Raw genomic sequence first — 70944 nt, forward strand, 5'->3', positions numbered from 1 at the left:
TGTTTAACGTTATGCAGCCAGTTAAGGATCACCAGTATATGTGAAAAGCATTAGGTGAAAAGTTGTTAAGGAGCAGTGTAGACATAGCATGTTAAAGCATCACCCAGGACTTCCGTGGTGGTCCAGTGGCTAAAACTCCACACTCCCAGTGCATGGGGCCTGGGTTCGATCCCTGGTCAGGGAAATAGATCCCACATGCCGCAACTAAGGGTTCGCATGCAGCAACTAAAGATCCCACATGCCACAACTAAGACCCGAAGCAGCCAAATAAATAAATATATAAATACATATTTTTTAAAAAAGCATCGCCCCACAGAGAACTTTCTAATTACAAAAGGGAGAAGACATCTTCACAATGGAGAAGTCGAGTGCAGACCACTTTGAGCAAGTGCTCAAACTTCACAGCACCAATAACAATAAGAGAAACTGACTTATGTGCTCCTGCTAAAATCCAGTGGGAAGTCTGTACACTATAGTCCCCAAAAGTTTTAACCTGAATCTAATCATGAGGAAACAATCAGGCAAATCAAAATTAAGGGACATTCTCCAAAACAACTGAACTGAACTCATCATAAATGCCACAAAATGTCACAAAAGACAAACAAAGGTGGGACCCTGTTTTACAGAAAAGAAGACTAAAGAGACATGACAACGAAATGCAATACGTGATTATTAAGTGGATCTTGGATTTAAAACATACACACATGCACACACACACATACAACATTGTTGGGGCAACTGGGAAATGTGAATATGGATGGTAGAGAAGCTAATGTTATTGTATCATATTAAACTTCCAGAGTTTGATAATGATATGGAGATTTTCCTAGGAGAATATCCCTTTTCTTAGGACATATATGCTTGAGTATTTAGGAGTGAAGTGACCTGATGCTTGAAACTTGCTTTCAGTTGACTCAGGAAAAAAAAGGGGGCGGAGAAAGAAAAAAAGTGAAAAATAAATGTAGAAAAATTAACAATTGATAATTATTAATTATCAATTGACAGCAATATGGCGTATGTATGGGTATCCTTAAACAATTGTGTCCTTGTACAATTTTTTTCTAAATAAAAGTTACCTAGAATCAGAAGAATAAAAGAAAAACACTTTGTTGAACCACACTCCCTCCTCCAAAAAAATGCTCCTAATTTATAAACCTCTGACTGAGGCAGATTTAGCCTATAGACCAGTCCTAGTCTGCAGTTGGTTTAGAAGGATTCCTTCCTCTTTCTCATTTTATTTCCAGGCTCATTCTCATGCTGAAACTTCTCTGTCACCAGCTCAAGGCTCCTAGCTTTTTAATCCCCACTTCCCAGCCCCAGTTCACACCTTATATTTCTAACTTGCTTTATAACTACAGCCCCTCCGCCTCCCCTCTCTCCTGCCAATCTATGCTCTGTGGCCAAGTCTTTTTCTAAAACACAATCTATCTAATCATCTCTTGCTCTCCAGTGCTCAGAAGAAAGTCTAAACGTACTTGCAAGCAAATGAAATGACCTTCGCCGCCTGTCTCCAGACTGCATGCCTCTTCCCCTCTCTTTTCAATAATATTGTCTATGCACGATTCAAAACTGCTTACTAGTCCTCACACACCTCACACACCACACAATTTTATTCTCTTGCTCAAGTGTGTCACTCTGCTACAAGGACTTTCCTTCCCTTATAGGTCTAGCAAATTCCTATCCAGCATTCAAAACCCCCTTCAAGGGGAGTTCCCTGGTGGTCTCGTGGTTAGGATTCGGAGCTCTCACTGTTGTAACCCAGGTTCAATCCATGGTTGGGAAACTGAGATCCCACTAAAAACCCAGTCAAAAATCAACTTCAGTGAATATCACCCCTCTCCTATGAAGGAATGAAGAGGTTCGTCCTGTATTCCTTTCTATGTGTCTACTGTTGTGTCTCCATCTCTTCCTTCAAATTTTATGTTCCTTGAAAGCAGGAACCCAAGCCTAGAAGGATGCCTCTTGCTTGGGAAACATACACATTTGATGAGTTGATTGTCTTTACAACTGCTTTATTCAGGGACTTCCCTGGGGACGCAGTGGTTAAGAATCTGTCTGCCAATGCAGGGGACACCTGTTCGAGCCCTGGTCCAGGAAAATCCCACATGTCGCAGAGCAGCTAAGCCCATGCACCACAGCTACTGAGCCTGTGCTCTAGAGCCCACGAGCCACAACTACTGAAACCCGCGGACCTAGAGCCCGTGCTCCGCAACAAGAGAAGCCACCGCAATGAGAAGCCCGTGCACCACAACGAAGAGTAGTCCCCGCTCGCCTCAACTAGAGAGAGCCTGCGCGCAGCAATGAAGACCCAAAAGCAGTCGTAATGTAATTAATTAATTACTTTTTAAAAAATTGCTTTACTCAGTCTGTTTCTATTTTAGCACTTTCTCTGGAAAAGCTATTCTATTCAGAGAAGGTCCTAGATGGGTACCCTGTGAGAGGTAGCTAAGCATTAGAAGGTAATCAAAAACAAACTGATGAAATGTTGGGGAGAATTACTCGTTTCAAAAACAAAATTAAGTTTCTGGGCCTATCTTAGATGAGAAGAAAGTAAATCCCAGAGCCAAGGCCTTCAAAGCCTGACAGATGAGTTTTGTTGCTGTGAGGTGTTAAAGGCTTAACTTCTCCGCTTCCAAGCGTCTGTGCTCTCAAGACCTTTTTCTGTTCCTTGGGAAATTCTGAACATATTACCATGGCCTTTTCAATGCGAGGGTCTGTTTCCTGTAACTCTGGGCCTTCTTTCAATTAAGATCAAACGGAATTCGACATGAAGTGGATCCACGACTCTTTCTCAAGCTAATGTTAATTATAACTTTGGTGGATGCGTTGTAGCTTGTTCTCAGCCTATATGGTTTTATGAGCAGACAGGGGCAAAGCTTCAAGGAGACTGAGCATTCTGCCTCTATTATTATCATGTTTGCTTGTAATAATATATAGGAATTTTTTCTTCCCAGAAAATCTTCACATAATTATTTCTTATATTGAAAGCATTAATCTTCCCTGGAAGCTAACAATAAAAGTGTCTTTTTATTCACTTTTGCTATATTCTTTAGGTAATTTTTAAAAACTCAGATATTTTGTTCTGACATATTTAATGTGAAATTTGCTACCTTAAAAATATAATATTTGAACAATTTACTGTTGTGTGAAAGGCTTTAACCATTTCTGAACCAAAAATCTTGAAAATAATATGTGGTAACTAAGTGAACACAATTGACCCTCAGTGGTGGATACATATCACGAGCGTCAACATACCTACTGTTTCCTTAAACAAGAGTTTGCAAAGAGGCAGGTGAGTCAGTTAGGTGTACCAGATAAAATGCAGGTAAACAGATAAACAAATTCAAATTTAACGGGAGGTCCTGTATTTTTACTTGCTAGACCTGGCAACTCTAAATGTAGGCTGGTTTTATTTAGTAAATACACTGTTTTTAAAAATCCAGTTATCTTTTCTTTTTTAATAGGAAGATTTGGCAACATTGGGCTCACATTTTTACATTACTTCAGCTGGAGCTGAGTATGCATTGCCCATTCTATAGGTGATCCTTTGCTCTCTAGCTCAACACAGTCGCCACCTGGCCCACTCCTGATTCCTGAATCCTACAGGCATGAGTTTTTGACAGTGGTCCAATCCGCTCTCTATGCTTACAAACTGGGTAGTTGCATACACCTACCAGCTGCATCCAGACTGTGCCCAAATTCCAGCTGAGAAGCAGGTAATTTTCATAGAATTGCACACATTTGTACTGATTATGCATTGTTGTATCCTATCATATATGCCTCAAATATACAAGTTATTTTTCAGATACTCTACAGTTCTTGCTTTCTTTTCCAGCCCACCAGTCAATTTAGCCTCAGCCCTAAGCATTTTAGGTGACATACAAAGCTATAGTGGAAAAGCAGTGATTTTAAATGAGAATAGTGAGTATTTTAATCCCTGTTCAATATCTAAAATAATCATATGACTTTAAAAGTTTATTTAATCTTTCAACATATCAATTTTCCCATCTGAAAAAAATATAGAGGTTGGACAAAATGTCTATTGCTTTAAGTATATATTACTGTTAATAATTGATGACTCTATGATAAAGTTAGCTTATAGTCAAGTCTTTCTGAAACTCTAGAAGCAGAACATCAACTCCTGAGGCAAACAGTTAAGTAAGTTTCCCATATTACTGTAAAGTTTTATGACATTAGAAAACATTCATCTATTGTCAGACTTGCATAGCATCACTGCAGATTGCTAGGAGACCGTAAATGTTTTTACAAGCATAAAGCCTACACTTTTTCCTACTGCTATCTACTGCAAAAAAAGTTTGCACAGCTACTGGTCCAAACATACCCCTTCTATTGACTCAGAGTAACAGATATAGCCTTTAAAGATCTAAGTTGAAGAAAGAAAAAACTGGTTATTATCATTTAATCCACAGAGGGAGGGGACAATATAAACAAGTCTCAAATTTCAATAATGTCCTTGAAGAGCTATTCCTAGCAGAGCTTTGGTTGATGTAGATCTACCAGACACACTGGACTTTAAAAAACAGGGAGGTGAAACTGTCTTCCAGGTTGTAGAGACAAGACCACACCTGAATACACCCAATCTCTCTGAAAGAATTAAGTACCTACCTCATCATAAAAACCTCCCTTTATGCAAACTAACCAGATTGCCTCAACCTTAAATGAATGCAAACACTTTCTCAATAGATGCATTTATCTCCCCCAACAGCTTTTTCTAGGTTCCTGTAATTATAGGTCATTGCTTTGCATAAAGGTAAACATCATTCCTACCCTTATTCCCACAATTAACTTCCAAATTTAAATTATTCTGTTGTAAAAACTGAAGAACGAGCCAGACAAACGGTATCCTGGAGAGAGAATTCGTTAGCCATGGGACCAGGAAAATTCTTCTAAAGTTTATTAAATTGTTATCTTTAAAAAATTATAATCATCCATTGTTATATTTAGTAATTACATAGAATTAAAATGAAACAAAGGAATTAAAGTGAAATAAAAGAGCACAATAGGAAGATGTGATAAAAATTTGCAAAAAATTCAGATTTGGCAGTGACTCTACTTATTCTGCCTATTATTTAGTTTAAAAAATGTAGCAGAAAACAAAATATCCAGGTTATTAAGTTCTTAAAATAGATTATATGAGCAACTTTAAATGTTACCCATATCTCTACAAAGCTACATAGATAAAATTTTAGTTATGATGCTATTTTGAAACTAATTTTTAAAAAGGCATTAATGCAGGTATCTACTGGAAATAATATAAAATTATTCAGAAAGAAAAGAGCATTCTAAGCTTAAGCTTAATCTACTTCATCTCTATTTAATAAATGTTTGACCACTCACCGATGAAACATAATAAGCAAATAAAAAATTTATCATCTCAGTAGAATAAAGATGCCATGTCAATGCACTGCCATTTCATGGTTAGTGTATCAACAAGTAAGTAAATGTTAACAATACTTTATGTTGTATTTTTATATCTGGTAGTAGGCCCAGAAATGCCTTACAAAGATAGCAAAAATACTAATTAATAAAAGTTAGAAAAAAAAAATGTTGGAACAGGTTAGAGCAAACCAAGTAAGAGGATAATTTAACAAGGATGCTAGAAGGTCTATACACCTTATATGCTATGGAGGTATGGAGCCTCTAGCATACAAAGGGCAGTACTTAAATAAATAAATAAAAAGCCTTTGTATGATGCTTAGCAAAGAAGCTTTTTGACCTCTTTTTTTCTGGGAAAAAAAATGAGAATAAAAATTGTGGTTGTTTTGAAATTAAATATACACACATTCTCAGAACAGTACTTGGCACAGAGCAAAAAATTAAAAAATACTACCAGTAACTATTATAATTTTGGTTTGTGGGAAGATAATGGCAGAAGGAAAAGGCAGATGAGAAAAACTTCTTTTTCCATGAAAATCTCTTTCATAGCACACTATGTTCTATGTTATATGGAAATAATATTGTCTTTAGGACCACCTCAATGGCAAGTGATGATTCTGACCTTTTTTAAGTTTGATGGAGAAAATGAGATGAGGCATTAAAAGAATACAAAGGTGAATGCACAAACACAACGAGAAATATAAAATGGCAAAATTTTCAGTCTTTCAATGGGGTTTTATAGACTTCGTCATCACAGGACTATACACCCATACTATTTTTTGTTAAATGTAAGAGTAGAAAAAAATTTTAAATATAGACATATTTAGCTGTGGGGCTCATTCATATGTAACTGTCTACTTTTTAACACCTTTCAAGCCACATAATTACACATTTCAGATATGGCTAGGAAGTAAAATATATAGCTTTGTCAATGTTTCTTTATTACATTGATGTGAGAAAATGAAGGGTTTTATTCATGAGTGAAAATATGTACCATTGGGTCCCACTTTGTTTTAAGTCGTGTGCAAAGCACTGAAAATTCAAAGATACAAGGAGAGTGCTTATCCTCAATTAAATCCCTTAATTTATAGACAGCTAACCTGTCTTTATGTATCAAAGAACAGTAAATTGCATCTTCAGCAACCAGAATGACATTCTTTATGTTGAATATTGGAGATGACTCAGAAGAAAAGGCAAAAATAAAAAATAAAAAAATAATAAATGAAGGAAAGAAAGTAAAACTATAGTTTACTAGGAGAGGGAAAATAGTTAAGGAAAAAAAAAAAAGGAATCCAAGCTGACAGATATATTGAGAGTTGGAAATATAAAAGAGAAAACAATTATATTATGTTTTTGATCATGATGCTTATTAAACATTAATATGTTTAAAAAGAAAAATTAAAATCTCAGTTTCCTAACTTTGGAAAATAAATGATGAGAAATACAATATGAAATGTCCAGAGAAGTCAAGAGATTAGAATCAGACCACAGGATGTGTTCTGAAATAGCATACTAGGCTTCAACCAGTAATTCATGTTGAACAATGGAATGAAATGAGATCATCTTGGTAATTAACAAAGGTGGGGGAAGAAGAATAGGCATAATACCTATATGAGTAACTAATGCTAAGTGTGTGACATAGTTACCAGTCTGTGATATAATAAGAAAATTGTAAAGTTTAAAACTAATAGAAGTTACACATTAAAGGTACTGTTCTTGTAGAAATGGCAAAGGAGTAAGTCAATTAAGTAACATTTATTAGTATATATTTGTTTCTAGAGTTTCAACAGCAAAACCCTGGTTAAAGATTTGATCAAGGTGGGAATGTGAATTGTGGAGAACAGTATGGAGGTTCCTTAAAAAACTACAAATAGAACTACCATATGACCCAGCAATCCCACTACTGGGCATATATCCTGAGAAAACCATAATTCAAAAATAGTCATGTACCAAAATGTTCATTGCAGCTCTATTTACAATAGCCTGGAGATGGAAACAACCTAAGTGTCCATCATCGGATGAATGGATAAAGAAGATGTGGCACATATATACAATGGAATATTACTCAGCCATAAAAAGAAACGAAATTGAGCTATTTGTAATGAGGTGGATAGACCTAGAGTCTGTCATACAGAGTGAAGTAAGTCAGAAAGAGAGAGACAAATACTGTATGCTAACACATATATATGGAATTTAAGGGAAAAAAATGTCATGAAAAACCTAGGGGTGAAACAGGAATAAAGACACAGACCTACTAGAGAACGGACTTGAGGATATGGGGAGGGGGAAGGGTGAGCTGTGACAAAGCGAGAGAGAGGCATGGACATATATACACTACCAAACGTAAGGTAGATAGCTAGTGGGAAGCAGCCACATAGCACAGGGAGATCAGCTCGGTGCTTTGAGACTGCCTGGAGGGGTGGGATAGGGAGGGTGGGAGGGAGGCAGACGCCAGAGGGAAGAGATATGGGAACATATGTATATGTATAACTGATTCACTTTGTTATAAAGCAGAAGCTAACACACCATTGTAAAGCAATTATACCCCAATAAAGATGTTAAAAAAAAAAAAAGATTTGATCAATTACACAAATGTATAAGGATTTCGCTAGTACAGTAGTCTTCTCCCCTTATCCATGGCGGATACATTCCAAGACCCCCCAGTGGATGCCTGAAACCAAGGATAGTACCAAAACCTATATATACTACTTTTTTCCTATACGTACATATCTATGATCAAGTTTAATTTAAAAAGTAGGCACAGGGCTTCCCTGGTGGCACAGTGGTTAAGAATCCGCCTGCCAGTGCAAGGGACACGGGTTCAAGCCCTGGTCCAGGAGGATCCCACATGTTCCGGAGCAACTAATCCCGTGCGCCACAGCTACTGAGCCTGCACTCTAGAGCCCACAAGCCACAACTACTGAGCCCACGAGCCACAACTACTGAGCCCACGTGCCACAACTACTGAAGCCCGTGCGCCTAGAGCCCGTGTTCCACAATAAAAAAAAACACTGCAATAAGAAGCTCGTGCACCACAAAGAAGAGTAGCCCCCACTCACTGCAACTAGAGAAAGCCCAGGCGCAGCAACAAACACCCAATGCAGCCAAAAATAAATAGATAAAATAAATAAATTTATTTAAAAAAATTAGGCACAGTAAGAGATTAACAAGTTATAATAAAGTAGATAACTATAACACCGTACTCTAATAAAAGTTACGTGAATATGGCCTTTGTCTCTCTCAAAACATCTTATTATACTGTACTTACCCTTCTTCTTGTGATGATGTGAGATGATAAAATGCCTACCTGATGAAATGAGGTGAGGTGAATGATGTAGGCATCATGATGTAGCACTGGACATATTGACCTTCTGACAATATGTCAGGAGGATCATTAGCTTCAGGTGATCCCCGGATCAGTAAGCCTTGATGATGTCAATGGCTGAACATCAGGAGCAGATGATGTGATACCTGGGAATCCTGGGAAGGACAGAGCGGGAGGGCGAAAGATTTCATTGTGCTACTCAGAACAATTGAAAACCCATGAATTGTTTACTTCTGGAATTTTCTATTTAATATTTTGGGACCAAGACTGACGTAGGGTCCCAAACTGAAACCAAGGAAAGTGAAACTGCAGAGGAGGGGCTACTATAAATGTTGTCTCCCTGCAAGGAGAGACATTTAATTATTTAATTAGACCTCCATATTCTAGAGTCTGAGCCTAGAAATCATGGATGAGTTTAAAATTGAGAAGTCAAAGATGACTGGATTAGCTAACTCAAAAGAGACTAAGGTATATAGCTTCAGGGCTAATGTATTTGTGTACTATTTATATTTTGGAACTTGTAAATATGTGTGGCATAGCTATATTCTTTTCATGTAGACTGGTCTCCATGGAAAGTCAGTTTAAGAAAGTCAGTTTATGATTAGATAGTCGAACATGAAGGGGGAATTTGTTATGTAACTGAAATATCTAGTGGCACTAAGTTCCAAGGGTCTGAGGCCTACATCTGCAACAAATGGATGGGATACCTGCCTCAAGACTTTCACTAGATACATGTCAATGTCTGACTCGCTGCAATTTTATTTTCTGTTTTCTAGCTAAATATCTTTTCAGTTTGAGCTTTCCATACATTTTACAATTGATTATATTTGAGTTTACTAAACATTCCAGTGAGATTACACCCAGAATGCTATGTTAGTATATTGGGTGTTTCCCAAGTCTTTAGTGAAAAATTTAAAGCAACTTTTGGTTACTCCCATAGATAACTAATCTTATTGAAGAATTATAGATTTTACTAGTTTAACTCTCAGAAGCCATCTTCTTCCCTAATTTCCAAGTGCTTGAGCAGCACACATTCTAGGTTCTACTTACAAACTTTATTTTTGGTTGCAAAACAAGTTCTTAATTTGACTGGGGAAAAAAAGTATACATTTTTTCTTATTTAGTTAATGAAATTATGCTATGTTTTGCATTCTACTCCAAAAAATATCCTTGTGTCCCCCAAATCAATGTATATACATACTGTGAAGTAGTAAAAATGTAAATATTACTGACTGAAATTATATCCATCCATGGAGTAGATAGTGGTGCCATTCATGACCTGCAGAACTCCAGCTAAGGAACAGTTTTGGGGAATGTCATTGATCCTATCCTGAATGTGCTGTATTTCGCATTCCTTTGAGACATCCAAGTATTTTCCAGAAGACAGTTCTGAGCCCCAAAGAGGGAACTGTTGAGAGTGACATATGCTTCCCAAGGACCAAGCAAGGATAGAAAACTGTTCCTTCGTTATGACAATTTATGTCATCAATGATCACATGAGAATGGTTTTTCTTGAACATGCAGTGGATTTCAGTGGCTGGAAGAGTAAATGGGACATGTTTAAACAGAGTATAGAGGAGATTATTTTAAGAAGTTTGGCTGTGAAGGAGAGGAAAAAAGAGACAGAGGCTGAGGTGAGAAAGGTTATTTTTTGTTTTCTTTGTTTTGTGTTCTTTATGGGAGAGACTTGGGCATGTTTGAATGCTGAATGAAAGCCTAAAGAAAACATACTGAAGATACTGCAGACTGTATATTAAAATATTATTAACATTACAAATATTTGCACAGAGACTAAACAAATTGCTGTCATTTTATGCGTTACCCAAATCTAAAACAAAATCATGTGATGTTTTCTAAGAGGGGTGTTTTTTTAAAAAGACAAAACAAAACAAAACCAGAGCAGCAAGCGTGATAAACTCAGGAGGGGCACATGGACTCCAGGTGTCATAGTTGGGGTTGTTTCATTGTGTCAGGGTGGCTATCTGCACCATCCCCACATGCGACGGTGCTTCTCTGGGTATGTGGGGCTCACTGAGTGTCCAGGAAAAGTCAGGAGCAGAGCTCTGCCCTGGCTGTGGAAATGAGCTACGCGTCAGTTTGGTCTATGTACCCAGATGATTTTCATCCACCTTGTGCAGTTATCCAAAGAAGCCTTTGATAATCAACACTGCTGTATATTATATATGAAAGATGTTAAGAAAGTAAATCCTAAGAGTTCTCATCACAAAGAAAAAAAAATTTTCTCTTTCTTTAATTTAGTGAGGTGAGATGACGGATGTTCACTGAACTTACTGTGGTAATCATTTCATGATATATGTAAGTCAAACCATTATGTTGAACTCTTAAACTTATACAGTGCTGTGTCAATTTTTATAATATTTATTTATTTGGCTGCATCAGGTCTTAGTTGTGGCATGCAGAATCCTTAGCTGCGGCATGTGAACTCTTAGTTGCAGCATGTTAACTCTTAGTTGCAGCATGTGGGATCTAGTTCCCTGACCAGGGATTGAATCCAGGCCCCCTGCATTGGGAGCACTGAGTCTTAACCACTGGACCACCAGGGAAGTCCTGTTAATTATATCTTAATAAAACAGAAGAAAAAAAAGTTAAAGAATAAGTGACAAAAAAAAACAAAGAAGTCTTGGACTTTGACTTCATGCCTTCAATTTTCTAAGGAAGAGCTACCCATATTTAAAGTTTGGAACTCAGGTATATGAAGATGCAAAGGCAGCAGAATTCAAGAACAGCTAACTCCAAGTCATATTATAGCTTTGGAAAAAGAAATCATGCAAAAACTTTAAAAAGAAAGCATTAGGGTCTTCCCTGGTTGCTCAGTGGTTAAGAATCCACCTGCCAATGAAGGGCACACGGGTTTGAGCCCTGGTCCGGGAGGATTCCACATGCCGCAGAGCAACTAAGCCCATGTGCCACAACTATTGAGCCTGCACTCTAGAGCCCACGAGCCACAACTACTGAAGCCCGCACACCTAGAGCCTGTGTTCTACAACAAGAGAAGCCACCGCAATGAGAAGCCCACACACCACAACGAAGAGTAGCCACCTGTCGTTGCATCTAGAGAAAGCCTGTGCACAGCAACAAAGACCAACAAGGCCAAAAATAAATAAATAAAATTAAAAATTAAGAAAAAAGAAGGAATTAATAAAAGAGAGAAGAGAGAGGGAGAGAGATAACGATGTATGGAAAACCTTGCTCAGCTTATAACATTTTTATGTTTGAAAGCTTCCAAAAGGTTAAGGATGGTTCATCATAGGCAAAGCTGATGACTGTAAGTGAAAACTGAAAAAAATCTGCCCAGTCCCAAAAACAAGTATATATTCAACTTACTAAAGATAATATAATTCATTATGATAGTGGAATGAAACCTTCTGAAGAACAATTGCAGTTGGATGCAATGATCATATAAATTGCAAAATGAAACACCAAAGAAAAGGTGACACTGAGGGTGTTAAAATATAAGACTGAGTAATGTTCATAGTGGGTAGGATCAAGAAACCAATCAGGTTTAAACACCTGAATCTGTTGTAAAATTAGAAATAATAAAGTTGGTAAATTTTTATATTTAATTATTCATTTCCCTTTTCTTTAGACATAAACTTCAGCCATTTTAACACATTTTGTATCAATATCTTGTTTTGGGAAACCCAAATAGTATAAGTACATGCTAAATTTATTTTGTGTTTCAGAACTACTTAGGATCGGATATAACAGTGAATCATTTTACCTTTTGATAAAAGTAAATCAGTCTGTGAACTTTGTTTATACTAGATGACTTACACAGAAAAATTATTCTTATTTCCTTATATTATGGAAGCAGAAGTTTGCGTTCCTAAATTGACTCAAATTGTAGAAGCCACAGTGTTCTATAATATGATTGTATAATTTAAAAAAAAACAGGCAGACTAATCTAGGTAAATTCTACTTCTTACATATAATTCATATTATATTCAGAGTTGATGGTTGTACATGTGATTGCTGGTTTCTGTTGCAATACTTCATAAAAGGAACTAAGACATCTAGAAACTTTTTTCTCATTATCTTTTCTTTTTCCTAAAGTAAAAATAAAAAGTTATGTGAAAATTGCAAACTTTGCTTGAAACAAAAACAGATAAACCTGAGAACATTCTTAGGATACCATTGATCCATTCCTCTTTAAGCTTAATGGAACAATTTGATAGAAAAAACATATACCTAATATATCTTAGATAGACAGCTTACATATACTGTCTTAATTCCTATAGGGTACTTTTTGCTTATTGGTTGATTGACAAGTCAGAGATGATGCATGTTTCTTACAGAAAATTAGTTATGGTTCTTAGATAAGATTACCTATCAAGGAAAAGACATGTTTAAGAGCAATTGCAAATTTCTAAATCAGGGGTCCCCAACCTCCAGGCTAGTACCTGTTAGGAACCGGACCACACAGCACGAGGTGAGCAGCAAGAAAGCTGGCAGAGCTCCATCTGCCGCTCCCCATCGCTCGCATCGCAGCCTGAACCATCCCCCACACCTCCAGCTCCGTGAAAAAATTGGCTTCCACAAAACTGGTCCCTGGTGCCAAAAAATGTTGGGGTCCTCTGCTCTAAATGACCTAAGAGATATTCCCCTCTATATTTATAATATAAATAAGATATATTATAATTACAGTAAAAATATTTTAAATATTTTAAAAACACAAAATTTATCTCTTAAATTAACTCATTTGTCTCATAAAATTGTCTATGTATATCCAATTGCCATGCTGTTCTATTATTAAATCTTTAATCATCACAAACCAATATTAATATCCCAAATTTTCACCTTATTCAGATTACCTGAGAAATTAAAGAGGCACTGGATACTTGTACAAGTTTCATGTTATGTTTAGTGTCCAACCTAAATTTTTATGACAGAAAAAAGTACTGTAAGTTTTTCAGTGATTAATTTCATGTTACAAGGTATGGTTGAAATTTAATGATATTTCCACAAGAATCTAATTATATAAGTTATTAAACAGAAGCAAGATTTAAATGTTTACTCTACAGTGAGATGATAGAGTAATGATATTAAAACATGTCTTGAGTTTTCAAATTGATAGTGGAAAAGTTTACCCCTAGATAACAGTTCCAGAATTTTACTGGGTTTTCAAGATCAGCATAAACAACTGCCTAGTTCAAATGGCTGTGAGATAACAACTGAGAGTGAGAATATTTTTCTCCCCTCTCCCAAATCTTTCATTTGTCATTTGCAAATAATGTATCTATTTCGGAAGAAGATCATTGATGAGGTCATTTGAACTTGACGTACAGTACCAAAATTGTCTAAAAAACCCCAGTTATAAAATTTGAATATATATTCGGGGTAATATTCTTCCCTCAGGTTAAAATTTTCAGCATGTATAAAGTATCACATTTTATGATTATAAAGTATAAAATTCCCTAAATTATACATGTTCCAAAATTTTGTTTTTAAGTAGATTTTTAAATAATTGAATATATTTTTCCATACAAGTTGTAAGAACTTATTTTTAAGGAAGAAAAAAAAAAGGTAGATAACAACACCATCTCAGAAATGTCAACAAAAAATAATCAAAAGGATTGGAATGAAAAATATCATAGTTTATGCTGAATAGTAGTTCTGGAGAGAAAACATGTTTAACTAGAAAACGATAAAGAAGATGTTTGTGAAGGAGATGGTGTTACATTTCCAAGCACATTAACAGCTAATTTCTGTGGTTCTCCCTTTATGATTTTAAATTCAAAATGACTATTAGATACACGCACACATGTACACACGGCCCATGTACATTAGTAGATACATACATCCTTCTTAAATCTATCCACTGAAAGAGTCTAAAACAATGATATCCCCAGGACTACTTGAAGTAATGACTGATTCTGGGGCTGGTATAGGCAGAGTTAAATATGAGCCTTGAACATCTTTTGGTGCCAAAAAGTAAAGAAGTGCTCAGAGAATTATAGAGATATATAAGGACACAGTGGTTCCATTATAACTTTTTTTAATATTTTTTAAATTTTTTGACCACACCACCCGGCTTGTGGGATCTTAGTTCCGCAACCAGGGATTCAACCTGGGCCCTCAGCAGTGAGAGCGTGGAGTCCTAACCACTGGACTGTGAGGGAATTCTCCATTATAACTTTAAATCATAGAGCCCTGTTTCTTTATGTATTTATTCCCAGCTGTGAAAAGTGAGGGAATTAATGTGCTTAAACCACCACTTACCTTTCTTCTCCCTCTCTACCTTCAAAACTATGTTATAATCTAGGGTTATTATCATTCAGCACGGACCTAATACCAGGCACTACATAAAGAGAAGGGTCAGAGAAGGAATAAATAAAGTAAAATAAAAATATTTTATTTTTCTTATTCTTAATCGAGCTAATAGACAACTATTTTAAAGTAATAATAGCAACAATGTACTGGGCAATTACAGTTTTTAAATAAGTAAGATGAATGACATCAATGTTATAAGAGTGGGAGAGGTGACTTGAGAATACTCTGTTATTAAAGGTACCTGCACTGTCCATGAAGCATTATAGTGTTACTTGAAGATGTTCTTAGATTTGTTGTAAATGTATATTGCAAACTCTAGGGTAACCACTAAAAAGTTTTTAAGAAGTATAATTGTTATGTTAAGAGAAGGGAGAAACTGTAATCATAAAAGGCTCAGTTAACACTAGAGAAGACAGAAAAATGGGAAGCAGAAAAGAAACAAAGAACAAGGGGGATGAATAGAAAGTTACCAATTTGTCTCCCATGTGCTCAGAAACAAAACTATCTGGTACTATGGTGGTGGAAGATTTACCATCTTTTCTATTTGGATCACTTTGGTCACCAGATGCTAAGGATTCTGATACTTAGATGCTGTGCCTACTCCTACTGGTGATCGGGAGAGTGAAAAGAATGTATTATATTCAGTTATGTGTATCTTTTTTTGTTTTGTTTTTGTTTATTTATTTATTTATGGCTGTGTTGGATCTTCGTTTCTGTGCGAGGGCTTTCTCTAGTTGTGGTAAGCGGGGGTCACTCTTCATCACGGTACGCGGGCCTCTCACTATTGCGGCCTGTCTTGTTGCGGAGCACAGGCTCCAGACGTGCAGGCTCAGTAGTTGTGGCTCACGGGCCTTGTTGCTCTGTGGCATGTGGGATCTTCCCAGACCAGGGCTCGAACCCGTGTCCCCTGCATTAGCAGGCAGATTCTCAACCACTGCGCCACCAGGGAAGCCCAGTTATGTGTATCTTAAAGCAATGCTGCCATGAGCTCCTTGCATCTTACAGGAGTCTTAATAAAACACACCTCTCAGTTTTCATTCACCAACACTTCTCTCAGGGCAAAGTAATGAATCCATGGAAACTGGGCCAAAAGATTGTCTCAATGACAGACACATTCCTTCACTCAGAATCACTGTCCCTTTTTTCTCTTCCTGAGATAATATCCTTAAATAGAACTCCATTTATTCTGAGAAGTTATTATGCGTGCAACACACGATGGGAAGGACTGGTGAGCAACAGTGAATATAAACCCAGTTCCTGCCATCAATTACTTGATATTCTAGTAGAAAAGGTAGGGGACAAAAATAGACAATTACAACATAGTATAATAAGTGCTATGACAGAGAGGAGTATATGACTATAGAAGCACAGGGTAAAAGTACTTAACCCAGACTGGAAGGGCTAGTGAGAACAGATATGATGACCAAGATAGGTTGTGAAAGATGGGAAAGGGTTAGTTAGGTGAAGAAATATACTGCAGACAATGTGAATCACATATGCAGAAACAGGGAGTTGGAAGAGAGCCTGACATTTTCAGGGCTGTGCTGGCACTCTTAGGATAATTTCTTTTCCAGAAGGCTCCTTGCTTCCTTTTACAATATGACCTCTGTCTGGGCCTGCACCTCAATCCACCAGACATCCAAGGACTTTTCTTAAACTGAAGATTAATAGTTAAAGTGCAAGATGGAATCGTGTCTGAGTAAAACTCAATAACATTGTTAAAAAGAGAATGTGAAAGGTAAAATAAGGAGAAGAAAAGAGATAAAACCTAACTTCCTTCCCCCACAAAAATCTCAGGAGGTACCATATTCCAGGTATTTTGTTGGTTCTGGCCCAAGAAGTAGAGTGGGGAGATGGTATTCAATCCATCATGCCAAGAAGAAATTTGTATTAACATATTTGTAATTTGTGAGAGATGCCAATACCTGTCAAATTAAAATATGAGAAAACACAAGCCTTTGTCAGCAACTGACTAAAATGACAAGTGCTGGCTTTCCTAATATGACCCAATCCAGTGAATTCTCATTCTTTGCTGCAAAAACAACTGCAGAAATCATCTGATGTCCCGTGTTAGTCTTGGTCATTCTGCTGGCCTAACATGCAAGACGTTTGCCAGGAAGAAGAGGGTCAGTTGTGTTTTTGAGGCCCATACTTTGGGGTCCCACATTTTGGTATCCTCAGAAAATTTAGCTAATTTATCTTTAATTGCCTTTCACCTTAATACAGTGTCCTACGTTAAGTTGAGAAATCAGCCAGTCATCCCTAAGCAACCATAGATGTCAAAATCAATCAGATCTCATCCTACAAACAAGTTAAACAAGTTGCCAAAGCTTGGGATTTCATCCTCACAGTATGTAAACGTAGCAATAAATTGTGGACTTAGCATGCCAAGACAGAGGATAAAATGAAAATAATTGGTCATCTAAAGTTCTCTTTGCAATGGGGGGCTGGATCTCAAAGAGAATAATTTTTTAAAGCATGAGTGAAAATGCTTATGCTTAACCCCTTGCCTTTCATTCCTATTCTGTTCCTTCTTGATCGAGATTATTAAATCAATAAAAATTTTTTAAACTCTTACCTTGATTTCATAAACATTATTATCTCTAGCTTCCCATCTCACTTTTCCCCTGGATTCAATCCAGCAGAGAAAAGTATCTTTACCTGTTGCTTAACCCACAGCAAGCCCAATTTTCCTTCATGGCATTTCTTTTCTTTTGCATTAAGTTCAGTTGGTTTACTAGGAAATAATTTCTTTCCTCAACATTTCCCTTTGAACTTAATAAAGGTATTGAGTAGATATGGTTTCTAGATTTGGTACCAGAAAATATTTATGTGGAGAAAAGTTGAAAATAATAGATAACTCTAGAAATTATTCATTTATGTCAAGTTTTATGTCTGTTAAGAGCCTCTGCCCCAAACCTTTGGATTTAAAAACACCTTTTTCGTTTTCAGAAAGGTTAAGGATCTAAGGTAACATATAGAAGAATAAGTAGGTAAGAACATTTAATAAAAATAGACTGTGAAATAGTAGACTGAGCTCTAAAAGATCCTCGATAATAAAACCTATTCTGAAATTAAAATAACTTTTATGATGCCATTATAACACAACACTAGACACAGTTCAATAAAACTGACTATTATATGTAAATTATAATATAATACGGGAAGTGTCAAATCAATTAGAAACAGATGGGCAGTTTAAAAAACTGTGTTGGCCAAAATATTCAATGTCATAGAAAGTTGGGAAGAGACGGTTAGAGACTGAAGAGACACAACAAAATGCAACATATGGACTTTGTCTTGTCTCAAATGCAAAGAAATCAATTGTAAAAAGACAACCGTGAGCTATGGACTGAGTATTAGTCAATATTAAGAAATTATTTTTAATTTTGTTACATGTGATAAATGCATGGTAATTATATTTTGAAAAAAGGAGGTGTCTTTCTCAGGTAGAAAAGTATACTCAATTATTTACAGGTGAAATGACCAGATACCTGGGATTTGTTTTAAAATATTCAAGATTAAAAAAGAAAAAAGGAGTGAAGGAGAAATGAAATAAGAAAGACAAAATAATCATTGGGAAAGTATAGGGATTCATTATATGATTTTTGCTACTTTCAAGTAGTTTTGAAAATTTCTGTAAAAACGTTTTTCTAAAAAACACTGGAATTATTTCTTCAAATAAATCTCACATTGAAACAAAGCAGAGTGTTTTGCTGAAGGAAGAGAGAGAAGAGAGCTACAAACTCCTAGCTCTTGACCCTTTCCCAGGAGAGTCCCTGAAATGTCTGTGTTGGAGCATGGTATGAAAACAGCAGCATCTGGTTCAACTCCCTCAGCTGATAGACAGCAGAGCTCTCTCCAAGCACCACGGTGTCCGAGTTGACTCTTCCCATCCCATAGCTGATCTTTTTATAGGAGTACTCACATTCCTGCACAAACCCCTTTTCACCTGTCCAGGTAGGGATCTCCCTGTATACACTCTGACTTCACCCCTTCCCTTGCTCTTGGTGCCTGAGAATTTGGTAAATATGTTATTTATCTTTTGATTTGTTGTCCTTATATGCAGAATATTTTATCATGGGACTAACCATAGTTTTCATTTTAATAAAGGATGCTTTTTAAAAAGAAAATGGTGTAGAGGCAATCGGTCAACTACTCAGAAAAAAAGTCAATAGATGCCTTAACTAGGTTCTACTCCAAAAATACAAGAGTAGTAAAAAGTCAAATGTAAAATAAAAAGCATAGCATGAACAGCTAAAATAAAATTGTGGTTAAATATCAAGGTAAAACATACCTAGGTAAAAGATAGGGTTTTCTAATCTTGAAAGTAAAAATCAAAATCTTTACTATACAAAGTCTAAAAACTTTCATCCCCAAAACATACAAATGTTTTAAGGGTTAAAATCATATAATAATCTAGAAAAAGAGCCATAGCAAAAAAAGACAAGTGGTCAAACATTTTATTATTAAAAAAAGCTCTTAAAAATACTAAGATCACAGAAGAGCAAAAGGCTAAGGTCATAAATAGTCATTTCATATGAGAAAAATATCATAGGCATATCTACATAAATATCTATATTATTCTTGCCACTATTAATTAATGTAATTGTAAGGTAAATGAGAATTTTTACCTACCAAAACAGCAATAAAAATGTATCAAATATAGTTCTCAGTTCTCAGAACTATAGTTCTATAGTTCTCACTATAGTTCTCAGTTCTCAGAACTATAGTTCTATAGTTCTCAGTTCAAAAATATCTCTAAAATATTCAAATCTTTGACTCTAATTCTTAGAATTTATCCTAAAAAAACAAATCTTATTAAAAAAATAAATTGTTCATTAAATTTTGCTTATCACAGTAAAAAGCTGAAAACAAGTTAAATGTTCAACAGTAGAAGATGATTAGATAATGATTCAAATGCTTAATGACATTGTAAAAGATTCTGTTAATGCAAAAATGTTTATGTTTTAAGGTTAAGTCTAAAAAAATTAAAGGATGTAGATTTTAATATGAAAATGGTCACTAATATTCTCAAATTAAAGGCTAACTTTTTCATAGATTCAAAATAAAATCTATTTAGTCATTCTTTCCTTTGGATGTTGAGATTAAATGATTTTGTTCTTTCCTGTTTTTTGTTAACTTTTAAATTTCTCTCAAATTTTCTCTAATAAATACTCACTACTTTTATTATTTTGTTAAATATAATTTAACAAAGGAAAAGATGTGTGCTCTACTTGCAGTGTAAACAACTTTACACTGTGTGTTTATTAGGAAAGAATGACATAGAAGTTTGGCAGTATGAGCTGTTCCTTGGTCTTCATAGTGTTATAGTATGTCATATTGAAATTTATCTTTTCCCTTAGTTATAGATCTTTGTATCAAGCAGCTAGCTAGGCAGAAAGTGAAAAGGAATTGCTGGGTGAAGATGAAATAAAAGTCTCTGGCAGAGCTACTGATCTTCCCTTAGCAAAATTCTTGGAGATGCCGAAAGGTAATGCCTCATATTATACTGAACCAAAAATTGCCGTCATGATCAAGACACTTTCTGTCATGAGCCTAACACAATGTCAATAATGTTAATAACCACATGCTGATCATGGAACATAGTGAAATATTTGAGATATGTTATTTAGGGAAAAAAGAGCATTCTGCCTACTAAAGTTTCTTCTTTTAATTTTAAAAACATGGCTAAAATATGCATACAAGTATTGTAGTATTATTTGTAATAATGGCAAATTGGGAAAAAACTGAAATGCCCAACAATAGAGGAATAATTAAATACAGTACTGACTATTCATCCTTGTGGAATATTATATAACCATTAAAAATGAGGTAGGTCCATATACTTTGGAAGTTTCTTGTAAAGAATAAATAAAATAATTCACAAGCTATATGTATACCTGTGTATAATTTCATTCTCTTTAGGGGGTGGGTTGGAAGGGGCCTTCACTTTTTTACATACTTCTGCCTTTGCTTTTTTTTTTTTTTTTTTTGGCGTTCCGTGGGCCTCTCACTGTTGTGGCCTCTCCCGTTGCGGAGCACAGGCTCTGGACGTGCAGGCTCAGAAGGCCATGGCTCAAGGGCCCAGCCGCTCTGCGGCATGTGGGATCTTCCCGGACCGGGGCACGAACCCATGTCCCCTGCATTGGCAGGTGGACTCTCAACCACTGCGCCACCAGGGAAGCCCTGCCTTTGCATTTTTGTGATGAGAAGATGTTGCTTTTATAACTAAAGAAGAAGGAGAGGGAAAAGAAGAGGAGGAAGAGGAAGAGGAGGATGAAGAATCAACAGTAACAGGAGCAGCAACAAAGCAAGGAAGGAAGGAAAGAAGGAGGAAAAGAAGAAAGGAAAAAAGGAAGGAGAATTTGCAACTGACGCCACCAGATGGATATAGAGCCATTCTCCAGAGCTGGTCTTGACTATCCACAGAGGGTGTCACACAACAGCAATGTCTTAGTGAAATCACTGTAGGTCACGGTATGGTTCTAAATTTTTATAGCTCAAATATCAGTTTACCAAGAGCTGATCTATTTCTGAACTTGAGGCCTGATGTTTTTTCCAAATATAGGCAGATGTAAAAACTAGGAAACCACTGCATACATTTATTATTAGAAATAGATGTAAATATTGGCCCAGAGCCTCACATTCTCTGATCAACCTCGTCCGCTCACTAACGAGGGCATTTGGGAGAGCAGAGTGGGCAAGGATGCAGATATGGTTGCAGAACTTAACTGGGCCACTTACTGCTACTGACTTTGGTCAAGTTTCTTAACCTCAGTTTACACATCTGTAAAAAGAAGATAATAATTATCTCTCAGGTTTGTTGTGCAGAAAAGCATATATGAATATACAGAGGAGGTAGTTTGATGAGCATAGAAAATGGGGGAAGAATTTGATGTGGGTGGCTAGTTTCAACCTATATGTCTATTTCCCTAATGGAGGTATACCTGACTTAGAGCCAGAGAATTGTATCTGCTACAATTGCATTCACTAATTAGCAGTCAATATATTATTACTTTGCCAGACAAAACACTAGGCAGTAACAATACTGCAGAGAAAAAGAAAAAAAAAGGCTCCTGTTTTCATAGTGAGTCCCTGACTTACTATGGTTGGAGTTATGATTGTTTTACTTCGTGATACGCATTCACTAGAAACCATGCTTCAGAATTTGAATTTTGATCTTTTCCAAGTGAGCGATAGCAGTACAATGCTCCCTCATGATGCTGGGCAGCTGCAGTCAGCCACGCAATCACGAGAGTAAACAACCAACACATTTACAACGGTTCTGTAGCCATACAGACATTCTGCTTTTCACTTTCATTACAGTAATCAACAAATTATGTGAGGTATTCAACACTTTGTCTTTAATTGGCTTTGTGTAAAGATGACTTTGCCTAACTCTAGGCTAACGTAAGTGTTCTGAGCATGTTTAAGTTAGGCTAGGTTGTTCTGAGCGTGTTCAAGTTAGGCTAGGTTAAGCTATGATTTTCAGTAGGTTAAGTATATTAAATACACTTTTACTTATAATGAGTTTATCAAGACGTAACCCCATCTTAAGCCAAGGAAAATCTGTATTAGGGAAGTCAAACCCTAAACCATTCAGCCCACATTGTAAAGAAGAGAGCAAGGTGCCATGGGAGTATAACATGGGCAGCCCCAGGAAATCAGAGAAAGGTCCCAGGAGGAAGCAACATTTCAGTTGAGAATTGAAGGGTGAGTAGGAGTTAGCTAAGTGAAAGATGTAAGAAATTAATAAGCAGAAACCTCAATTAAATATAAAGTCAGAAGACTCTCACACCCAGCTCCAATAGCAGAGCCCAACAGGAAGAAGAAAGGTTCCTCTTCTTTCCTGACAACAACACAGCCAAGGAAAAACCATGGACTCTTTGTTTACTACAGCCCTCCCAACTTCCTTTTCCCCTCTATAAAAGCATCCTCCTTCCCTTGCTGTGTGGGCCTTGCCTGTGGCTCCCTGTGGTTGCAGACCCCGAATTGCAATTCTCTGCTGATCCCAAATAAACCCATTTTTGCTGGAGAAATAACTGGTGGTCTATTAGCTTTAGGTCAACAAAGAGAAGGAGTGTGACTCAGGCAGAAGGAACCGTTTGTGCAAGGACCAAAGGTGAGAAGAAACTGAGAGATTTGGAGGTACTAGGAAAAGTCGAGAACAGCTGTGACAGAGGGCTATGAAGAGCGATGAGACTGCAAAAATGTCAGATCCAGCAGATCCAGTCTGCTTAGAGGCAGACTGAGGGATTGCAGTCATTTCCACAAAGACAAAAGGAGTCATTAAAGATTTCTAAACTGGAAATTCATGCTGTCTCCCTTCTCCATTCTTTTCCTTTATGTTAATAATACTCCTTTTAACTGTCTTATGGTGGGGACACATTCTGACCCTTATTCTTTATAAGGTTAATATTGATTCATCAAATTCTCAGAGTTCTGAAAGTGACCATGTGTCCCTATCTACTGTAAGAACTGAATTTATTTAAAGTATTCTCACCTTGTGTTCTTTTCATATTTGTAATGGTCTTAATTTTCTAGACCTCATGTATATCACCAAATGTGGTGTCAGACACTAAGGTTTGTTTTTCAATGGCTTCTGATTACACAAATTGTCCTATCAGTGTTTTACTTATTACAGTTTTTTACAGAAGTAGAAAACACAGAGGTAATATTTTGACATTCAGAATTTGACCACGCTGGATTTTTTTTTCCTAGCCATACTAATTTTCCCTTTGTTCATTTCCTTTGAAAGAAATTGTAGCCATTAGTTAATGCCACCCATTTGTCAAGGACTGTCCTATACACGTCACTCACATCTCATTTAATCATCACAATAACGTTGCAGGAATGAATTTCTATTTTCTTTACAGTTGGGGAACTGAGGCTCAGAGGTTATATATCTTGTTCAAGGTCACACGGTAAATAAATGACAAACACTTCCCTAAATCGTCAGTTTCAGTTTACCTGTGCTTCTGCCAACTTCAAAAGTCCCTAGAACCATAAATGTAAATTTTTTTTAAAAAGTATTCCTAGACTCAAAAAATTCATGTTTGAAATTATAGGCACTGAAGAAGATGAGAGGAAGAGTATTCTACTCCTCAAACCTCTGGTCCACAAACAACTAAAAATATGCAAAATCTGATCATCGATGAAAAATACACATTACTTGCTATAAATGGAACTGAATGGTTAGAATAAAAGTGAGTACTCCACGTCCAAACCATCAGTACAGCTTTGCCCTGACACATGGTTGTATTTATGGTTTGAGGAGATACTAAAAATAACAAGAAAGGGCAGAAGTCTTGTTTAAAGCAGCATCTTTTAAAAATGTGTAGCGTGCAAGGATGAACACAAGACCAAATCTTATTTAATGTGGTAAGAATTTTTTCAGACACCCTTTTCTTATAAATTTCTCATCTAGTTCCACTTACATCATTTTTGCTTGACATATTTCACCACAGAGCACATTTTTATTGATTATCCAAGTTCTGTGAATACTTTTTAAGAGACAACAGAGTGTATGTCTCACAAATATTGGAAATTCCCCAGAAGTCCTGGGAATTTTGGAAAATCTTAAGACATTCCTGTTTCTAATTCTTGAAAACATTTGCAGCTTTAATGTAATGTGGCTTTTAAAAACAGTGCCTGCTTTTTAAAGGTCATCTTGCATCTAACCACAAATTGAGAGGATTGTTCAAAATATTTTTTGAATGAAAAACAAAACCCTGTCTAAATACCTAAACGAATCAGATTATTTTTGTCATCACAAACTATGGGGTTAGCACTATGGTAGACTGATTCATAACAAATTGAAAGAGTGAAATTTTGTTTTAATAATTTATTTCCAAAGCTAAAATGCTGCTGTAAGCAAACAAAAAAGCAGTAAGTTCCTTAGTCAACTAGCTAACTACACTTCTTTTCTCTTAGAACTACTCTTCTTTATCTTACAAGATTAGAATACTTTTATATGAACATATTCCCACACAGAAATCTTTCTTTAATTTGATGTTACTTATAACACATTATAGCTTTTTTAGCTCTTTTTCTCTCACACATCATAGCTATTTATCACGTAGAATCATCAGTTTAGAGGCAGAGTTTGGCTATAATGCTGACTAAAAAGACTGGTCAAATGCCAAACGGTAGCCTGCTTCCCGCATTTGCCGCGTTTGGAAGTTTGGATAACCATCACGTACAGCTCTTACACTCTTTAATCATAAAGTGTTGCAAGTCCTCCAGACAAGTGAGGACGAGAGTAAAAATGAACATTAAACAATTTTTTTGATGGTTTCTGATGATACTCTTTAATTACAAATGTTAAACTTCTGCTAGATTATTCCATAGTTACTATCTAAATGTTTAACTTGCACTAGTTTGTTAAAAGGTAAATATTTAAGGGAACAAGCTATAAGTTATATATGGCAAAAGGAAGTATTTGATACAAAAAATCAACAAACAAAACCCAACAACAAAATTGTTCTAAATGTGTATAAGAAAAAGAAAGAAAGGAATTTGGTGGAAGCTTTATATCACCGAAATTGTTTTAACTTCTACTGTAGATTCATGGTAGGAAACAAATTCCATAATTGAAACTCCAGCTATGAACAAAACCTGAGAGGAATAGAATGTATATATTATATTTTAAGCTATCACAAGTCAGAAAATTCTAGTGAGAGATTAGACTGAAGAAATAAAGAATGTGAAAATGGAGAAGAAATATGATTGAAAGTTCTAAACTGAAAGAAATAACTTTAATAACATTATAATTTATTGCATCTGTTGTCATTTTTATTTTACAAATTATGAATTATAAAATTATACGATATTTCAAGTATACAGAAATAATATAACAGGAAAATATCTATTATAGTTTTATATTTGCCTTGAATTATAAATGACAGGATGCTGGATATAGTTACATTTAACTTCCAAATTACTCAGTCTCACTGAAATTTGAAACTCATGGTTCCCCCAAATATTTTTGAATTAACCTGCCCAAGGAAGGGCAGTCATTGACAAGCTTGGCTAAAATATGAAAAATAGTCTCAGAATAAACATTTTCTTTAACTAGCTCTCTGGTTGTGTCTACCTTTGAAAATGTCTTTATATAGGGAGTAGCTTGAATGATTAGAAATTAATATGTTAACGAATTATAAAGGTCAGTTTAATTCCAGTTGCTCTGAGTTGAGAAAAACTTGAATGTGAGCCACAATCACATCAAAGTCTTCAAAAGCAATGGCCAATTTATACTCTAGGACTCTGGGTGGAGTTGAGACTTCAAGTAGTGTTTTAAAGAATCTCAAAATATACCTTTTACCCTCCAGAGTTCTTTGAGTTAACCTCAGTTGAAGTTGTTTTCTCACAGGCTTAAGGTTAGTTTAAATTTTTTCAGGGAAGGGTTTCTAAATTAGTTAACTGTGTTCAGAATTCATAAATATACCTGAATATATGAAATATATAACTCTGACCCAAGCTTTTCAAAGCAGAAGGCAGTCTTACATTTCTCTCCATTTACTTTTAAAATAAAATAACCCTCATGGTTTCTGCTACCATAGCAACTAAAAGCTCTCTTACTGTCTCTACTAATTCTGATGAACAGTTTTGTAAAAAGTAACTGACTAAGAGATTCCAGCACAAATACCCGCCCAGGCTCCATTTCATTCCATGTCTTGTAGGGACAGATGGTTCATTACATTAAATAAGACCTGAGACCAGGGTTGGCTTTCTAAAGTGGGTGCCTCTTGAGACAGATTTTATATTCAACAGGAAAGTGTGTGGGCATTGAAATTACTCCACACGTCACAGCCCAAATAAGCATTGGGTCATTTGAGAGAAACATCCGGAGACCAGAAGAAATAATCTGACTTAAAATTTCAACACTTTGAAGACCAGGAAACAAATGCAAACATTTTCCTCCAAATTTTCTTTCTTCTTTACGTGATATTCTTGTTACTCTACTGTCCTTGAAGCAAAGTTCCACGTCTGCTCTTGAGTTCTGAAAATTGCCAGCTGCAAATTCTGACATGCCAAGGGTCTCAGCTATCTTTGCCCAACCAAGAAAAGGTAAAAACAGAATCTTGGAGCCAGTAAAGATTATAAACATGTTTCTATACTTTGCGTGTGCTGTTTATAAAAAGAACCCACTTTAAGACTTTAATAAGCCCCCAAACTTCATTATTTTGTTCTCCCTCCAAGTACAAAGCACAGATGTTTTGGCATGTTGGAATATGAAGTTTGGAATTTTTAGGAGAGGCAGTGTGTGGGCAAGGACCTAGCACCCTGGGCAGGTAGAGGTTCCGCAAGTTTCTCAAAATAAGGTGAAAGAACAGCCCATGGCCTAGAAGCTTCGTGAGGACCCACAGGGGCTAGGATGATAATGCAGTGAACCAAGAGGGTTCACTAGACTTCTTCCCAATATTTAAGGACTTGGGGCAATCCTACCACTTTTAATAATAAGTAGCATAAGTTTGTGCATGAAATTCTGAGGCAAAATGATGGTAATATAAAATATATGATTATCTAACAAGACTAGGTAATTTCATGTAAAAGCAGAGGCTTTGCTTAAATAAGTTTCCTATTGTTTACAGAGTAAGAAACACTATTATAAGACTATAAAAATGACCCTGAAGTTTCTCCTTCCAGTTTCTAACATGACCATCCTTTCCTCCATTTCTACCCAATATTATTTTTTCCCCAGCAGATTCTAGAACTGCACCTCCCAATTCAATAGCCATTAGCCACATATAGCTATTAAAATTAAAATAATCCTTTTCTAAACAACCCTCAGAATAGGAGAAAATATTTGCAAATGAATCAACGGACAAAGGATTAATCTCCAAAATATATAAACAGCTCATGCAGCTCAATATTAAAAAAACAAACCAATCAAAAAACGGGCAGAAGGCCTAAATAGACATTTCTCCAAAGACATATAGATGGCCAAGAGGCACATGAAAAGCTGCTCAACATCACTAATTATTAGAGAAATGCAAATCAAAACTACAGTGAGGTATCACCTCACACCAGTTAGAATGGGCATCAGCAGAAAATCTACAAACAACAAATGCTGGAGATGGTGTAGGGAAAAGGGAACCCTGTTGCACTGTTAGTGGGAATGTAAATTGATACAGCTCCTATGGAGAACAGTACGAAGGTTCCTTAAAAAACTAAAAATAGAATTACCATATGACCCAGCAATCCCACTACTGGGCATATACCCAGAGAAAACCATAATTCAAAAAGACACATGTACCCCAATGTTCATTGTAGCACTATTTACAACAGCCAGGTCATGGAAGAAACCTAAATGCCCATCGACAGATGAATGGATAAAGAAGATGTGGTACATATATACAATGTAATATTACTCAGCCATAAAAAGGAACGAAACTGTGTCATTTGTAGAGATGTGGGTGGACCCAGAGACTGTCATACAGAGTGAAGTCAGAAAGAGAAAAACAAATATCATATATTAACGCATATATGTGGAATCTAGAAAAATGGTACAGATGAACCTGTTTGCAAGGCAGAAATAGAGACACAGGTGTAGAGAACAAACGTATGGACACCAAGGGTGAAAGTGGGGGGGGGGTTGGTGTGATGAACTGGGAGACTGGGATTGACATGTATACACTGGTATGTATAAAATAGATGACTAATCAGAACCTGCTGTATAAAAAATAAATTAATTAAATTAAAAAAATAATAATCCTTTTCTTCAGACTCACTAGCCATATTTCATGTGTTTCAATAGCCACATGTAGCTAGTGGCTACCATAGTGCACAGAATAGAACATTTCCACAACAGAAAGTTCTACTACTTCTAGAAGATTCAAAAATTTCCCATTTTTTAAACCTGAAATTTTATGCCAAAAATGAGTATCTAATAAAAATTTGTGGAATAAAACTGCATAGTTTTCTCATAATTTTAAAACACAGCTCAATTTAATTTTTAGTTGTGGAAAATAGGCAGCCAATTAAGGTAAGCAAAATGGAGTGGAACATCATTATTAAAACTTCTGGAAGGCTTCACATTGTAAGCTTCGTGGAGCAGGGGACTATGGGGTCATTCTAATAATCACCACTACTTAACAAAGTGTCTGATATATGGCTGGTGTCTCAAATTTTTAAGTGATTTCCTCTGGAATTAGAACTTCGCCGATGTCTCTGTTGGAGAATGGGGAGACCTGAGGTTTCATTTTCAATTTCGTATACTAAAACTGTAGTTTAAAACTGTATATTTATAATATACTTAGATTTTATTTTTTTAAATAGTGAGAAGCTTTAAAGTTTGGGAAATGTTTAAGATGGACTATTTTTTTAAAGATGTAACTTGCCCTCCCACCTCCACACACGTACATCAGAAACCTACATTCAGTAGTCTATTTGTCCATCTGTACCCTATGAACTGTTTGTGAATACACACACACATTCAAATAAACCACATTTCTTTATTCCCCGTAGTAAATGCAAACACATACATGCACAGAGAAAACTTGCCTCTCCCTTCAGATTCTCAGCCAGACAAATGGTAATACTTGAAGACATGTTGATACTACCAATTATATTGACTCAGAAACTGGTTAGTAGACAATCCTTTGACTTTAGGCGCATCCTGTAACATTTGTTCATCAATTAAAAAAAAAAAAAAAAGAAGCCACTGAACTGAACTAGGTTATTTCTAAACTAGTAATATTTTTATGTTCCAGGCATTTACTGGTTTGCTTTGTGATGTGTTCATGTAAACAATGTTAGTAAGTTAAAAGCTTTTGGGACTTCCCTGGCGGTCAGTGGTTAAGACTCCGTGCTTCCACTGCAGGGGGCATGGGTTTGATCCCTGGTCTGGGAACTAAGATCCCAAATGCCACATGGTGTGGAAAAAAAAAAAAACTTTGTTGAAATGTGACTTAAAAGTGATAATACATTTTATATTTTAAACTACAGCAATACTATCAGTTGCCCAGAATTGTTCTTGTCCCTATGACTGGTTCAATTTTTCTTGGGTGTTAAGAATTTTAAAATTCATATTTTCTGTGTTTTCACAATGTCTTGGAAAAATAGAATCATGGATCTATTTCATTCTTTTGTCACACAGCATAACCATACTCAAGCCAACCCTGCATTATTCTTTTATATCTGGGAGGCCCTATAGCTTTAAAATTTTAGCACCCTCATCTTTTTATGCTTACTTCTGTCATGTATGGATCTACTAAATTACTCACTTTAGACTCTATCACACATCTCATTAATTTTATATTCCAAATTCAACACTCTAGTACTTTACCTTCTCTGTTGAATAAATATCCAAAAATGTTCATCAATGTTGCACTGAATCTAGCTAATAATAAATACTGTCCTTTTAAAGATTCTGGAATCTTGTGAATCTTATTTGCCCATATCCTCATAACCAATGGAAATGTCTTTGATAATTGTGAATTGATGCAATAAAAGTTTTAAAAAATCACATGGGATATAAAGGCTATCTTTATACTAAATTAAAACTTTATTGAATAAAGAACACTCTCCAGAACACATGATCAGATGGACTAGGTCTACATTACATGCAATGAAGCTGAACATGACAGTAGTTTAACATGGAATGTCAAACAAATTAGTATTTCTCATTGTACAAAACTGCTTATGTAGTTGACATGCAAGAAGAAAAGTATGATACTCTGCATTTTCACTAATCATCCGTGATGAATTTTAAAAAGACATTTGAAGAAACTGGTAGATTTCTTTAGGATAGATTTCAAATAAATTAGTTACATGTGTACTACTGAAACTTCTTTCAACCTCTCTTGCATTCCAAATAAAATCTTAGTGCAAACATCAAAGTTGCTGGTTACTCCAAAAGACTGTCAAACTCATGATAGAATAAAAGTTCTGAATTAATGTGCATAAGTAGGACAAAACCAAGAATACCAGTTACTGCAAAATTCATTTAGGCACACTTAATAGTCCACTCTAAGCATTTTTTCTAAGTCTCTCACATTAAGTACTAAAGCCTGTTTACAGTACTAAAATTCTATCATTCAAGCATCAATGATTATATTTCAGAAAAAGAAAATCATTCATTTCAGCAATAGCATTACTGCTATACTCTAAAAAAAGAAAAAAGAAAAAAAAAAAAGAATCATAATTAACAAAACCAGTATCCATAATAGGATACATGGAGAAAAAACATTTTAGGGGAAAAAAGAAAATGTGCTTTACTTGCACAGCAGGAATTATATAATGTAAACACCATATTGGCCCACACCACAAAATCCATGAGAAAGGCTCAAATTTGAACACCATGTGTGCATTATTTTCAAATCTGTGTTTGTGAGTTTATACTGCATCTGCTTGTACCAATACATGACAAATAAAACACACTCTTCCACACACATTCACATACAAGTGATTGTTAAACATTGAGCATGGCTTGCTTCCCTGACTTTAACTCAAAAAATGGTAAGTGATATCCCAACTGTTTTTTAAATGTCTACAGAAATCATTAAATGAATGTGAATAGTAGTTGAGGAATGATGCAAAGTGATGGTAATAATAACGTGGATGTAAAAAAGAATGTACGTAAAACTGGCTGAGATTAGCAAATGCATGGAAAGTCTTCTTCTGTGGGCCGTGTCTGAACTTTTAACTGATACCAAGAATAAAAAATATAGTAGCACAAGTCCATTGACACCTGGAGGGTCAGGCCTAGAAAGCTTACCTTCAAAGTGCAAATTTTAACAATGGAATGTTTTAGCAGGGACATAAGGACAATCCTCTGTCTTCTTCTTGATAAAGAGAAGTAGGATGTTCAGGAAGTATTTTCTCCTGGCCAAAGTTATTTCAGTTTCTTGGTAAAACAAAAAAGTATTTAACCAAAAATATCACCCACCCAGTCTTTCACATACACAGAAGTATTCTTAAGGGTGTGTGGGGAGGAAAAAGCCCTTAACTATGGATCACCTAATGCAACTTTTATTTAAAATTTAAGTTCTTTGAATCAACTACATTAAATACCAACATGTACCTCTCTCATCCCTTCCCTCTCCACCTGCCTATCCCTAACACCCCCAGTGAACCAGGTATTCTAATGTCTTTGTGTTTTCTAAGCCTCGTGACAAGGCTGTTGAGTACCACCTCCACTGGAAAAAAAATGAACACCTAAGGTGCACTTTCTATAGCACCTTTTTCTTCTCCACAACTGAGTGGAATCTTTATGCTCTCAAGACTGGACCTAGATCTCTAGGTCATCAGGCCGAGGTCGGCTGCTGGCACGACTGCTGGCTCTGCTGGAAGGCCGCTGGTCCACAATGGCTAGAGGCTGTAGTTCATGGCCAGCATCGAGCTTTTTAGAATTCTGGTGGTCATCAGGGAAATCAAAAGGCTGTGCGTGGGAGTTAGAGATGGTGCTTCCTGCCTGCCCCATTCGATTTTGTTCTGCACTGTAATTAGCCCAGTTTTGCTCACTTGCTTGTTTGTTGTAATTGCGGCAGGAAGAATTGTTTCTGTCTCCGGTAACCAGCTTGTACCCGGGAGGAGACATGGGTGAGAGGGGAGCGGTTGGGGAGGAGCAGCCATTGAAATAAGCATATTTTGGAGATCCACAGTCTTTGGCGTGGTTCAGTGGGCTGCTGGTAGTGTGGTAAGGATCGTTCTTTCCCTTCACGCGATCCTTAACACCCTTGAAGAAGACATAGAAGAGTTCGATGATGTTCAAGCCAAGAGACACCAAGGACACGACCAGCATGAAGATGATGAAGATGGTTTTCTCTGTGGGACGAGAAAGGAAGCAGTCCACCTGATGCGGGCAGGGATCTCTTTTACAAGTGTAAACAGCACTCAAACTGAATCCATAGACGTACCACTGGATCAGCAAGAAGGCTACCTCAAAGACAGACTTGAAGAGGATACTGATGATGTAGGTTCGCAGCAAACCCCCTCGCATTTTCACCTTGCCATGCTCTTCGATGCCATACTTGAACTTCTTTATTTCAATCTGCTTCAAGTGCATCTCCAAATTCCTATCATCAGTTTGGGCTTTGAGTTCCTCCTCTTTCTTGTTCAGTTTCTCTTCCTTTCGCATCACGTAGAACACATGAGCCAGGTACAAGAGTGTGGGAACAGACACAAATATGATCTGCAGGACCCAGAAACGCACATGAGAGATTGGGAAAGATTTGTCATAGCAGACGTTTTCACAACCAGGTTGTTGAGTGTTACAGCGAAAGGCAGACTGCTCATCACCCCAGGCTGACTCAACTGCTGTCCCCAGTAGCAGGATTCGGAAAATGAAAAGGACTGACAGCCACACCTTCCCTCCAGCGGTAGAATAGGCTTGAACCTTGTCAAGGAGTTTGCCTAAGGCACTCCAGTCACCCATGTTGCCTGGGCACCACCTGAAAAGAAAAAGACAACTAAATGATCATAGGCCACAGATTGTTAGTTTAATATACAGTTTCTTTCAGCCAGCAGTCAAAGTACTGTAAAAGATCTCCTATCTTTCTAGCACTCTTCAAAAACAAACAAATAAACAAACAAAAAAGCCACAAGTGCAAACTCTTCCATTTTCCCCTGAAAAGAGCTCTCAAATTTTCTTGAGATACGCTAAATCTTCGAAACAGCAGAGCCTATGTGCAGAGTAAATTGCGATCTTAACCTTGCGAAGATGTATTACTTGCTCAACCACTGTCTTACCACGTGACTTGAGAAGTTGTCTGCGCTAAGTGTCTCTGCTTATTTTATCCCCCTGGGCGGTCCAATTAGAGGACTGTTCTTACCTGATAGGCCTGTGTCTGCATGCACACCCAAGCAAAATGCTGATATGTGGTATTCAAAAAGCATGGGTACCTAAGAATTGAGGTAAGAACACCCATACCCAGGCACATGCATGCAACCTGTTTTCAAACCTCATTCCTATTACATATAGTACTTTATTCCTAATTGTATCCTGAAATGTTTCTCCTTGGTAATTCAAGTGTCATTTGTGCATACTCTACAGTGTAGTCATTTATACTTCTCTGTTTCTTCTTAAGCAGTGACTCATGTGGTTCAGAAGTCTGTCTTCTGCCCAGAGGAAAATACGTTGTGCTGAAACACACCATTTTGACACACTGTGTCCCTAGATGCAGGAACGTACTTTCAAAAAACAAGACTAAATGCACATCACGTTTCAAGTAAGAGTTCAATTGACCTCGATACTAATTATAGCCTGAGAAATAAAAAGACAATTTTAGTGTTATCTCTAGTAAAAAGGATTGGTTTTAATCTTTGGATTGCTGTACAAGTAAGTTCCTTTACTGGGCTTTGGGTCCTCAGCCCACGCACTCTATTTAACTTCCTATCAATACCCAGATATCTCAAGTCTAGGACTTACCCATTATTGGGGCTGATATGACAGGAATCCCAAAAGTTATTTAGTTCAATTTATTCTTCTAATGCCAATAGTCCTTTTAACTGATGAAAATTGAGGTCTTAAGTATATAGGAAATATTCAGCTATCCGTAGAGCCAGAAAAAGACTTTCAATCCCAAGACCAAGGCTTCCCAATGTATGACACTGGTCTTAAAATTATAGCAAAGCTGGGTTAACGTTAGAAATGTTTCCATGCTTTAACATATACAATCTTAGCGGGGGCTGAAATCTGGTAAGAAATGAATAACATTGCATGTGGCAGCCAGAGAGAATATAGTCTAATTTTCAGCAGAGAGTAATTGGAGGGTTCAGAATGGGATGAAGTAGTCAAAGATTATTTAATCATTAAAAACAAGCAAAGCAAAGACTTTTCAGGAGCTTACTGAATTTTAAATAGTATAACTAGGGCTTCCCTGGTGGCGCAGTGGTTGAGAGTCCGCCTGCCGATGCAGGGGACACGGGTTCGTGACCCGGTCCGGGAAGATCCCACATGTCACAGAGCGGCTGGGCCCGTGAGCCATGGCCGCTGAGCCTGCGCGTCCAGAGCCTGTGCTCCGCAACGGGAGAGGCCACAACAGAGGCCTGCGTACCACAAAAAAAAAAAAAAAATAAAAAATAGTATAACTAAAAGTAGGATTATATAGACTTCCTAGAAATATGTTTGTTGTCTGGATATAAAGAATTTTTCACCTGGTATTAAACTATAAGCCATCTTCTCCTTGTGGGAAGTAAATGAGGTCCATGGGAATCTTCTTCCCCACCAAGCAATGTTACATTTCTGTCTAATGCCTGTACCTCCTGGCTATAGAGGGCAGAAAAAAATGAATTGGATACTGGCCTGGGATTTCCTGGATGGAACAAAGAAGAGATGGCTGATTCGTAAACTGAAAATGTATCAGCTATCTAAATTAGCAGTCAGTGAGTATTTTTGATGACAGCCCAGAGACTGGTGCCAAAGAAAGGGCGGTGGGTGATGGGTAAAGGTTGGAGGTGAGTGGTAAAGGTTGGAGGTGGGTGGGCAAATTACAGTAAATAACTTTTTTATGACCCTGCCAGTGGTCATAAAAAAGGGAGCTTCACCTCTAGGAAGGGCCATTTTAGATTGTGAATCGAAAGTGAAATTGATGTATGGAAAGCAGTCAAACAAGAACAAAGGCTTGTAGGACTGACAAAGAGAGTGAAATAGCCAGGGGAAAGCTTGAGAAGCTTGAAGAGAGGCAGTAATTTAGCTTTGACGGACGGTTTGATATGACAGAATGTAAAAGAAAGAAACTACAATTTAGCAGAAGATACTACACTGGCAATGAAGCACAGTCCGTGAGGACAGAATTTTTGAAGCTCTATCAATAGACAGTTTCGATGTGATGATGTGTAAATTGGTCCCAATTCTGTGTAGAGAATTACAATATTTTGCCAGTGTCATCTGCTTTTGCTCAATACTCCAGTTTTGGGGGGGTGGGGGTGGGGATGAATGACAAAAACAATCAAGTATAAAATGATAAACTGCACACATCTCTTCACATTCACGCGATGATCGAGCTCAAGAAAAACTTAACGTGCTTCAGGTACACTGAGAAGTTGTCATTTTAGTCAGTGTTTCGTTATTATTCAAAGTAAAATATGTAGATGCTTGTGGCAATTAATTACTAAGTTTCTTTACACTCTATGGAAAAATAAAACTTGAGTTTCCTATAATTCTGAGATTCCACAAAAATACCCTATAGTGCCACAGTATGTGAACTGGGTCACTGGACAGCTCTCTAGGTAGTAGCCAAGTTGTCTTTCCTTTAAGCAGCCACCCAGTTGTCATTTGCATTAACTGAGTTATACTCTTTTACCTGAATGAGTTGAATTATCCAGTTGGACACCTAGTATCCTGCAACATGTAGATACCTGTTATTAGCACTATCATAGAGACCATCAGATAATGTTTAATGTGATGGCTTATAATGCCGTTATCTTTTTGGTAGTCATTCACTTTGCTGTGAATTAAAAGTTCTATCAACCGGTTGTCCCCTCATCCCCATTATCATTTTCATTTTTCCAAGTCATAATTGAAAAAGTAATGCCCTTTTATAAGAAGAGGTCATAATTATGTTTACAGAATCCCTAGCATTGATTTATAGACTATATACCCCATTCACATTCACTAGTATGAGACAGGTATATTCCTTATTTGATATATGATAACATCATGGCAGTTGAGCATATATCCTGTATATTCATGCCTTCACCTCTAGGTTCCCAGGGTGGAAATTTATATGTAGATTAAGGTCTAGGTTAAGGAGTTGTACAAACTTCTTATTAGGAGCATATGCTTGACAGTAGCTGGACCGTCCTTCTTGTGTCCTCTATGTACCATGTTAGATCACATTTTCCATTGCTCTTCATGGCCCTCTAGACTAGAAGCCAAAAACCAGTCACGCCAGGTGTGACCCGCCCAAGGACCCTCTGGGCCCTTTGCAGGTTCCCGAAGGGCATCAGAATCACTTAGCAGCATGTGTTAAGAACACACATTACTGACACTCACCAGTTTGAATGAATATCATGGGGTGAGGGTGGGGGGTGGCTTGTGAATCATTCTTTTGTTTTTTTTTTCTTTTTCTAAACAAATGCACCAGGTGATTCTGAAGTAAGTTTTCAGGCCAAGAGGCAAATGTTTCTTGACATTTTTTGGTGCTCTGTCTCGTCTCTCATTCAAAATATTTAGGAGTGGAGAAATGGCAGGAGAGCAGAAAGGGATTGAGTGTCTAAAAAGGTCAAGGGGATGGGGGGGCAGGGTTAGTATGGGGGGCAGAGGTCTCTGGGCAACTGGGAACTGAGCTTACCCTTTACTGTACAGCCCCCTGTCCCTCCACCTCCATCGGCTGCTCCCCAAGAGCACAAGGACTCAAATGCTTTATTCAAAATGAAAAAAAAAACTTCTATTTTAAGTTACTTTTTGACCGTCCCCTGTTCCAGAGCCATATAAACAAATCACTGTGCCAAAGCTAGACACTTTGCTGTGTCATTAATGTTCTAATAATTATTAGGAGAATTAGAATATATTTTACTCCCAATTTTAAAGATTTTCCCAAGAAGAGACACTGTAATGAGTTGAGAGTGGGGAACTAAAATAAAATAAAGGTAAATAGGAGTGCTTCCTGATAAAAATCCACTTAATGGATTTGGGGGGTGGGGCGGGGCAGAAGTACTGTGTGTGTTTCTAATATCCTAAACCAAACATTATAAGCCTTTTGGGACTTCCCTGGCAGTCCAGTGGTTAAGACTCCGGGCACAGGGGGCACAGGTTCAATCCCTGGTTGGGGAACTAGGAGCCAGCATGCCCTAGGGTGCGGCCAAAACAAAAAAAACTATAAGCCCCAAAACTAAACTGTAAACTCTCCTAATGGTTTTCTTTAATTTTTGTAAGAACCCCTCTCCCTTGCAGTAAATGTCTTTGAGTGGGCTCAGTTGTGACCATTCCTCTATAGTTACAACAGCCAGATGTGTTTTTGGTAATATTCATACCCACACATAATTAACATAATCTACATTCAACCTGTCTGCAAATTCTATAGGTTTTATCTTCCACCCAAAACAGACTATGAGTCTCACCACCACCCCTGCTCTTAGCCTGATCTCAGCCATCATCAGGTTACTTGTCACCTTTCTTCAGGTTATATGTCAAGACCCTAGTTACCCTGCTCGCCAATCTATTCTCCTCAGTCAGTCTTGAAAAACTAACAAGCCGATCTGCCTTGATCAGCTTGGTTCCATCTCCATGGCTTGTTCTGGTATCACCTCATCAGCCAGCACTCTAGGTCTGTCACTTGCTACTCCCCTGGTTCTGTTTTTGTTTTTTTAATGGCCCTTGGCTCTACTTGGCACATTATGTATTTACTTGTTTATTGTTTCTCTGCCTCCATGACAAGGACTTTTCACTATCTGCTTTCCTCAGCTAGAATGTGAGCTCCATGAGGGAGTTTCTTTTGTCCACTGCGGTATCTCCAGTGCTTAAAAGAGTTAAGAGATAGTGAATATCTATTGAATGAATTAAAAGCGGCTTGTACAAAGAAAGGTACTAGGTTTCACCAGTTTTGTTTGTTTGTTTACTATCTCCTTGGGACTCTCTTAATTATAGTTATATATCTCAAACTTCTGAAGTTTCAAATTAATTAAAAAGAGACTTCCACAGTAAAAAAAAAAAAGTGGTAATTGTCAGCATCTCATATTACACGGACTATTAAATTTTCAAGTGATAATTGCTGTAACAGAGAACTGTCTGAAACAACATACTTTAAATGATTCCTGAACAGGCAATATGACTGAATTAAGAAAACAGACTCTTTAACAAAGAATTTGTTAAACAAGGTCTTGAATTTATTACACAAGGTCATAGTGATTTGGGATTCTTGCAGAACTGCACCAGGTATCATAGATATTTATGCAGTTTCACTATTATGCTGTTTTACAGGTTAAGATTTTAAAACAACACCACCAAAAAAAAAACTTGTTCGGTCCAATTCTGCAGTATTCTAATTCTGACTGGACTACACAATTCAATTGTCGCCGAAAGAGACCCCACAGTGTCTTGCAATAGAAGAAATAATCTGTTAAAACTTGTGTATATTTTAAGAATGATAAATCTCAGGGTAAGATTGGGGCTCTGAACGGAAGAATAACAGCTGATATCAACCCTGGTTAATATAACATCTCTATATAGTTTGAGTGTATGTTAGGCAGTTAAGTGATTTGAATCAGGTACCATAGAAAATGTATCTTCCCAGTTCATCAGGTAATATACAACCTTTGCTTCCTTATACCTGGGTAGTTAGCCTAACTCTGTGATGTATCAAACCTCTGTTCTATTTAAAATTCTGTCTCATGGCTCCCTGATTATCCTTAGATTCCTTTGTAAAGACTGAAATACTGCTACATTTCTGCAGGTATCTGATGTGTGTGGCATTGCTTTTTTGAGGGAGGTAGGATGGGGAACACACTAACAAGCCTTCTTTCCACGGCCCTCACCCTTTTTCATCACCCTGTCAGCACACATCAGCCTCCACAGAACAATGAGATGAGATGGGAGTTGAGGAGTGAGGGACTCCATCCAAAGAGACAATCCCCTCCCCTAGTCCAATAGCTACCACTCAACTCCCCTACTAACGGAAGTTTCTAATGGTCCCTTGAGGGGTGCTAGAGGAAAGAGCCTAAGTCAGAAGCTGCAGGCTAAAAACCATGTTCTTAGATTGTGATTGGATGGACTTTAAAATAACGCTATTTCTATCAGTTTTGGTGCTTCCCCCAAATGTCACCTCCAAATTTACTATTTTTATTGAACAGCCTAGTTATTTTGTCATCATATAAACACACTCTTAGAGCCCTCACAAGTGTATTGATTAAGAACAGTCTATTTTCCTTAATGAGCATTGAATGAATATCTCATGCACATGAAGCTCTTAATAAAAGCTCAATAAAGTTTAGCTATTACTCTTTAAATGAATTTTAGATGTAGATATAGCCCACTTATTTTCTAACTTTGGCATCCTTGCTTTAGCAAAATAGCAACTAAGAAGTGATTAACATTTGCCTAATGGTAATCAAAATTAGTTTTCTAGATGCTCCTGTAATGAGTACAATATTGCTATTTTAGCAACCTCAAAGAGATTTATGAGAAGGAGGAATTTACCCTTTATCAATTAATAGGGAGAAAGGACCATGAAGAGGGTCTTTGTGTTTCTATTTGGAGGCATCTCCTCTAAATCATGGAAAAAGTCATATACTATAGAATGTATCTGCCTTACAGAAATTGCTAAAAAACACTATATATTTTCTATATTACTGTAAATTTTAAACATTCCATAAAACACATTTTTTTTTGGCCATCCTGCGTGGCATGTGGGTTCTTAGTTCCCTGACCAGGGATCAAATCCGTGCCCCCTGCAGTGGAAGTGCGGAGTCTTAACCACTGGACCGCCAGGGAAGTCCCAAAACACATATTTTTAAGAAACTATTTAGAAAGCTAGGAAAACTTGGATGTGAAAGTTATTGAAAGTTAAGAAATTCTTAAAGAAAAAATTTATATATATATATATATATGTGTATATATATATAAAAATATATATATATACACATATATATATACATATTTATATATATATATATATGGCTCACCCTGGTTTGTGTTTTAACTTTGGCAAAAGACAGTATGTACACACATAGTCAAATGGTGAATCTAGACAGGCAAAGTGGAGACAAAGTGAAGAATTTATGTAGTTACCCGAAGGAGGTTGGGGGGGACTTCTGTTGAGAAATTCTGGGGATATTTTTTTAAACTTGACTTATCTATACTGAATATTGACATTAATGGTAAACACTAGATAATTAATAATTAATAACTTGTCTCCCCAGAGCTGAACCAACTTAACGTGTGTGAATATGCTCCAACAATCTATTCAAACAATTAAGAATCTTGAAGGGAAGTCAGATCAGAACAGGAAAGGTGGAGCAGAAGGTATTAATCACTGGTGACTTTCCTATCATTCCCTTCCCTCAGTATCATACATAGAGGCTCTGAGGCTCATACCAAGCTACCCCTCTGGATATCATCAGAGAAATGAAGGAATGCACTGTAATGTGAGGTTTCCATCCTTCTCTACGCAGGAACTGGAAACATGTACGTAACAAAACAACTCTCGATATCTGAAAACACACCCTTTCAGACACTTGCTTGGAACTGTGTTTCCCAGGGTCAGCAATGTAAGAATTACACTGTAAAGGGCCAGGAATTGAGTGGATGGGGTGGCAGTGATAAACTATAAAAGGTAGTAGAAAAATGTGGAACATATTTAAACAGTGAAGAGAGTAGGATCAAAGCATTACCACTGCATTTTCCAGGCAAAGGACAGGTGATAACTATACTGACTTTGGAAACTACAAAGCACCATACATGCACACTGCTAGGACGGAATAACCTTCTGGCAATCTGGCCTACATAGAAGAATTACCCTTTCTCCTGAAGGGTTTTCTACTTGGCTTTTTTCATTCTTTGAGACAGGGTTAATTTAATGAGGTCTCTGCATTACTGCAGGATTTTATTCTTGGCAATCCTTGTATAAGTTAGGCTTTTTAAAAATTTTTCATAATCTACTCTTCAAACTGCCTGAGGCATTTTAGACTGAGTTCAAGTGTGCCCAATTATCAGAGGGTGAGATTAAGCATCTTTTCATTACCAGCTTGGTTTGGGAAGCAGAAGAAATTAAACCCACCTCCAAATAAAGCCACGTCTATTTTTCCAACAGTTTGTAGCTCTCCTCTTCCCACCCCCACTTTGTACTCCTGGAGAGAAACACAGGCACGCCCTAGGGTGAGGATGAGGTTGGTCAAGGAGAGCTTTTGATAAGCTTTATCAGAGATGCTCTGTAAACATCTGGATGGCCAGCCAAGAGGATAAGGGTGGGCGAGCCGCTGCTGGGAACTCAAGGTTTGAGTTTCCGAATTCTGATCTGCCTCTGGACACGTCATGAGCTCTTTACTCATTTCATTATGGGGCTTCCTCCGCTCTCCCCACCCCATCCCTATTCTTGGGAAGTTTTGAGAACTTACAGAAGAGTTACAAGTGCCATTTAGGCACGGTAATTCCCAAGGTACTCAGATTTCCTTATGCTTTATACATTAGGATTCAACAAGTTCAAAAAAAAAGGACACTGCGGGTGCGGGTTTTGGAAGGAAAATTAGATTGACACATTTAATTCAATTAATCACTTGCTCTTCTTTTACCATTTGGCCACAGTCCATCTCTCCCCCCACCCCCGCCTCTCTCCCCCTCCCCCTTCCTTTCCAGTGGCGGAACTCGGACCTGCGCTGGGTTTGACCGTGAGGATTTGAGGGAAACTTCTCAGCAAACGTTTCCAAAGCGCGGAGGCTCGGCAGTGCAGGAGCCCCGGGCGAGCCGGGCAGATGATAAGATGGCAGGAGGCTCCCCGAGCCCTCCCGGCCCCAGGCCCCCGTCCTCGTTCCGCAAAGCTTTCATTTTTATTTGCTTTTCAGCATTCTCTGGTGCAAATACTTCAAACTGCAGGGTCACACCAAGAATTTAAACTAACTAGTCTGTGGAGTTAGAACAGACAAAATCCCTACCGGACACGAAAACGCACGGTTGCATTTCTGGCTAACAGAATGTGTGTTACCCATAAGAGCATGTAAGAAATTGAGCCCTTTAAAATAACAAATCAGTGTTATCTTTGCCTACTGGCAGCACCGCACCCTGCGGCTCAAACTCAAAAATGTTGCCCAAGAGCTCTGAAGTCTGCTACAGGTTCGGACAAGCGGAAGGCGGCGGGGGCGTGGGGCTGGGGGGAGGTAGCTCCCTCTAAGGCGCCGATTTAAGAAATTTCGTTTCCTATTCTTTCTAGGAGCCCCTGTCTTAGGAGACCGTTTTGGAAATGCACCCTGGCATATACTCTCTTCTAAACGTCCGTTCTCTCTCTGTTAATGCTTTGTTAAGTAACCACCACCCATTCAAGGGATTTCACCTCCGGAACTGCCAGCGTGGTCGACTCAGTGGTGGCTCTCCTGAGGGTCTCAAGATTTTTGCATAGTGGGTGCTAATACAAAGTAACCCTTTACTGTTGCTTTAAGAACCTCAATATTACAGCTCTGATTTTTATACCTTTTTGTTTACCGGGTAAAATTCTAGGAAGGGACCACGTGGAAGTCAAGCAGCAAAGTCTTAACAAAGCACTTTGTTAAGAAGTTTGCTTTGCAAGGCTATAGAACATCAATCAAGATTTCCATATGAAAAAGTACAAAGAGTAGAATTCTATAGCAAGCACGCTAAGCAAATTTGCACTTTGATTTTTCTGCTGTTGTCAGTCAAACCCCCCAACCTAGGCCCCCTAACCCCGCCCCCCTCAAAGTTACAAAGCACCTAGACTATTACTGATTACCCAAAAAAGTAAAATTATCCTCTAAAATGGAGAACCAAATATCCAGTAACTTTATTCTAATATTCTGATTCTAATCAGAAAGATCTGAATCTTATTTACCTGTTGCATTATTAAAAGAAAACTTTTTAACAGTCAAAAAGTAAATACCGTAAGTTCAATTTTAAGTTTAAAACTATAGACACTTTCAAGTTCATCATTCCCTTTACAATATCATGTGAAAGCTACATTTAACAAATTTTAAAACTTTAGAAAAGTTTTTCTTGTAGAAAAAGAAAGGAATAGGTAAAGATCTTTTAAAAAACTTACTGTTTCTCTTGAAAGAAGTGAAGTAGTCACGCCAAGTGATTGAACTCCTCAGAGAATGAAGTCAAATGCAAAAACAAGTCCAGGCCCTCAGACCTGTCTATTTAAAGTTTAAAAGTCTTCAGCTATTTGGTACTTTCCTCACTCCTTCCCCCTAATGAAAGAAAAGTGCTGATACCTCATAAAAGCTTTTTTCTTACTTGGAGCACAGAGCTTTTAAAAGTTTCAAGCCACTGACTCAACAAGGAGGAGGGACTAAAAGAAAGGGGCGGGGAAGAGGAAAGGCGGGCAGGAGAGTGGAGAGGAGGCCGGCGAACGTGGACGGGTGGGGGAGAAGAAGCAAAGAGGAGTAACCAGCCCGGATAAAGCTGTACTTTAAATCTGCTGACTAGAGAAATGAAACAGCATTAGAGACGTGAGTTCCACTGCTTGTAGTTGCTCCTTACAAAAACAATTATGGGTTTTAGTTAGCGCTTTTTTCACCAAAAGTCCAGGGATGATAAAAAGCAGTGTATTTTAGAATATTACTACCTTTTCTAAAATTTTACTTACTGTAATATTACAGTAAATTAATGTGGTGGAAAAGAGTATAGCCAAGGCATACTTGTTGCCTATTGGCCAAGGTGTGTGAAGTTAAAGGTGTGTGTGAGTGAGTTATTTGATGAGCTAATTCCTTTCCTCTTAGTTTAAGTAGGGAGAGTGAACAGAGGAAATGGAGATGGGAGAGAGAAATGTCAGAAATGAACATTTTATGGTGGTATGCCCATCCCAAATCCACCTTTCATCCCCGTGACTGCTTCGAATTTTTTTCTTTACTGCAGTTTAGCAAAACCAATGTAGTTTTATGTAACAATAGTTATAACTGTATAATATATAATACATTTTGACTGTGAAAATCTTGATATCTAACCTCTGCCAGATCTCCAGGGAACTGAAGATTTATAATATCTCAGCCCCATTCATGCCAACTCACTAAAAATGAAATCTCTTTTGTAGTGAAATGTCAGGATATTTTTATGAAATACTCATATGTTAAGTTGGCATCAAGTGGGTCCCGAAACTATCAACCTTCCTTGAGACCATCTCCCTCTCTAAAACCCACTGGATAGTTTTCTGCCTGATGACAGCAGAGGTCTGCATATAATTTTTATGTGCTTTTCCACTACTTCCATGGTCCTCCCTCTTCAGCACTCTGCATTAGGGTTTATAATAGCCTGAGTCATGTGGCCTCAATCTTAGAGTGGGTAGGTCCTTTGAGGACTCTCCAGATGCCATACTAGAGGGCTGTGGTAGGACAATTCCCATAAACTGGCTTCAGAGATGCTCCTGAGGTTGGGCAGGGAAATCTCTTGGCCATTATTCTCTGGAAACAAAGCAAACTCATCCAGCCTTAATACTCTTTCCTCTTCTCAGTAGTACAGATATCAGAAAGGGAGAGGATGGCAAATATTTTCTGATAGATACCTCTCCCTAAGTTTCAATTCATTGAAATAAGTAATAAAACACCTTTTGAAATGTTGTAGTGCTAAGACAGAGTTTTGCTCTCTTATTTGCTGGCTATGTTATTTCTAAGGGTACATTTTTCTTTATGTTAAAGAAGGGGAAAAAAGAAATGGAAATTATAATCTGACTTTCAAGTTTTCATGCTCAGCAATCCATAAATATTGTTTTGGTCTTGGATTTACATTGTCCTTTCCTTCAAATGAGTTTATTGTTTTGTCCTAACTATTTAATTTACGTAAATATTTGGTTTACTTTTGTAAAAGGATTTATCAAGTACAATGATTACTGAAATCATCCATTTTATTTTTAAAAATTTCCTAAAATGCTAATTCAGAATTAGTTACATGAAAGAAAAGTTGCAATTGGCTATTCTATAACAGGGTTTTTTTAATGAAAAATTGTGTTTATTTCCAATTCTGTTAGGTGTATAAAATGAAATTGTTATCTAAGTATTCTGGAACCTTTTCTTTTCGTCTATTGCTTATGTGACCAACTGGAAAGAGAAAGACAGAACTTCTTTATACCAAAATAAGTTACTCATGGAAATTGCTTGAACCATTTTCTAAGCCAAAGAGATTAGTCATAGCATTAGCCAGCAATTAAATAATAAGATCTCCTAACATATGGACTGTACTACATCTTTTATTTCTAAAGTGATTTCCACAAAATCTTTCATAAAAGATGAAGACATTCTATGTGATCTTCTCTTCTTTTGGAATAATGCCACCAAGATTTGATCCTATGAGTAAGAGTGCTCAAGAAGACCTGGGTCGCTGAATGGCTTCCTTGTTGGAACATTGACAACAGTTTCCTTTCATGGACCCCTTGAAGCTTCTCCAAATGTCTAGCAGCAACTCCTATTATACTTCATGCTGTAGCAGTGCTGGTGAGTTGTATTTTGACCAATAATATACATTTTTAAAAGTATCCCATTTATCTGACCTTAGAAGCTTATCTCCATCGGAATCTTTTGCAAAAATTGTGGGATAGCTTTTTTTTAATGTTTTTCTCATATTCTTAAAAATGCCAATGCCATTTCATTAATATAAACACTGACTTTTCAGAACTGTATATTCTCTGACTGCCAGGCCCTGTCTATGCAGAAGAAATGGATGCGGCCTGATGTGCTAGGCAACACTGCTCTTTGAGAGATGAGGGACAGTCACTTAGAGTTCTGTCCTCTGCAGAACTTCTTTAGGTGCCACCATGAGCCAGGCCTTGGACTCCGTTTTATCCATGTTGCTCTGTGTATTGAGAGACACACATTATTGGCACAGTGAAGAGTAGACTATTTTTCAGAATCGTGCGAAGTATTTCTTAATATGAAAACCAACTGCGTTTTTTGATTTTTACCTTTGTTTCAAAATAGCAATTTTTGAAATTTTAAGAGATGAATGGATTAATTTTTAAGGATTTTGAGTGCTTATCTCACACAAACTCTGATGGATTACTCCCACTTCAATGCGTCGCATGGATGTTAAAAAATAATTGATGGATAAAGATTGAAGATTAGTAAGGAGAATATTGTAATGGTAGAGGAGTGAGTTAGTTATAAGAATCTGAACTAGGGTACTAGGAGTAAGAAAGGACAAGAAGGTAGATTTACCAGAACTTGATGATAGATTGAATGGGGAGGACAAGAGAGGAGTGTGGAAACTGATTTTGGAGTTTTGATTGGGAAAATGTTACTAACACACACACAAAAAGGAAGTCCGGAGGAGGAACTGATTTGCTGAAAGATATTTAATGATTTCAACTTGGAAAATTTGGTATGAAGAACTGAAACATCTTGGTGAAGATATCTGGCTGGCAGTTTCAAACATGGGCTGTGGAGTTCAGTTTAAAATTGCTATGAGATGTGGGGTTTTACTCATAGAATTGCTGTTTGAAACCACAGGTACAGGTATTATAACTGAGATGGTATGTAGGCAGTGTGCCAAAAAGACAGCACTCACACAGCCTCAGTGGATTTCCTCATTTAATACAGGCAAAGAAAAAGAATGAAGAAAGAGGCAAGGTAGAATCAGGTAAAGGGAAGTGGGTTTATTTGTAAGGAAAATATCACCCTGGTACTTGGGGGAGTCTTAACTTTGGATAAAAGGGCAGTTACTCCTTTCAAACAAGAGTGAATGAAGACCATAAAGGAAAAAAAAAAAATGTTTTAAAGTAGGGAGTATGTGCTTTAGAAAGCTAAGGTTTAAAAGTAACTTCTCAAATAAAGTAGATGAGGTTATCAGCTGGCTCTCAGATTAGAACAAGTTGATCAGAGTTGAAGTTTGCAATACCTCTGTGGGAATTCAAAGGCAGCTGTAGAAGAATAAAAGGATTATCAAAGACTGGGAGGGTCTAGGATGATTTTGTATTGGATTAAGATGGCATTGTCTTATGGATTTCCTTTCATTAACATCAGAATAATTCTAACCAGGTACCAAATTTCCATTTTATCTAATGTTTATTGGACTGTAAGGAAGGAGAAAAAGTTAATTTGCAAGCCCAAAAGTATGCAAATTCGGAAATACTCTACCCAAATTGGTAAAACCAGCCAGAAAATGAGTTCTTAAAGTGACTGTTGGTCAACCATATTTCCTTTGGAATAGTGTAGATTTCCCAATATATTACCCACTTGTGCTAGAATCCTTTTTCTTTTTTTTTTTTCTTTTTTGCGGTACGCGGGCCTCTCACTGTTGTGGCCTCTTCCCTTGCGGAGCACAGGCTCCGGACGCGCAGGCTCAGCAGCCATGGCTCACGGGCGCAGCCGCTCCGCGGCATGTGGGGTCTTCCCGGACCGGGGCACGAACCCGCGTCCCCTACATCGGCAGGCGGACTCTCAACCACTGCGCCACCAGGGAAGCCCTAGACTCCTTTTTCAATAGATATATTTCTGGGGTCTGACAATTTACTTCGGAACTCCAGAGTACTCACTTAACTGAAACTTGCTTGCCATTTATTTATCATTCTGTCATCCTTGAGAGGGGTTTGAGGATAAAAGGTTGTCTCAACCTGGGTAAAATCTGAACTTATTCTCTAGCCTACACCTATTTCCAAGTGAATTTTTCTGTGAGGCTACACACAAAGTATTTGTCAAGGGAAGAATCTTTTGTGTTGTTCTGTTTAATGGGAAAAACTCCCAGCCAGCAGATAAATATGTCTTTGGCTCCACCTACTGTACAGAGTGAAAATCAGCATCAGAAGAAGTAACTGGTAAACCATTTTTTAATACTTTAACTTTGTTCACCTTTTTCATTAAGCATGGTTAATTTTTTGGATCATTTGTGAATATTTACATTAATTCATTTAGCAAATATTTATGTCTCAGGAACTATGCTACTGAGGGTTTGTTAGTTATGCAGGAAAGTGGTTACTGATATAAAAACAAGGTCCAATCTGTTGGAAGTTTTAGGTGACTTTTTAAATTCTTGGAGATTCATGTTGTCACCTACAACAAAACACTAGAGGCCAAGGTCAGCTCAATATAAAGTCAGAATATTATCACCCAGTGAAGTACAGCTTAAGGACATGCAAAGCTCTTTCAGACCAAAACCATCAACCTACCCATTCCCTGTAGAGGCTAGGTTTTCCATCATTAAGTTCCACCTTTGGATTAAGACACTGGAGTTTTAAGAAGGTGAAAATGGAGATGAAAGTATATTCTTGGAAAGGGTAAAAGAAAAATTAACAAAAATTAGTTTACTGTTGTGACTTACAAAGACAGTTTGAAAAGCCTGAGGATATAAATTCTTATGGGAATGAGCAGAAATGAATCAAGGGGCCTGTGAACTCACTTAAATTTGATAGAACTGACCTTTAGTTCTTTTTGGCACCTATTAGTGCACATCACAAAAGACTGAGGTGTATTAAAGCTACTCCCTCATGACACCAGTACCAGCTCAAAACAAAACAAGCTTTAGACCAAGTTTGGCTTCACATTTAGACACTTATTTAATAAACACCTATTAGTAAGCAGACTCTAAACATTTCATACAACTTGCTTTGTATTCTCTACAACGTCCCAACTCTCTGTTCTTTTTAGGTGCTGAGACTACCACCTTGCATGAAAAGTTCTTTTTTTTTTTTTAATACATTTATTTATTTTTGGCTGCATTGGGTCTTCGTTGTTGCATGTGGGCTTTCTCTGGTTGCGGGGAGTGGGGGCTACTCATTGCAGTGTGCGGGTTTCTCATTGTGGTGGCTTCTCTTGTTGCAGAGCACGGGCTCTAGGTGCCTGGTCTTCAGTAGTTGTGGCACGTGGGCTCAGTAGTTGTGGCTCGCAGGCTCTAGAGCGCAGGCTCAGTAGTTGTGGCGCACGGGCTTAGTTGCTCCACAGCATGTGGGATTTTTCCCAGACCAGGGATGGAACCCGTGTCCCCTGCATTGGCGGGCAGATTCTTAACCACTGCGCTACCAGGGAAGCCCGAAAAGTTCTTTTAAAGCAGAAGCGACAATATTCCAGAAACAGCACTTGATTGTAATAGAAAGACTCAGCCACCGGATATCCTCCCAACCAATGACTGGATACATGACCATTTGGGGGTCAAGTAAATAGTTTCTTAAATTCTGTTCATGCAAATGTCTCTAGATTATAGCCAATCTACGTAAATTGAATACCACTCATTTCACCAAGGAGAGCCTGTTTCTACCAACCATTATGCTAATTAACAAATCACTAATTTCATCAGTAAAAATCCATATCTGACATTCAGGATGCTAATTAGCAAATATCTGGTGTGTTTCAAAGACATGAATACAGAAGCACTTGTAGTCCTCTCTGAGGTGGCCTTTTTTTTTTTTTTTTTTGTGGTATGTGGGCTTCTCACTGTTGTGGCCTCTTCCGCTGCGGAGCACAGGCTCCGGACACGCAGGCTCAACGGCCATGGCTCACGGGCCCAGCCGCTCCGCGGCATGTGGGATCCTCCCAGACCGGGGCACGAACCCATGTCCCCTGCATCGGCAGGTGGACTCTCAACCACTGCGCCACCAGGGAAGCCCTGAGGTGGCCTTTTTGATGTATGTTTGCCACCCATGCCAAGCCATGAACTCTTGATTAAGTACCCATACTCTACATGTAACTAACTCTGTATGCAACCAACCAACACACACGTTTATAGTACTGCATCTTTGCTGAAGTTTTTAAAAGTAAATTACAGACATCATAAAACAGGGAAACTGTGTATTGCTTTTATAGTGCAACTTAGTACCCTGGAAAATGGAATTAGCTCCTGGCTTCCTGGTGTTAAGAGATGGAAGCAAAAGCCATGAGTTGAAAGGAGATACCAGAAGAATTGGAGCATCTTAAGAACATATAGGGATATTTTAACAATTTTACATTTGAATGGCCCCATCTCAAGACGTTATATATCTACCTTTAAAAATGGCATAGCTATTTTAAATGCTTTTTGTTTGAAGTTAATATGTGTTCTTAATGCTTCATAATGCTTTCTAAATATTTGCTTCATAAGTAACTTGAATCCTACATCATGTGAAGTTCAGACTGATTCATATTCAGTGGGCTTTCCTTTGTGTTTCACGCTGACCCTCTTCAGTCCACCCCTGCACCCCTGTTATTTTCCTGGCCTTGGGCCACTCATGTTGAAATACCGACAGGAGGTTGTTATCACCTAACTTCTGATCTTACAAGCATCAGCAACAGTTGGTCTTCAGTATTCTCCTGACAATCCTGTTTTATAAAATTTCCAGTCAAAACAGCAAACTTGATGTGTTTGGAAGATTCAGGTGACTTTTTAAATCTGTTAGATGGGATTCATTCCAATAACTGATTTCCCCTCAATAATTTTAGTAGTTCTTTTATTTTCATTCTTGAATAAAGTATGAATGGATTTTAAATATTAAAGTTCAAAATATTAACATGTGGAAAGTGAAAGAAATCAAGCTTTGATTATTATAGATTATAGAAGTTTTTTTTGTTCTTGTTTTAAATGCCAAAGCATTAATAGAGGCAATGGATATAGCTTAGTGATATGATTCTCCTTTTATGGATTTCTATATAAAGAGTTTCAGTAACTTTCTTGGCTTTTTATGAAACAGTTTATCCATTGGGGGAAAAGACTACAGGTTTGTGAATCAGACTTTTCAATTACACTCATCCATAAAAAGATAGCATATGGTGTGTTTAGACTAAATTCTAAATTATAGCCAGTTTTAACAGAAATTTTTAATGAATTGACCACTAAACCAGATAGGACATAGAATCAATCTTTATTTTAGACCTTAATTAGGCAATGAAAACTGCAATTTTGGATTCAGATTCAAGAAACATTTATGGAAACCCTATTATTTCTTTAATATTTTTGTGGTTTTACGTACAGGCTATTCTAATAAATCAGATTCATTTGGAGGGGCTTCCGATATCCTTAAAAATGAAGACATGCCAAAGCCATATTATAAAATGCTTGATATATTTTGAAATTTAAATTAACTAGTTAATAACTTTAATATAAGCCCCCATAAAGATATATAACTTTGCTATTCATATCATAAATTATAGGATCTACTAAAACAATATATAATTGCTTAATAGTTTATCATAAGGTAGGATGAGCTGGTAATGTTTAAAGATTCTTGATGAACATACTCTTCAAAATGTCAGTTTATCTCCTAACTATATGTATAATCTTATTTGGAAGTGATATAAAAACTTCACATTTGGGGCCCTTCCTGAATAGGAGGTCCAGACCAAATGGTCCTTCTGATAATGGCCTTTTTGTCCAGCCCCCGCTCTGTCCCCAGCCTCTGAGTGAAAGGATCTGCATTCCAGGCTAGAAGTTAGAACTCCTCTTTTGCCACTGACTTGCTAGTTAATTTTGCTTTGGATAATTCCCTCTGCCTCTCTTTTGTTTTATACGAACTTTTTGATGTATAACATACTTAAAGAAGAGGGAACATATCCTGAATGTAAAGTTTGGAGGACTTTTGCAAATCAGATACACCTGTTTAACCAGCAGTCATATCAAGAAATGGAAAATTACATCAGTATCATCCCTGTAGCTCTCCTTGAAGGCCCTTCCTTTCATTAATACTTCCTCCATAAGCATAATCACTATTAATTCTTTCCTATTTTTCTCCTTCTCTTTAATAATTAAGTTGAATCTTAAAGAATGTACTATTTTGTGTGTCTGGCTTTTTTGGGGGGATTATTAAAAACTTTATTATTATTAAAATAATGCTAATGTGTTAACTTATTTGTGTGTCTGCCTTCTTTCATTTTCATTCATATTCTTGCAGGTCGTCATAGATCTTTCATTATTATTGATGTGTAATATCCCCTTGTATGACTATATCACAATTTATTTATCTTTTCTACTGTTAATGGGCTTTTGGGTAATTTCCAATTTGAGGATTTTATAAATAAAAATCCTCTGAACATTCTAGTACAGGTCTTTTGAGTTGTCTGTCATTTTGTAGGAGTTCTTTATTTATTCTGTCTATGAGTCCTTTGTCAGGTAAGTGTATTGTGAATAGGTTTTCTTTCTCTGGGTTGCCTTTTTACTTGCTTAATGGTTTCTTTTTGATTAAAAAAAGAATTGTGAATGTAATATAGTCTAAATTGTCAAATTTTCTCTCTACAGTTTGTACTTTTTAGAATCTTTTAAAGAAATGTTTCCCTCCTCCAACTAAAATCAAGAAGATATTCTCTAGGAATTCCCCTGGTGGTCCAGTGACCCTGCATTCCCAGTGCAGGGGGCCTGGGTTCCATCCCTGGCCAGGGAACTAGATCCCACATGCCACAACTAAAGATCCTGCATGAGGCAACGAAGATCCCCTGTGCCACAACTAAGACCTGACACAGCCAAATAAATAAATAAATATTTTTTTAAAAAAAGATACTCTCATGTTTCCTTCTAAAAGTTTTACTGTTTTATCTTTCACATTTAGATCTACAATACCTGTGAAGTTGAATTTGTGTATGGTATAAATTAGGGGTCAGAATACATTTTTGTTGCTATAGAAATTCAGTCTACTCAGCATCATTTATTAAAAAGATCATCCTTTTCTCAGTATTATCTTTGTTGTGAATCAGGTGACCATACATATCTGGGTCTATTTCTGAACTCTGTATTTTGTTCCATTGGTCAGTTTGTTTATCTTTGCACCAATAACATGTTCCCTTAATTACTATACTTTTATGATAGGTCCTAATATATGATAGTATAAGTACTCTAGCTTTGTTCTTCTTCAAGATTGTCTTGACTGTACTTGGCTCTGCATTTCCATATGATTTTTTAAAACCATCTTCTCAGTTTTCACATACACACAAAGTATTTAAAAGATAAACAAGAAAATTGAACTGTTGGGATTTTGATTGAGATGGCATTAAGATGGTTCTATAGATTTTTATTCTGCCTTTATTTTCAAGGATATTTTTTCTGGTTATAGATTCTGGGGTTGACAGTTTTTTCTTTAAGTATTTTCATGCATAATGTTCCACTCTTTTCTGGCCTCATAATTTATGAGAAGTGAGCTGATTAATTGCATTATTATTCTCTTATATGTAAAATGTCGTTTTTCTCTTGCTTCCCCACAATTTGCTCTTTACCTTTCATTTTCAATAGTGCAACTACTGTAACTGAAAATTTCTGTCTTTCATCAGATTTGGGAAATTTTGGCCATTATATCTTCAATTAATTTTTTTTCTATTATAGTTTCATTCTCATATCCTTTTTGAACCATTATGCATATAGAACCATTTGCTATCATCTGACAGATCTCTGAGGCTCTCTACTTTTTTCCTCTTCATATTGGCTAATTTCTTTTGATCTATCTTCAAATTCATTCTACTGTCATCTCCATTCCTCTAAGTCCAACCATTGGTGATTTTTTTTTAACATATTATATTTTTTGGTTCTAAAATTTCCATTTGGTTTTTCTTTTACCATTTTTATTTCTCTGCTGAGATCTCCTACCTTTTTATTCAATCGTCAATATATTTTGTTTTACTTCATTGAGGTAAGTTAAAATAGCCACTTTAAAACCTTTAATTTCTAGTACCGACACTTGTGTCATCTCAGAGTTGCTCTTAATTGGTTTTCTTTTCTATTGGCAATGTGTTCCATTTATCTGGTTTCTCATATGTCAGGCAATTTTTCATTATACCCTAGAGATTATAAATGTTAAGTTGTTGAGATTCTGGATTCTATTATTTTCCCCCGATGTGTGTCATTTCTTTTGTTTTAGCAGGCAATTATCTTATTGGAATTTGTGTAGGATAAAATTATTTTAGATCTGGACTAGAACAGCTCTATGTTTATCTCCAGGGACATCTGGAAGTTTGGCACCTTATCCTGGCCAAGAAAAGATCAGTCAGCTAACTAATGATTTATAATATGCTGTTTTAAGTTCAAAACTTCCCCGGAGGCACCCAAGATCAGCTTGTTTATTGATGAATTACACCTGACATGACCATTTAAACTTTTGGGCTTGGCTTTTATACCCAGAAGAGCATAAAAGAGTCTGCCAGAAACTTTTGGGCAGCTCTCCTGAAACCAAGATTTATCAGAGAAATATTGGCAATTCAATCCCAAGGTGAAATACATATTCATTTTGTGAACATAACAGACCCTGGGGAGCTGTGCCTGGAGGTTTCAAGCACCCTCAGTGCTTTTTTTTTTTTAACTTTTTTTCCTCTTGACGTACCATATCCTCTGCCTTTAATAAAATCTTACATGAGTACAGTCATCCCTCGGTATGCACGGGAGATTGGTTCCAGGACACCCAGCAGATACCAAAATTCACTGATGCTCAATTACCTTTTATAAAATGACATAGTATTTGCATATAACCTACCCACATCCTCTGGTATACTTTAAATCATCTGTACATTTACTTCTAATACCTGATACAATGAAAATGCTATGTAAGTAGTTATAAATACAATGTAAATGCTATGCAACTAGTTGCCTGTACAAGACAAATTCAAGTTTTGCTCTTTGGAACTTGCTGAAATTTATTTTTTTCTGAATATTTTCAATCCATGACTGGTTGATTCCACAGATGTGGAGCCCACAGATAGAGAGGGCCAACTGTGTGCCCTGTGGAGTCTGATAAATCCTTTCAATGATCAATCTATGCAAAATTGAAAATGCAAACTTTGTTTCTTGGGTGGCAGCTTTAGTCTCCGTTCAGTTCGATTACTACTGGCCAAGATGCTTTCTATGTTTCATGCATGTGTGGTTAATGGGTCAAAGATATGGGTAGGGAAGAATTTGATAACGCTCTTGTGATTTTTTTTTTCTTCCAGAGTTTACTTATTCTCACAGTTTTCTGGCTTCAGTATTCTGGTTTACCAGAGGCCATTTTCCATCATGTCCCCACTGCCTTCAGCACAATTTGCACCTGGTCTCAGGCTAAAAGTTTCAAAAAATGGGGACCCCACTTTTCTAGACAAGTATAATCCACTATAGTCGATCTTTTTCTGTTTACTTTCCAGTGCTTCACGTAGCTGCTATTTGTATTAGGTCCAGATTTTATGGTTGTTTTCTGTGGAGGATTCAGTCTGGTTTGATCTTATTCCATCATCATTAGAAGTGGAACTGCTCCCATAAGATTTTTCTATAAAAGGTGTCTTAAAAAAAAAAAAGCTGCATTTTAGTTTGTTGGGCACACAAAATCTATTACCAATCTTGCGCTAATGGAATGTTTAGAACCAGAGCATTTAAAGGAGAGGCTCCTCTGAAGAATAATCATGAATCCATTTTTTTTAAGACCGGGATGGTCAGAAAAATTATTTTTACTGAAAAAATAAATAAAATTTTCCTCTCACCCCCCAAAAAGCTTCATCAGTTGACTGCTAGTTATAACTGAATGGTTTGGTAATGTGTTTGACTCTCTCACTACAGTCCTGGCATTATTGAACAATGACAAGTAGATGTCAATGAAATCTAGAAAGATTGCTATGTAACACAGGAACATAATCCCTTCGTCCTTTTTACCATGTCAATATGCTATCTCATTTAATCCTCATACTACTTAAATTAGGTAAGCATTATATATCTATTTAACAGACGATCAAACAGATATTCTGGGAAGTTAAGTAACTTGCCTGAAGTCACGGTACTAAATGATAAAACCTAGTCTAGTGCTCGCTTTGGCCGCACATATACTAAACTTGGAATGATACAGAGAAGATGAGCATGGCCCCTGCGCAAGGATGACACACAAATTCATGAAGTGTTCCATTTTTTTTTCCAGATTTTACTTTATTTTACTTTAATTACAAAAGCAAAGACATTGATAAAGCAAATACAATCTGCAATAATAAATACATCTGCAACAGATGCTAAATATCATTAAATTATTATATAATTTAGACAGTAAACATGGTCTATTTTTGCTTCTTTAAAATAGAATACATTTGATCACATTTTTTTTTATACAGCAGGTTCTTATTAGTCATCAGTTTTATACACATCAGTGTATACATGTCAATCCCAATCTCCCAATTCATCACCCCCTCACCCCCCCCACAGCTTTCCCACCTTGGTGTCCATACGTTTGTTCTCTACATATGTGTCTCAATTTCTGCCCTGCAAACCGGATCATCTGTACCATTTTTCTAGGTTCCACATACATGCGTTAATATACGATATTTGTTTTTCTCTTTCTGACTTACTTCACTCTGTATGACAGTCTCTAGATCCATCCACGTCTCAGCAAATGAACAAATTTCATTCCTTTTTATGGCAGAGTAATATTCCATTGTATATATGTGCCACATCTTCTCTATCCATTTGTCCGTTGATGGGCATTTAGGTTGCTTCCATGACCTGGCTATTGTAAATAGTGCTGCAATGAACATTGGGATGCATGTGTCTTATTATTATTTTTTTTTTTTTGGTGGTACGCGGGCCTCTCACTGCTGTGGCCTCTCCCGCTGTGGAGCACAGGCCCTGGACACACAGGCTTAGCAGTCATGGCCCACAGGCCCAGCTGCTCCATGGCATGTGGCATCCTCCTGGACCAGGGCACGAACCCGCGTCCCTTGCATCAGCAGGTGGACTCCCAACCACTGCACCACCAGCGAAACCCCGCATGTGTCTTTTTGAATTGTGTTTTTCTCTGGGTATATGCCCAGTAGTGGGATTGCTGGATCATATGGTAATTCTATTTTTAGTTTTTTAAGGAACCTCCATACTGTTCTCCATAGCACTCCCTTCTGGCTTGTAGTTTCTGCTCAGAAATTAGCTGTTAACCTTATGGGAGTCCCCCTGTATGTTATTTGTTGTTTTTCCCTTGTTGCTTTCAATAATTTTCTTTTGTCTTTAATTTTTGTCAGTTTGATTATTATGTGTCTTGGCGTGGTCCTCCTTGGGTTTATCCTGCCTGGGACTCTCTGTTTCTCCTGGACTCTGGTGGCTACTTCCTTTCCCATGTTAGGGAAATTTTCAACTATAATCTCTTCAGATATTTTCTCTGGTCTTTTCTCTCTCTCTTCTCCTTCTGGGACCCCTATAATAATGAATGTTATTGTGTTTAATGTTGTCCCAGAGGTCTCTTAGGCTGTCTTCTTTTCTTTTCATTCTCTTTTCTTTATTCTGTTCTGCAGCAGTGAATTCCACCATTCTGTCTTCCAGGTCACTTATCCGTTTTTCTGCCTCATTTATTCTGCTATTGATTCCTTCTAGTGTATTTTTCATTTCAGTTATTGTATTGCTCATCACTGTTTGTTTGTTCTTTAATCCTTCTAGGTGTTTGTTCTTTAATTCTTCTAGGTCTTTGTTAAACATTTCTTGCATCTTCTTGATCTTTGCCTCCTTTCTTTTTCCAAGGTCCTGGAACATCTTCACTATCATTATTCTGAATTCTTTTTCTGGAAGGTTGCCTATCTCCAATTCATTTAGTTGTTTTTCTGGGGTTTTATCTTGTTCCTTCATCTGGTACATAGCCCTCTGCCTTTTCATCTTGTGTATCTTTCTGTGAATGTGGTTTTTGTTCCACAGGCTGCAGAATTGTAGTTCTCACTTCTGCTGTCTGCCCTCTGGTGGATGAGGCTATCTCAGAGGCTTGTGTAAGCTTCCTGATGGGAGGAACTGGTGGTGGGTAGAGCTGGGTATTGCTCTGGTGGGCAGAGCTCAGTAAAATTTTAATCCTCTTGTCTGCTGATGGGTGGGGCTGTGTTCCCTCCCTGTTGGTTGTTTGTGAGGCGACCCAGCACTGGAGCCTGCAGGCTCTTTGGTGGGGCTAATGGTGGACTCTGGGAGTAGTCACACCAAGGAGTACTTCCCAGAACTTCTGCTGCCAATGTCCTTGTCCCTGTGGTGAGCCACAGCCACCCCCCGCCTCTGCAGGAGACCCTCCAACAGCAGCAGGCAGGCCTGGCTCAGTCTCCTATGGGGTCACTGCTCCTTCCCCCAGGTCCCGATGCGCACAGTACCCTGTGTATGCCCTTCACAATTGGAGTCTCTGTTTCCCCTAGTGCTGTCGAAGTCCTGCAATCAAGTCCCACTAGCCTTCAAAGTCTGATTATCTGGGAATTCCTCCTCCCATTGCCAGATCCCTAGGTTGGGGAGCCTGTTCTGGGGCTCAGAACCTTCACTCCAGTGGGTGGACCTCTGTCATATAAGTGTTCTCCACTTTATGAGTCACCTACCCAGCAGTTATGGGATTTGATTTTACTGTGATTGAGCCCCCCTTAACATCTCATTGCAGCTTCTCCTTTGTCTTTGGATGTGGGGTATCTTTTTTGGTGAGTTCCAGTGTCTCCCTGTTGATGATTGTTCAGCAGTTAGTTGTGAATCTGGTGCTCTCGCAAGAGGGAATGTGTGCATGTCCTTCTACTCTGCCATCTTGACCCAATCTCTCTCTTTCTCAAGTTTGAATTGGAGAAATTTCACTAGGGGAAAAAATAGATATCACATATCTAAAAGTTAAGCAACAGATTTTAAAAAATGTAACACATATGGGAAAAAAAAGCTAGAAAACTTTGTATAAAACTAATAGAGGTTTTATAAAACCCCATCAATAATCATCATATATAAATGGGAAAAGTTCATTAACAAACAAATTAAAATGGTTAACACATTTTAAAAATTACCACCACTAGTTTAATATAGATTAAAATAAAATAGCATTTCCCCTATAAAATTAGTAGAGATTTAAAAATAGCAATGTGAAACATTGATATGATGATACCCTCATTAAATGGTACTGTGTATATAAATTACAATTTCTTGAAAGTAGCAATAAAGCATCAATCTTAAACATGCTACACTCTTTTAACTAGTCTGGTCTCTGAGGATTGCAAGTTGTAGAAACTCTCACCTTACACCTGCTTAGGTCAAAAAAGAAATTATTATATCCTAGTTTTAGGATGGAATCTGCTACTGAAATTCTGTTATTAGGAATCTGCCTTTTTAAATCTCTAGCTTCTGCCTTTCCTCTGTGTTAGCTTCATACCAAGGTTGGCTCTCTCCGGTGGCACTAGAAAATTGGGCTTATATCAGATCACATTAGCAATCCCTAATGAAAGGGAAAGACTCTTCCACAGTAGTTCTTAGAAAAACCAGGGCTGAATCTCGGTGCCTGTGTTGGGTCTCCCATTCAGTCCTGAATGAGTAACTGCAGCCAGGAGGGATGGAAATGACTTTACTCAAACATCTTGGGATACAAAGTGAGGTGCTGCCACCAAAAGAAGGGGAAAAAAGGCCAGTCAGGAAAAATCAATAGATACTACGTAATTTCACCCTTTAATAACTCTCCTATGAATCAATGTTAAGAAATAATAGATGCAGATTTACATCAGTGTTTATTACAGCTTTAGTTTTAATGCTAAAAAACAGAAAACAAGAAAACTTAAACAATCTTATTGTCCAACAACAGGGAAATTGTAAATTAAGGGATATAAAGTGTTTTAGGGAGTCATTAAAATAATATTTTCAAATGGTTTTTAGTGCTTATGAGGAAAGAACATTTTATAATAGAAAGCCATAATAGCAGAATATGAGATAATTTATAGAGTATGATCTCACCTCTATAAAAAATGTGCAGAAAAAATGAGGAAAAACCTATTAAAATAACAATTAGTTCTAAGAACTGTTGGAATTCACTTATTCATAAAAATATTTTTGGAATGCTTATTTTATGGCAGGAATTTTTATTCAGAATATTGTTGTCTCTATAATTTCCATATTTTTACCTATGTTACAATAAGCAACTGAGAGGTGCATTACATTTAGACTGAAATTCTAATAACCTTACTTAAATCCTTACTATGTTCCAAACATCATTCATCATGCTTTCAGGTACACTGTCTCATTCAATGTGTCCCTTATGAAATCAGTTGTCAGCTCTATATGCTCCACGAGAGTATTTTTCTTCTATAGGAGCCATAAATAAAATCTGTTGATTGACAGAGTGATTCATTTGTTCATTCATCCAATCACCACCTATGAATTGTTGAAGGGATTAAAAAATAACCCCTAAATTTCCTAAAATTGGAAAGGTAAGAAAGCTTTTAAATTATCATAGGTCAGTGAACAGGTTTTTGCTATGATTAGAATATGTTAGTTATTCTTTGCTTTAAGTAAGTGAAGAGTTACATGAATGTCAGCAATTATGTCAAAGCCATTGTGTGTGAAGAGATTATATCCACGTATAGTAGCATTCAATTGCAATCATAAAAATCATTTATTATGTAAATGGTCTTTCTGCAAGATTTTGGAATTATTGTAATTCCTGTTATTAATGTTTAAATATATAATGTGTATACATTATATATATATATATATATATATACTATATACACATTAAATATATTCAGAGTTTATTTCCTACACATTTATTTATGAATAATTTTCATTCCATCTGCTGGCTCAAGTGGGATAAAGGTTACAAAGTTTTCTGACCAAAGGATCTTCTGGTGGGAGTTTGTGGCTGCCACACCCTGAAATTTCAGATCATGAGAGGACATTATTTGGGGAGGCAGTGCATCCAAACCTCCAAGGAGACTGCTGCAGCCAACTCTCACAAGAAAGAGATGTAGGCAGAGGTTTCCAGGTTGAAACCTCTGATGGGGTTGTCAACAGTAACTGTGAGAGAACGTTTTTATAGAGTGTCACAAAGCAGGCTGCAATGGCCTGGAGTAGTTTTTGAGCAGGACAGAGGAGAGGCACTGCATGCTTATTATTTCCCCCACCTAACGCAAAGCAAGAAGGTGACAAATGCTGCCCATCTAAACGCAGAGCTTAGCGTGTCCAGATAACTTAATTCTTAGTGATTCACACACAACAGTTCACTTACTCCTCACTAAACCCTATAGGATGGGTACTATTATACAGATGAAGGAGCTTTTTTTCTTTTTTTTAACAAATGAAGGAAGTGAGGCGTTGAAAAGTTACTTGACCAAGATCACACAGTTAGTAAATGCCTGAGCTCAAATTCATGCTCTGAATCCCAGGGTTGGTTTCTAAAATGCTGAAAGGAAACAGACGAGTTATACTTGATAGTGGTAGGTTTCCATTTTTTTTTTTCATTTTTATCTTCATAAAAAATGCATAATTTTTACACTGAAACTGAATAAATGAAATTTCTTTCAAGCTTACCTGATGTGTTTTTTTTTAAGAAAAAAAGAACACATCTTTTAAGATGTGTTTAGCATCTTTTAAAATATCTTTGTTCTTGGAAGTTTTGGGCATGGGGGATAGTCTGTTAAACATTATAATCCAATTCCCAATACCACCCTGCTTGTATTGGTGCCAGCACATGGGGAATTCAGTCCTTCCAGCTGCATTTGCAATGCTTACCACTAGAGGGAGGGATCAGACCATGGAGAGGAGCAGCAAGTCCACTAAGGAATTCCTTGGTCAATTCATTCATCGGCAGCTGGAAGTAGCCTGAGCAGAAACTGGGGAGCCCTTTGTTAGTAAAGACAGATGTCTTCTTGTTACCTGGAAGAGATGATTTTGCAACCTCAGTAGAGAGAAGAGCCAAGTTGTGGAGCCTTGAAGTGAGAGAGGCTAATATACTTAGTATCCTAGATTTGATCTTCAGCACTATTGACATCTTAGACCAGTTAATTCTGTTCCTGGAGGTTGTCCTGTGCACCATTAGAGTCTTAGCAGCATCCCTGGCCTCTACCTACTAGGCACCAGTGGCACTCTCTTTCCAACTGTGAAAATCAAAAATATCTGCAGACATTGCCACATGTCTCTCCAGGGGCAAAATTGCCCCTGATTGAGAACCACTGTCTCAGAGATCCAAAATCTCCTGAAGACTTGAGGCCCCAGGATAAATAAAATATTTCCTCTCCCTGGTGACTGGGGAATTCCTCAATTCAATGCTATGCATGGAAAAATGAGGTTAGTCCCGTGCATAAATGAAGCATGGATACAGAACAACACATATTGTAACACTAGTGAAAGTGGATAAGGAATCAAGAAACAGGTTGAAATTTTGCAATTAGGGAGAAAAAAGTAAGAACTGAACCCAAAGGGATGATAGGAATGATGTTAGGCAAGAAGGAGTTATCAGGCTCAAGAAGCAAAGCCTGGACTTCCCTCGCAGCACAGTGGTTAAGAATCTGCTTGCCAATGCAGGTGACGTGGGTTCGAGCCCTGGTCTGGGAAGGTCCCACATGCCACAGAGCAACTAAGCCCATGTGCCACGACTACTGAGCCTGTGCTCTAGAACCCGCAAGACACAACTACTGAAGCCCGCGCGCCTAGACCCCATGCTCCGCGACAAGAGAAGCCACCACAATGAGAAGCCCACGCACCACAACAAAGAGTAGCCCCCATTCACCACAACTAGAGAAAGCCTGTGTGCAGCAATAAACATTCATCGCAGCCAAAAATAAATAAATTAATTAAAAAACAAATGTGTAAAAAGAAAAAGAAGTAGCAGATTGGTTCAAGAAGGCGGAGTAGAAGGACGTGCCCTCACTCCCTATTGTGAGAGCACCGGAATCACAACTAACTGATGAACAATTATCAACCGGAAGACACTGGAACTCACCAAAAAGGATACCCCACATTCAAGGACAAAGGAGAAACCGTAATGAGATGGTAAGAGGAGTGCAATCACAATAAAAACAAATCCCATAACTGCTGGGTGGGTGATTCACGAACTGGAGAACACTTATACCACAGAAGTCCACCTACTGGAGTGAAGGTTCTGAGCCCCACGTCAGCCTTACCAACCTGGGGGTTCGGCAACAGGAGGAAGAATTCCTAGAGAATCAGACTTTGAAGGCTGGCAGGATTTGATTGCAGGACTTCAACAGGGCTGGGGGAAACAGAGACACCATTCTGGGAGGGCACACAGAAAGTAGTGTGCACTTCGGGGCCCAGGGGAAGGAGCAGTGACACCATAGGAGACTGAACCAGACCTATCGGCAAGTGTTGGAGGGTCTCCTGAAGAGGCAGGGAGTGGCTGTGGCTCACTGTGGGGACAAGGACACTGGTAGCAGAAGTTCTGGAAAGTACTCCTTGGTGTGACTGCTCCCAGAGTCTGTCATTAGCCCCATCAAAGAGCCTGCAGGCTCCAGGGCAGGGTCGCCTCAGTCTAAACAACCAAGAGGGAGAGAACAGCCCCAGCCATCAATAGACAAGTGGATTAAAATTTTACTGAGCTCTGCCCACCAGAGCAATACCCAGCTCTACCTACCCCCAGTCCCTCCATCAGGAAGCTTCCACAAGTGTCTTAGATAGCCTCATCCACAGAGGGCAGACAACAGAAGGAAGAAGAACTACAGTCCTGCAGGCTGTGGAATGAAAACCACATTCACAGAAAAACACCAGACAAAATGAAAAGGCAGAGGACTTTGTACCAGATGAAGGAACAAGATAAAACCCCAGAAAAACAACTAAATGAATTGGGAATAGGCAACTTTCCAGAAAAAGAATTCAGAATAATGATAGTGAAGATGTTCCAGGACCTTGGAAAAAGAAAGGAGGCAAAGATTGAGAAGATGCAAGAAATTTTTAACAAAGACCTAGAAGAATAAAAGAACAAACACCTAGAAGGATTAAAGAACAAACAAACAGAGATGAACAATACAATAACTGAAATGAAAAATACGCTAGAAGGAATCAATAGCAGAATGAATGAGGCAGAAAAACGGATAAGTGACCTGGAAGACAGAATGGTGGAATTCACTGCTGCAGAACAGAATAAAGAAAAGAGAATGAAAAGAAAAGAAGACAGCCTAAGAGACCTCTGGGACAACATTAAACACAACAACATTTGCATTATAGGGGTCCCAGAAGGAGAAGAGAGAGAGAAAGGACCTGAGAAAATATTTGAAGAGATTATAGTTGAAAACTACCTTAACATGGGAAAGGAAATAGCCACCCAAGTCCAGGAAGCACAGCGAGTCCCATGCAGGATAAACCCAAGGAGAAACACACCTATGCACACAGTAATCAAATTGACAAAAATTAAAGACAAAGAAAAATAAATGAAAGCAACAAGGGAAAAATGACAACATACAAGGGAACTCCCATAAGGTTAACAGCTAATTTCTGAGCAGAAACGCTACAAGCCAGAAGGGAGTGGCACAATATATTTAAAGTGATGAAAGGGAAGAAACTACAACCAAGATTACTCTACCCAGCAAGGATCTCATTGAGATTAAACAGAGAAATCAAAAACTTTACAGACAAGAAAAGGCTAAGTGAATTCAGCATCACCTAACCAGCTCTACAACAAATGCTAAAGGAAGTTTTCTAAGTGGGAAACACAAGAGAAGAAAAAGATCAACAAAAACAAACCCATAACAATTAAAAAATGGTCATAGGAACATACATATCAATAATTACCTTAAACATGAATGGATTAAATGGCCCAACCAAAAGACACAGGCTCGCTGAATGTATACAAAAACAAGATCCATATATATGCTGTCTACAAGACACCCACTTCAGACCTAGGGACACACAGAGACTGAAAGTGAGGGGATGGAAAATGATATTCCATGCAAATGGAAATCAAAAGAAAGCTGGAGTAGCAATACTCATATCAGATAAAATAGACTTTAAAATAAAGAATGTTACAAAAGACAAGGAAGGACACTACATAATGATCAAGGGACCAATCCAAGAAGAAGATATAACAATTTTTAATATATATAAACCCAAAATAGGAGCACCTCAATGCATAAGGCAAATGCTAACAGCTATAAAAGAGATAATCGACAGTAACACAATAATAGTGGGGGACTTTAACACCTCACTTACACCAATGGACAGATCATCCAAAATGAAAATAAATAAGGAAACAGAAGCTTTAAATGACACAGTAGACCAGATAGATTAACTTGATAATTATAGGATTTTCCCTCCAAAACCAGCAGATTACACTTTCTTCTGAAGTGCACACTGAATATTCTCCAGGGTAGATCACATTCTGTGTCACAAATCAAGCCTTGATAAATTGAAGAAAATTGAAATCATATTAAGCATCCTTTCCGACTACAATGCTATGAGATCAGAAATCAATTACCAGGGGAAAAATGTAAAAAACACAAACACATTGATGCTAAACAAAACGTTACTAAATAACCAAGAGATCACTGAAGAAATCAAAGAGGAAGTCAAAAAATACCTAAAGACAAATGATAACAAAACCACGACAATCCAAAACCTATGGGATGCAGCAAAAGCAGGTCTAAGAGGGAAGTTTATAGTAATACAATCCTACCTCAAGAAACAAGAAAAATCTCAAATAAACAATCTAACCTTACACCTAAAGGAAGTAGAGAAAGAAGAACCAACAAAACCCAAGGTTAGTAGAAGGAAAGAAAACATAAAGATCAGAGCAGAATTAAATGAAATAGAAAGAAAGAAAACAATAGCAAAGATCAATAAAACTAAAACCTTGTTCTTTGAGAAGATAAACAAAATTGATAAACATTGAGCCAGATTCATCAAGAAAAAGGGGGAGAGGACTCGTATTAATAAAATTAGAAATGAAAATGGAGAAGTTACAACAGACACCGCAGAAATACAAAGCATCCTAAGAGACTACTACAAGCAACTCTATGCCAATAAAATGGACAACCTGGAAGAAATGGACAAATTCTTAGACAGGTATAAGCTTCCAAGATTGAACCAGGAAGAAATAGAAAATATGAACAGACCAATCACAAGTAATGAAATTGAAACTGTAATTAAATATCTCCCAACAAACAAAAGTCCAGGACCAGAGGGCTTCACAGGCGAATTCTATCAAACATTTAGAGAAGAGCTAACACCCATCCTTCTCAAACTCTTCCAAAATATAGCAGAGGGAAGAACACTCCCAAACTCATTCTATGAGGTCGCCATCACCCGGATACCAAAACCAGACAGAGATACTACAAAAAAAGAAAATTATGGACCAATATCACTGATGAATATAGATGCAAAATTCCTCAGCAAAATACTAGCAAACAGAATCCAGCAACACATTAAAAGGATCATACACCATGATCAAGTGGGATTTACCCCAGGGACGCAAGGATTCTTCAATAGACACAAATCAATCAATGTGATACACAATATTAACAAACTGAAGAATAAAAACCATATGATCATCTCAATAGATGCAGAAAAAGCTTTTGACAATATTCAACACCAATTTATGATTAAAACTCTCCACAAAGTGGGCATAGAGGGAACATACCTCAACATAATTAAGGCCATATACAACAAACCCACAGCAAACATCATTCTCAGTGTTGAAAAACTGAAAGCATTTCCTCTAAGATCAGGAACAAGACAAGGATGTCCATTCTCACCACTTAGTCAACATAGTTTTGGAAGTCCTAGCCATGGCAGTCAAAGAAGAAAAAGAAATAAAAGGAATACAAATTGGAAAAGAAGAAGTAAAACTGTCACTGTCTGCAGATGACCCTATACTATACATAGAGAATCCTAAAGATGCCACCAGAAAACTACTAAAGCTAATCAATGAATTTGGTGAAGTTGCAGGATACAAAATTAATGCAAAGAAATCTCTTGCATTCCTATACACTAACAATGAAAGATCAGAAAGAGAAATTAAGGAAACAATCCCATTTACCATTGCAACAAAAAGAATAAAATACCTCAGAATAAACCTACCTAAGGAGGTGAAAGACTTGTACTCAGAAAACTATAAGACACTGATGAAAGAAATTAAAGATGATACCGGGCTTCCCTGGTGGCACAGTGGTTGGGAACCTGCCTGCCAATGCAGGGGACACGGGTTCGAGCCCTGCTCTGGGAAGATCCCACATGCCGCGGAGCAACTAGGCCCGTGAGCCACAACTACTGAGCCTGCGCATCTAGAGCCTGTGCTCCACAACGGGAGAGGCCACGACAATGAGAAGCCCGCGCACCGCGATGAAGAGTAGCCCCCGCTCGCCGCAACTAGAGAAAGCCTGCGCACAGAAACGAAGACCCAACACAGCCAAAAATAAATAAATAAATAAATTTAAAAAAAAAAAAAAAAAAAAAAAAAAAAAAAAGATGATACCAACAGATGGAGAGATATACCATGTTCTTGGATTGGAAGAATGAATATTGTGAAAATGATTGTACTATCCAAAGTAATCTACAGATTCAATGCAATCCCTATCAAATTACCAATGGCATTTTTTACAGAACCAGAACTAAAAATCTTAAAATTTATATGGAGACACAAAAGACCCCAAATAGCCAAAGCGGTCTTGAGGGAAAAAAACAGAGCTGGAGGAATCAGGCTCCCTGACTTCAGACTATATTACAAAGTTACAGTAATCAAGACAATATGGTACTGGCACAAAAACAGAAATATAGATCAATGGAACAGGATAGAAAGCCCAGAGATAAACCCACACACCTATGGTCAACTAATCTATGACAAAGGAGGCAAGGATATACAGTGGAGAAAAGACAGTCTCTTCAATAATGGTGCTGGGAAAACTGGACAGCTACATGTAAAAGAATGAAATTAGAACAATTCCTAACACGATACACAAAAATAAACTCAAAATGGGTTAAAGACCTAAATGTAAGACCGGACACTGTAAAACTCTTAGAGGAAAACATAGGAAGAACTCTCTTAGACACAAATCACAGCAAGATCTTTTTTGATCCACCTCCTAGAGTAATGGAAATAAAAAGAAAAATAAACAAATGGGACCTACTGAAACTTAAATGCTTTTGCACAGCAAAGGAAACTACAAACAATATGAAAAGACAACCATCAGAATGGGAGAAAATATTTGCCAATGAATCAATGGACAAAGGATTAATTTACAAAATACATAAACAGCTCATGCAACTCAATATTAAAAAAACAAACTACCCAATTTTAAAAATGGGCAGAATTTTGTAAAACTAGCAACAATAAAAATATTTCATGTACATGTTAAAAAAAAAAGGCAGAAGATCTAAATAGACATTTCTCCAAAGAAGACATACAGGTGGCTAACAAACACATGAAAAAATTGCTCAACATCACTAACTATTAGAGAAATGAAAATCAAAACTACAATGAGGTATCACCTCACACTGGTTAGAATGGGCATCATCAGAAATCTAGAAACAGCAAATGCTTGAGAGGGTGTGGAAAAAAGGGAACCCTGTTGCACTGTTGATGGGAATGTAAATTGATACAGCCACTATGGAGAACAGTATGGAGGTTCCTTAAAAAACTAAAAATACAATTACCATGTGACCCAGCAATCCTACTACTGGGCATATACCCAGAGAAAACCATAATTCAAAAAGACACATGCACCCCAATGTTCATTGCAGCACTATTTACAATAGCTAGGTTATGGAAGCAACCTAAATGCCCATCGACAGATGAATGAATAATGATGTGGTACATATATACAATGGAATATTACTCAGCCATAGAAAAGGAATGAAACTGGGCCATTTGTAGGGATGTGGATGGACCTAGACACTGTCATACAGAGTGAAGTAAGTCAGAAAGAGAAAACCAAATATCATATATTAACTTATATATGTGGAATCTAGAAAAATTGTACAGATGAACCAGTTTGCAAGGCAGAAATAGAGACACAGATGTAGAGAACAAATGTATGGACACCAACAGGGGAAAGTGGTGGGGTGGTGGTGGTGGTAGGAATTGGGAGATTGGGATTGACATATATACACATATGTATAAAATAGATAACTAATAAGAACCTTCTGTATAAAAAATAATTAAGTTTAAAAAAAAGAAGCAGCAGCAGCAAAGCCTTCCACAATGGGAGAACTCTTAAGAGACATGTGCATGCATGGGAAAGGACTAAGTTCTCTGAGCCAATTCAAACTCACAAGCTTCCTCTTCCAGTATTTTCTGTCTCACTTGCCAGTACTGTTCTCCATTATGCTAGAATCCTTGGAGTCATTCTTTGCAGTCACTCCCTTCAGGAGAGAAGTGATTTAAATATGTTTCCATAGCTATTAGATACATTCTTGACCCACAGAACCTAGCTTACATTGAGCGTTGTAGTGAACTCTGAGTATTCCAGCAGGATGGCTACAGCTTCCTTACTTGCAAGCATGCTGGCCACATATAATGCAAAAGAAGTTTAATCAAGAGGAAAAAACACGTATTATGCAAGAGGACAAAACCAAACCGATAATATATAACTTCTAGAGCAAATGTATTCAAAGCCCCACATGTTCTTTTATGTCATATAGGGACTCATACTGCCAAGAGCTCTGTTTATATCAAAGGTAATATCCATGGATCCTGGGTTTTGACACCAACAGGCCAGTGGTTGGTGCTCCTGGTAGGCTCAAGTCCAGCCTTGGGTGGACAGCTCAGTCTAAGCTGTCCATTCAGTTCTCCTGAGGCCTTTTGAAGAAAGGATAGTGTAAGGATCCATCCCATCCAGTGATGAACACTTTTGTTAAAAAGATACGGTTTCTTGGGAATTCCCTGGCTGTCCAGTGGTTAGGACTCTGTGCTTTCACTGCCAACGGCACGGGTTCAATCCCTGGTCAGGGAATTAAGATCCCACAAGCCTTGCGGCCAAAAAAACCCCCCCAAAACAAAACAAAACAAACAAAAAACAACAACAACAAAAAACGATTTCTTATACCAAATCACTAAAAACCATTAGTTTGGCACATTCAAGGGTGTCTGACTTGAACATAGTTGCATTGTTTACTGAAGCAGGTCAGAGTAAGCAGGACTCAATGTTTATTAATTGATTATATGAAGAAATTAATGAGTACATGCATGGCTACACTCAGAACTTAGAATATTCTAGTATTAACACTTCTACTTTTTTGAGTACTTGCTTCTGCTCTGGGAAGTAAAGGAATTTTAATCAGAGGATGGTGTTGGTGCTTGCCTAGATTCCTTTTGTTAGCCGAAGCACCCATCTTACAGGGGCTCCAGGTGTTAACTACTAACAAATCAAAGCTTCCCCTTTCTCTTATAGAGAAATTCTTACAGAGAATTGCCCTAGGTCAAGAGGCAGCCAGGAGCCACCTGACCAGCCTTGGAGGCTATACCTTCCCAAACTTGGCCAGTGACTGACTGACATAGGAGACCAAAAGTCAGCCCCTTCACCTCAAGGTGAAATCTGTGGTGTAATTCCTATTCCAGAGCTTCTCCATGGGATCAAAGCTATTGTTTAGCTGAGAATACGTCCCTGCCAGCTTTATTTTTCCCTGCCTATTCCTCTTCCCTCACGCCCCCCGCCCCCACTCCTGAGAACACTCCTCCAACAAGGCATTTGAATAGGTATCTCCACCTCTGACTCTTCTAGGGAACGTGGTCTCATCGATTGCACACTCAGAGCTACCAAGACCACATGTCAACATGAAATGGAGCAGGACCTATGGTCCTTGTCCTCCCCACCCC

At 37.6% G+C, this 70944-nt stretch overlaps 1 protein-coding gene, 1 long non-coding RNA gene and 1 other non-coding gene across 3 annotated transcripts; 2 read left to right on the plus strand and 1 right to left on the minus strand.

The window, feature by feature from the left end:
• Positions 1-30495: 30495 nt before the first annotated feature.
• Positions 30496-43849, minus strand: GJA1 (gap junction protein alpha 1). Its single transcript, XM_027087533.1, has 2 exons — positions 43663-43849; positions 30496-33411 (listed from the first exon to the last, which is right to left on the minus strand). Exon 2 carries the CDS (start codon positions 33393-33395, stop codon positions 32250-32252), a length of 1146 nt encoding a protein of 381 aa, XP_026943334.1. The 5' UTR covers positions 33396-33411; positions 43663-43849; the 3' UTR covers positions 30496-32249.
• Positions 43850-43950: 101 nt separating this feature from the next.
• Positions 43951-52921, plus strand: LOC113609862 (uncharacterized). Its single transcript, XR_003428852.1, has 3 exons — positions 43951-44074; positions 45817-46048; positions 52746-52921. It is a non-coding gene; the product is annotated as an uncharacterized LOC113609862 (long non-coding RNA).
• A 3330-nt stretch (positions 52922-56251) lies between these two features.
• Positions 56252-56358, plus strand: LOC113613274 (U6 spliceosomal RNA). Its single transcript, XR_003430148.1, has one exon. It is a non-coding gene; the product is annotated as a U6 spliceosomal RNA (small nuclear RNA).
• Positions 56359-70944: the final 14586 nt, after the last annotated feature.

This window comes from Aethalodelphis obliquidens, unplaced genomic scaffold, assembly GCF_003676395.1.
Source record: "Aethalodelphis obliquidens isolate GAN/ISIS:26980383/991018 unplaced genomic scaffold, ASM367639v1 scaffold3, whole genome shotgun sequence".
Classification (NCBI taxonomy): Eukaryota; Metazoa; Chordata; class Mammalia; order Artiodactyla; family Delphinidae; genus Aethalodelphis; species Aethalodelphis obliquidens.

Excerpts from the sequence above, each read along its gene's own strand:
- GJA1 (XM_027087533.1), bottom strand. The coding sequence starts at position 33,395 with ATGGGTGACTGGAGTGCCTTAGGCAAACTCCTTGACAAGGTTCAAGCC.